This window comes from Leuciscus leuciscus (genome assembly GCF_965113295.1).
Source record: "Leuciscus leuciscus genome assembly, chromosome: 22".
Taxonomy (NCBI): domain Eukaryota; kingdom Metazoa; phylum Chordata; class Actinopteri; order Cypriniformes; family Leuciscidae; genus Leuciscus; species Leuciscus leuciscus.
In genome coordinates, this window is record NC_138746.1 from 30,231,542 (window position 1) to 30,303,630 (window position 72,089).

At 38.4% G+C, this 72,089-nt stretch overlaps 1 protein-coding gene and 2 long non-coding RNA genes across 4 annotated transcripts; 1 reads left to right on the forward strand and 2 right to left on the reverse strand.

The window, feature by feature from the left end:
* Window positions 1–7,174: 7,174 nt before the first annotated feature.
* etaa1b (ETAA1 activator of ATR kinase b) lies at window positions 7,175–15,361 on the reverse strand. Its single transcript, XM_082154609.1, has 6 exons — window positions 15,032–15,361; window positions 14,615–14,743; window positions 13,836–13,894; window positions 13,641–13,747; window positions 10,532–11,931; window positions 7,175–8,035 (listed from the first exon to the last, which is right to left on the reverse strand). Exons 1-6 carry the CDS (start codon window positions 15,195–15,197, stop codon window positions 7,911–7,913), a joined length of 1,986 nt encoding a protein of 661 aa, XP_082010735.1. The 5' UTR covers window positions 15,198–15,361; the 3' UTR covers window positions 7,175–7,910.
* On the reverse strand, window positions 8,853–10,522 carry LOC309487137. The gene is made up of 2 exons (XR_014201778.1): window positions 10,102–10,522; window positions 8,853–9,954 (listed from the first exon to the last, which is right to left on the reverse strand). It is a non-coding gene; the product is annotated as an uncharacterized lncRNA (long non-coding RNA).
* Window positions 14,619–23,869, forward strand: LOC309487124. Of its 2 annotated transcripts, XR_014201763.1 has the most exons (4): window positions 14,622–14,755; window positions 18,117–18,433; window positions 20,967–21,116; window positions 22,483–23,869. It is a non-coding gene; the product is annotated as an uncharacterized lncRNA (long non-coding RNA). The 2 variants fall into 2 exon arrangements; XR_014201762.1 differs by lacking the exon at window positions 18,117–18,433 and having other exon boundaries at window positions 14,619–14,755.
* The last annotated feature ends 48,220 nt before the right edge of the window (window positions 23,870–72,089 follow it).

The window sequence follows — 72,089 nt, forward strand, 5'->3', positions numbered from 1 at the left end:
AATAGGGATGCACTTCTATTTAGGGGCCTCATGTATGTTTTTTGTTTATTTATTTTACTGAAACTAGAAGTCCTGGTACCATGATGGTGGTTGAACAAACTCAGGGTTGCAGGATTAGTTTCGAGTTGACAAATCAAACCAACCAGGCTTTGTTGGTACCGTGATACTGATCATCAACTTTCTCTGTCAACTCAGGCTTTGATACTGAGTTTAGGTGTGACATCAATGTTTCCATTACAGATTTTCGCAAAATTTTGGGGATATTTTCTAAATGTCGATAAAAAAACTATTGCGAAATGACTGTGTTTTCATTAACCGATGTTATGCGACTAAAACGTAATTTTTTCCTCTCGTGATAAGTCATTCCAAAAATCATGTCAACGGATGTTGGTAGGTTTACATATCCCAGCCACCGCACTAGCCATTATTTTTAATCAAAGGAGACGTATGTTTGTTATCCAATCATTAATGGCACAGAAAAAACCCTTATACTTGAGAGCGGCACATATGAGGTGTTTCTGGTGTTCTGGGCCGTTTCTCCCTCATATCTGCTTTGAGGTCTTGTTTGTGGCATTTCTTTGAGGTTTAGAATCCAGTATTCCTGTAATTCTTTTGTCTTTTATGAATTTAATAAAGAACTCTGTCTCTTATTCTGTCCATACCGCGTCATCTACGTCAGGTGACCTGGAAATGCAAAAAAATGGCAAAATATTCATTTTTTCGAATTGGCTGAAAAACCAGTTAATTTTTATAGTTGATATAGGTATCTAGAGGTAATTGAACATTTAAGCTCACATACATGATCTCATTTTTATAGCTTTACCTATTTATTCTAAAGCTTATTTATATCACTTGTATATATTTATATTCATTTAAACTAAGTGTACATCTATAATTACATGGAAAATTGAGAGGCCACACAGCATAAACAAGTGATATATTTTTAGTAAGTAATCAGATTGTATTACCTAAAATGTGTAATGTAATGCAATATATTATGTTAATACCAACAACAATTTTCAGAATGTAATTTGTATTCGGTAATGGATTACAGTTTGTAAGTAATCCAAAAAGCACTGGCAACTAGCTTGTGTAGTGGAACATCTTTTTAGCATGAATGAGGACTAAAATGCATGATGATCATTTATATGTCATATGAATGTGCATTTTAGCCAAATCTAACCTATTTTTTTTAAAGATATATGCACTTGTTTGTAATATCCATTTACAGTCAGCTTATTTGAATGAGCATGATACCTCTAGCTACATAAACTAGTATGCGTAGGTCATCACGATCATGTCGAAGCACGCAAGTGCGTGTTGTGACTTTATAATAAACCATAGACCTAATTTTAGGGGGATTTTCTTTTCAAGGTCATACTGCTGGCAGGCAGCAGAGAACATCGAACACAATCCGCGTCTCTTTTTCCAGAGCTGGACGTCCTGAGAATGCACAGAAAAAAATTGCAAAACCAGAGCATAATGAAGCTGCAAAACAAAAACAGTGTGCCTTGGCCAAAAGGAGAGCAAATACTGAGGGGTGTAATGGAGGCCAGATGAGCTGACAGTAACAAATAGATGGAAGACTGGAGAGGTGGAAGAGCTTTCACACGGAGGTGTTACAGGATGTGTCATGTCCAGGTGGGACATGGGAGTCAAGTCGACCTGAGCGAAAGAGGACCGGAGAGGAAAGCAGAGGAGTGCAGACGGGAAGCCCACGGACCTGAGCTCTGGTGCATTTTCCATGGAGTTTGTGTGTGTGTGTGTGCACGTGTGTGTGCAACGGACAGCTGGGATTTCAATCAGAGACTTCTTTATGCAGTCTTCTAACACATAATGAACTGAAGCACTGCTCAGCATGAGCAAGCCTTAATCACACACACCGCCAGTGTTTTAGCATCATTACGGAACACACACACCACAGCTCACGCAATCAAAACCAAATGTGCATTGGAAAGACACGTCAGAAATGACAATGTGCTGAACGGAAAGTGATTTGTCCAATCCTTTAAAAGTTTATATCAACAATTAGTTCATAATAAGTCAGTTTGATTAAAAGCTGAAGGCCACAGGCCTGCTCAGTTCCTCAGGGGCTGATCTGGTGTATAAAAAAAAAAAATTACCTCACCCTAAACCTGTCAGCACACCATTACAGCCCACGCCGCCATATGATGGCATGCCAAAAAAAAAAACCTAAAAAAAAATACTGAGGCCATTGTAGCGAGAAGGTGTTGGCAGATGTAGGCTTAAGGAATGCAGTGACAGGGTTATTTGTTAGACAGAGTTTGTGCAATGGAGAAATGTTTAAGGGAAATAGGCTTCGGTCTGTGGGTTCTTATCAGTAAGCCTAATAGAGTTAGATAGGGGAATATCTTGATGAGAAATCAGATAAAGACAGAAAGAAAAACATAAACCTCAAAACACTAGCAACCAAAAGCTACAGTCTAGAAGCAATGACTCATGCAGGACAGGGAGCCAAAAAGAGGTTTGCAGCCCATCTGCAGGAACATGCACCAAGAATAAACTCGGAAAGTGACACAATGCATGCCCTGTAATCTGTTGTGGAAAAAGTTCAACTGGTGCCAAATATTTGTCATATCCCCAAAAATGTTTTTTTAATAAATATGGCGACTGGGGTCTTATCAAATCAGGGGATTCAACATGAATCCATATGACTTGTGTGCACTATATTTAAGTCTACTTAAGTCAAACAATATGTGAGGAACAGGGCTATTATCATTAACTAAATACACTGTATATGTATATATATATATATATATATATATACTTACAATATATAACTATATATATTGAGTTTTAGTTTAAGTTGACTAATACTTAAAACCAAATACTTAAAACTATACTAAAAGTAAACCTCTATAGACACATAAATAAAAAAGACACAAAAAAAGACCAAAAAGTTCTTATTCAAATGAAAACAGAAAATATAAAAATCAAATTGAATTCAAATTATTAACCAAATCTATAATATTATTAATATATCAATGATACTAAAATAACTGGACAAAATTAAGTATTTAATTAACACTGAAAATATTCCCCTCATCTGAATCTCATTTGATAAATTAAATATTTTATTTTATTTGTGACAAACTAATTCATGATACGTCAATCCGTCACAGCGGGTTTGAAGCCATTGACACTGGACGTCAACACCATGCGCTCTCGCCTGTCATAACAAAACACGACGTGCCAGTTCGAATACGCAGAATGCAGGATGAGAATTAAGAGATGCAACAGATGGAAAGATGTTCAGTGAATAGAAACTTAGGTCTGTTTTTCTCACACAAAGCTTTAGTGTGGCTTAGAAGACTTTATAGTGCATATGTAACATTGACCACTTTTATGGTAATCGCATGAACATACTTGGACATTTCTTCATTGGTCTTTCACAAACAAATACCAGCACAGGTTCAGAACTACATAATGTTGAGTAAAAAAGGCCAGCATTTGCATATGTGGGTGAACTGTCCCTTTAAGCTCTGTAATTCCCCCGGCCGTTGAAGTTCTAAGGAATGGTAAACTTGGCAAATGTCATGCTAACTGTGGCTTGATGTTAACATGCAGATAACACACTCTGTCAGAGGTTACAGTAGCACCTTTTGGCAACTCTTACTGGATGATTTGACTTGCTCAAGTCGCACAAATCTTGTTGTGAAAAACAAGTGAACATGCACTTGTATAAGGTACTTCAATTCTTTTTAAAGTTTATATTTAAATCAACAACAAGAACAACAACAAAAAAGTACTTGCAGTAATATAAAATGAATGAAATAAAAGGCCACTTAAGTAAGAGTACACTTTTATGACTGTTTCTCACACACTTAAGTACCCTTTTTAAAAGTGCACTTTGCAATAATGCCAAATCAAAAGTTTTATATTAAAGTACATTTTAAAGCATTTACATTCAAGTTTACTGTAAATGCTTGTGAGGTCTTTCGATAGTTTACTTTTGTTTAGTTTAATCATGAAATTACATATAAAGAAGTTAAGCGGGTCAAAACAGCAGTCTAAACTGTTATTTTCATTTAAGTGTGAATAACATGCAATTAAGTGTCTGAAAATATTACATTCAGTTCACACACATTATTTTAAAGTATATTATTTCCATAACTGCTAAAGTATATTTCTTTTTCCACAAGAGAAGGCTTGGGATGTAACACACAAATCATATTGACTACTAATATCTCACAACCCAAGGTTATACATGCAGAAGCAATGACTCATGTATAATTAGGAACCAAAAAGAGATTTGCAGAATACATTCAGAAAGAAATGGCAAACGTTAGAAACAAAAACTGTTCACCAATGGCAGGTTTGTCATATCCAAGAAATGTTTCCAGAAATATACTAGAATAACAGCTATAGGGTCTTTTCAAATGAGTGATTTCAGCATATTCCTTGTGCAATCTGACCGACCTGTCTGCGCAGGAATGCTCTCATAATGGAGAAAACATGAGGCTTCTTTCAGTTTGGAGAAGCCTGTGGAAGGGAGAAGGCTCTGCTTTAGTGTGTGCATTAGCCCGCTCATACCTGGGGGCCAATGAAGAGAGCCCTCAGGTAAGCCTTGTTGAAACAAATCTGAGCTGCTAATGACACGCACTGTGAAAATATTCACAGTTCATTTAGCTTGATGACAACTGAGCCCCCCTGTGCCCCCCGCTCCGCTGTTTTGTGTGTTAGTCATACCTTTGTGTCGTAATCTGCAACGGACGATGCTGTGACAACAACTAGCGTGGCATAATGGATGGGAAATGGGAATACTATCTAATTGTCTATTGTGTAATGTTTTCTTTACATGTTCAATACCAAAAAGAGAAGCTCACTTGATATGATGATTTTGGCATCACACAAAAATCTAATTTCAGACTTTATTTTTTATCCTCATGTCATTCCAAACCTTTATGCTGTTTGTTTTCTTCTATGGATCACAAAAGGAAAAATGTAAAGAATGTAATGAGGGATAGTTTATGTATAAATACACACACACACACACACACACACACACACACACACACACACACACACACACACACACACACACACACACACACACACACACACACACACACACACACACACACACGAGTACTCTTTCACCATTTTACCTGCACCCAGATCTCTTTTATTTGTCAGCAAACTTTTGACATGGAGGAAGAGTACACATTTTCCATTTACTTACTACTGACACCATACCTATACAGAGCCGGGTAAGAATTAACAAACATGTCGTTTAAGTCACTTGAAAGATTTGAAGGACAAAAGACTGAAATTTAAATTGACTGATAAATCTTCTCAATTTTCATCTTCTTAGTCCTTATATGGACACTTCATATGGACCACTTCTGGTCAATAAACTGTAGTTTTTATAGAAAAATACACTCTTAAATGGTGTATTGTGATTTTTTTTTTTACCCTCATGTCATTCCAAACCCGTTAGACATTCATTCATCTTCAAAACACAAATGAAGATCTTTTTGATGAAATCTGAGAGCTTTCGGTCCCTCCATTGACAGCTATGCAACTGACATTTTGATGCTTCAAAAAGTTCATAGAGAAATCGTAAAAGTAATCCATATGAATTGAGTGGTTTAGTCCAAATTTCATGAAGAGACATGATCACTTTATGAACAACTCTCAGATTTCATCAAAAAAGATCTTCATTTGAGTTCCGAAGATGAGCGAAAGTCTTACGGGTTTGGAATGACATGAGGGTGAGTAAAAAAATAACCCTAAAAAAAGGGTTCCAAAATGTGTGTGTTTTTTCAGCAATGCATAGAAGAACCATTTTGGGTTCCCAAAAGAACATTTTAGCTAAGTTCTTAAAATATATATTTTTTTTTATGAAGAACATGTTAATAAGAAAAAGAACCTATTCCCACTATAAATAACATTTTGATTAAACGAAAGGTTCTTCATGAAGTTCAAAACTAATGTATACAATGTAATTGTATAGAAAAGCACAGCATAAAGATTCTTCAAAATGTCTCTTTTTGTGTTCCAACAGCATTTTGGCATCACATGAGAGTGAGTGACAAACACTATTTTTGCGTGTACTCTCCTTTTAAGATCCATAATTCCCCAGGCTGTCAAAGTTCTATGGTCAGTTTTAGCCATACGGTGTCCTAATGTTGTGAACACACAGATAACGCTCTGTCAGAGCTTTCGTCAACTCCCTCTGGCTGAATTGACTCTGGTAAGTGGGGGCATGACACTACATTGGTCACTATTGAGTGAAAGGGATTAGGTGTTGTTAGTTTTTGAGAAAGCACAATGTCACCACTGTACATTAAGCTTTAAGACACCGTATTAACATCAGCTCAAGAACATTTTAGTCTCCGGACTCCAATTTACAGTTAGAGTTTCCTTCTTGCTTAGTCTGAGAACCGTTATCTTGTTTCTTCCCAAACCAACAAGTATGCTGAAATGCAAATTGCATCTGGCACCAAGACACAGTAATTTGACGTAATTACTACAGCTTGATACCAGAGTACGCTCTCGCTGCATGGCATGGATCCATCACAATAATCAGTAATTGCTCTCCATTTTTTGACGCAAAAAATACAGAAACACCCATTACTCTGTTCCACAGCAGCTTGATAATGCCACATTACAGAAAAATCCTTCACCAACTTCTATATTGTATGAACTCAACACCTGTAGGGCCCAGCATTTTCATCATCTGCTTGGAATAAATTGTAGTCATCATCATAACCATAATCACAGTAATAAAAAAGTCCTCATCCTCTTGCCAAATTACTGTGGCATTTGATTTACAGTAATTGTGCGGGAGAGGAGGGGTGGGGTGGTGGTGGGGGGGGTTATGCTACAATACGCTTTGCTGCGCCTCGACCGGCAGAGTACAAACACACACACACACCTGTGTGGCTTCCACCTGAGAAGGGCCGGATCCCAATGATATGCCGACATTCCCCAAGGCACACAATGACTAACATTGTGACATACAATAAACCAGGTGTGGATGGGCTTTTTTATTATTAGCATTGAAAATGTAATTTTTAAAAGATTACATTTTAAGAGCATTACACATTAAGAAGGAAATTGGTTATGAATGAGGTTTTGACATCTGAACTATTTCTGGATGTAATTATCGATTAAATATGACTGATAGAGACTCAAAGATTGCAGTCAGTCAACATTCAAAATGTTTTATTCGAGACTTTTGGAAGCAACAATACACTATAACGTTTGCTTCTTTGTTTGCATTTTTTAAATCTGACACAATTGTGTTTAACAAAAAAATATGTAACAGACAACAACAACAAAAAAAGATCTCCAGGATCTTTAGCTTGATTGATGAATATTCAAGTATTTTTTTCCCCATTAACAACAGGTAAAGACTATGATCAGAAGACTAGACCTAATACTGACCAATTGAAAGTGACCTTACATTTGTAACAGCATATAATGAGGCATAATCCGAAGTCTGTTCCTTTTCTTTCACGATTCAGATGACACATGGTTAGAAATGCTTCATCAAATTTTGAAAAAAAAAAGTGTGGAGGACTTGCAGACATCAGCCATAAATTTTACTGACAATACTGGGTTGTAATAACGGAACCGTAATGTGCGAGAAATTGCTTTCTTTTGTAACTCAAGCCATTTAGTTTGGCAGTTAGACAGATATGACACTGCAGTACATTATTCAGAAAAGCATGAGAAATCTTCAAGTAACATTTCCTTCAAAGAGACAAATTAGTGTTCAACTCTAAATTAGTAATGGATTTGGAGGACTGAAATGTGATCTCTGGGCTATATGCTTCCCAGCCTTCATTGCTACCATTACTGTGTCATAATCACATAATTTAGTTCTTTACAGGCCAGAACATCCCTGACATTCAGTACAGTACAAGCTTCTCTGTGGTGTCCTATGTCGGGGTTCCATCTTTTTGACTCGCCTGCATCCGTAATCTCCTCCTCGCAATCGCTTCCTGTTTCTTCCTCTCAATCTCGGCAGCTGAACATTTGGCTGTCGTATGGGATGAAATAAAAACTGCAAAACAACAACAAAAGTTGGGTTACGGTTCTATGGAATGTAACTGGGACATGTAAAACTTTTAACGCTTGAATTGTAATCTCGGAGTTTCAATGTTTAATTCAGCCCTCATAAACTTTCTCTACACCCTTTTTCTATAACAGCAAGTACATTAGAAGACAGACAGAGCCAATGTGATAGTTAAAGTAACAGTTCACCCCAAAATAAAAATATCATTTTCGCATCCTCATGTCTTTCTGCAAAGGAAACATATTTGAAGAATGTTTTTCATTGCTCTTTTCCAAGGACATAATCAAGAAGGGCTGAGTTTAAAAAAAAAGTTGATTTTTAAATTCTCATTTTTATGAACCGATATCAATTCTTAAATCCAGAGAATGTCTCTTTTAATCTAATCTAACACAAAATAAACATGAATGAACACCAGAAGGTATATTGAAAGATACAATACAAGTTCCTGAAATCTGTATTGGGTGAACGCTACGCGGAACTTTTCTGGGAGAACGCGAAAATACTGAAATAGCCACACTAAATCTTTGTAAGAGAGACACACTGAAAAACATTTACACTGGAAATATTCACTTCCTTTGTAGCTCTAAAATTTCAGTCACGTTCCCAGAGTCCAGCCAGGTTTAATGTTAAGGACACCAACGGCACTGGAGTATCTCACAAACATTCAAGAACAGCCATGTTTGAGTATGTGCAAGTGAAAATAAGATTTAAGAGTGACGCCAAGGCCAATATTTTCAGTTAATAATCACTTGGGCCCAGTGTTAAAGCTGTTTTTTGGGGGGTTTTTTGCCCTATTTTTGTCAAATTTCACAATTGATGAAATAAATTAATGGAATCCTTTACCTAAAATAGCATTTGTTTGATGATAATTAAACCAAATAATCAAACATGTTATATATTAATTTAAAAATGCAGCAGCATTTGTATGACAACAGCATTCTGATGAGTAAACTATTCTAATCCAATATAGTGAGTCCTAGTTCAGTTATTCATTGTCCATTTTAGTGAAAGAATGTGACTTAGGCCTACACATTCTGACTACCTTGTAACAGTTCAACTTTACACTCACTTGTTCTTTTGCATAATTTTGTGCAGATGCAACCTGTAATGTATTGATTAATCTCATAGTCCCATTAATAGTCCTATTAATGTAGGTTAATAGGACACTCTGGGTAGGTTAATCAACCCACTAGCAAGTTTAGTTTGCTGGTGGTCAATCATTGTCATTGACCGTCCCATCTTCAATAATGTCATTGACCTCCCAAAATGACTGACCATGATTAGATTAATTGTAACAATAAGGGTATGCTAACACGACAACAATATGCTTAATACTGAAAAGTTTTTCCTTTGAATTTTCCGCGTACAGACGACATCATTATCAAAACGATCCTCAAAAAGAAATCTCTATTGCTGTAGCTGAATAAACAGAAGATTGAAACGCTTTGATTAAAAACATGACTTATAAACACATGACTGCCTTATTCTGTGTAAGAAGGCACATCATCTCACAGAAGGATGCTCAACTGTAGTTATGAAGTGAGTTTGGAGTAAATGCATGTTATTAAATGTTGTCTGTTGTTGGACAAGAGGTTCATAAATGCTTCATGTTTTGGAAAGATGTTTGACGCGTGTTGCTTTTTCAAATGCACGTTATAAGTGACTCAAACTCACAGTGCTTTCAGATGGAGCAGCGTTTACAGAGCCGTACAGCAATGACAAGCTGCGCATAAAAAAAAATAAAATAAATTTGCGATTTTCAAATCTTTCAAATCAAATCTCGATTTAAGTGCGATTACATGGAAAGTGTGATTAATCATTCAGCCCTACCCAAAACACACAAAAAGTTTTACCTTTTTAGTTGAAAATGGTGTCGTGTAAACAGCCCCTAAAACTACTATATTTTACTTGCGCGCATATTTATATATATATATATACACACACATATAGTATATAGTGTATCTGAGCAATGTTAATATCTTGCAGTGTTATTTTTTTTCTTGTAATTTTCATAAACAGTACGGTTTTATTGAAATGTAGTTAATTATCGTCACTATGCATATTTTTCGTTATCTTTGTTCTCGCTGATTAAAAAAAAAAAAAAAAAAAAAAAAAATTGGTTCATTAACCAACATTTTTTAGCAGTTAAAGATTTGGAATGTACTATACATATAATGTACAAATCTATTGGACTACTTCTAAGATAATTTTATGGTCCTTTGGTTTGTGCTTTCATTGAATTGTAAAAGAGCAATGTGAAAATTCCTGAATTTTTTTTCTCATTTTCCACGGAAGAAAGTCATGCAGGTTTGGATCAACATGAGGGTGAGCAAACGATGACAGATTTTTCATTTACGTTTGAACTATTCTTTTAACAGGTTAAGCAAACTTGCCTATTACAGTCATCTCCTGTAGGAGTATTCTATGATGCAGTTTCAGAGCTAATGTGCTGCAGGTGTCAGTGCCACAACGTACAAAGCTTACCTTTGTTGGTCAGCGTCATGGAGTCCGACAGATGTCTTTTGAACGTGTAATGGTGGGAGTTAGAAGTATTTCCTACTGTTGCGCTGTGTGACATTACAGTCTTTGAGGTGTCCATGGATCCGGCAGAACCAGGCCTGCATCCTAAGGCACTTTTCACTTGATTCGATTGGTTTTGTGCATGTCCACTATGACTCCCTAATACAGAGCTGGAACTTTTAGTTGTCTGTAACACACCATAGCCCTGTTTAAATCCAGAGCTGCCACTTGTACACGGTACTGAGTTTGAGCGAGCAAATACGCGTGTGGATTTGCTTTGTTCTTGTGGTTGGCCCCTGCTGTTGATGCCCATGTTCTGAGAACAAATGGTGTCAGCGGAGGAAGGTGCTTTAGATGCAAAGCTTCTTGATTTGTCATGTGCAAGATTTTTGTACTTTTCGCTGCGTCTTTGCTGTTCTTGACTGGCCGATAACTTTTCCACATCATCGCAAGCCTGAAAAAGGAGATCGTCGTCATCTTCGTCATTCCACAGACTATCGGAATCAAACAGAGACTTCATGTCCTCCTCTGAAACCCCATCAAACTGAACAGACGAGGACTGACTTGAAACTCCACCATCTTTGGTCATTCCATCAAGCTCTCCTTGTTTTGTATCCTGGGATGGCTGTGTTGGCTGTTTTTCTTGATTCACAGGTGAAGTCTTTAGCAGCTTCTCAGTAGTGTGATTCTGGACAGAAGCAGGTGGCTTCAACCTAAAAGTGCTTCGATTAGATGTTTTGACATCAGGAAGTGTCTTGGTAAAGGTGCTGCTTTTGCTGGTGCTCTGTTGAGTTTCAAAACAGATGTTTCTGCCATTAGATACAGAGGGATTAACCTTGGCCTCAAAATTACATTTCTTAGAGCAAGACTTGGGCTGAGCAGTGCTCTGTTTCTGAGCTACATTCAAAGACACTGGGTTCTGGGTCATTTCCAACACAAATGTGTCATTCAGAAGGTCATCATTTTCCCAGTCATCATCAAACTTCGCCTCAGTAGCTTTAGGTGCGTCCACAGGAGCATTCTTGATTGCTGCAGAACTTGACCTCTGTCCAGCCTGAGCTCCAGGTTCAGTACTGCTTTCTGGTGTGCAGTTTGCTGATGGCGGGCTCAGTCTCCCACTTACGTGCTGAGTGGGACCATCAAACAGTGCCTGAAGCTCTTCCTCTTCCTGGCGGGCTAGAGATGAGCAGCCAGGTAGTTGTTCCAACGAGACCGGGATGGATGTTGATCTTTCTGTACCATCACTTTGTAGCTTGAGTTTATTTCTTTTTTCTGTGCTCTCCTGTTGTTTCTCTTTGTCCTGACGAGTCATATTGATGTCAAACTGCTTGGCAAGTTTCTTGAGGTCCTCAACATTGCTCTGCCTAAAGGAAAAAGATGGGGAATTAATGTAAATCTGAAAAATCATAAATCTGTGATATTAGTGTGTATGCCAAAACAAACTAAGGGTGCTCTGATTGATTGGGCACTGACTGTTATCGGCCGATAATAGCTTTATATAGTTTGATCGGTGGTCTCTATAAAGGCTGATCAGAAGAGCTGATCATATGACGCAAAATTCGCGAGACAATTTTTCTATACACAGCTAAAAATACTTCAGTCTGGCAGTTCTACCAGGCGTCTGAGAAGGATAATACATTTGCAACGTCTTGGCAGAGAGTGGAGACATTGCAGCGACAGCGGCCCTAAAGCAACGACAGCAAGAAACTAGGGCTGTGATATTTTAGCGCATTTCTTTCCTTCACAGCACATTCCTTACTCCCTAGAAGTACAAACCTGACGTAAAATACAGTCTACTGTTGCTAAACTGCAGAACATGCTCGATAATAAAAAGAGTTTAGTGAGCTTAGTGAGTATTTGCTTAAACACCGTGGGGTTATGTCTTATGTGAGCATAAACAGTTGGGAAATAAGTCGCATGTGTAACAGTATATTGGATCCATGCATTCCATCTTAAAGAGACAGCAGCGTAATATTCCTGCTGCCGTCTGTGTCATTAATGTTAATAAACAAAAGGCAGATAAATTCACTCACAGCTCTTTAGAAGATTTAGTAGGATTAATCTATATTTAATGTATACAGTGGAGACTATGCAATGTTTTACATTTGATTACTTTGTTGATAAAGACTGTTCTGTTTTTTTATTATTATTTATTAAACAGGAATGCTATATTTGTTGAGCTCCAAGTTGTTTCTAATCACTTCTAAGAGAGGGAATGGAATATATTGCACGTTTCCTGCCGATAAATAGGCAGGCAACGCCCCACATCATCGTTTTGATTATTTTATAGTAATCAAAATCATTTAGTTCAGTTAGAGAACAGACGCTACAACTAAAAACTGAACGCGTATGGTCAATTCAGCGTGAGCCGAACAAGACTCGCAGCCCGGATCATCAGCAGGAATCAGATTTCACCACACTTCGCCTCACTCTTGACTGACAAAGACGATGGCGGAAGATTTGGTTTCAAAGCGAAATGTAAAAACGACTATTTAAGTGAGTTTGTCATTGCACTGTTTTGTTGTTGCGTTTTTTCATTAAGAATAATAATGAACTCACCATTCAAGCAATTGCCGCCCCTGAATTGCCGCTAATTCCAAAGTTGAGCTTCCATAGGAATTAATGAAAGCGCTCACTCTGCGCCAGTGGACACACACCGTAAAGGATTTAAAAGAGAGGTGGAAAAAGAGGGAAAAGTACCATATCCGTACCGGTTGGCCCAGATCGGCACAGAAAGGAACAGTTAAGTAAAGAGAACGGTTTGGCCCAACTATGGAAAAAACAGCTAAAGTGGATTCGCAGCACTCAAAACAGCATCTTCTCTCCATGTTGACAATACAGACCAAACTCTTAGTGTCTCAGCTATAATTATGACAACACGATCTTCATGTTTTCTAATCTTATCTCCACTTTTTTTTTTTTCAAAGTCACTGTGAACACAGATCCAGTGGTAAAATGGGAAAAGATGGTGAAGAGAGTCATACAGTTGCAGCATATCTGTCAGGCAGAGACATTTTAAGCATGATAGGCACGCTTTAAGGATTGAGCCTGTTAGTGATCAGAGGACACGTACCGTGCTGAGATTCTCCTGACTCTGGGCTGTGTGATCTCTGGAGTGCAGGGTATGGCACTGTCTCCAATCCACTGGAGCACTGAGTCCCTTTCTTTAGACTTCTCAACCTTAAACGTAGTATAACTATTAGATTAAAATTACCATTACATACATAACTTCCATTCTATATGGATATAAATATTGTTTAATACTTACTTTTGGTGCAATCCTATTGACAATTTCTGATATCTCAAGGACTTTCACATCTCCTCCTCCTGTGAATGGTTACAAAGATTTAGTACTGATTAAGAAAGCAACATTTATCTGTTTAAGGTGGTATTATGCACAGTGGCAATCCACTTACAAATATATCTACAGTTGGAGTTTATACGACAATATACAAAGATGGAGTAATGCAAACAAACAGAGCTGGATGTAAAACACTTGCAATTTTAATATTTTTTACTTCAAGTCAGTGTGAACCGGAAGTTGCAACCGACTTTACTTCAGTGTTGTCGTGACATTTTCAAGTGAAACGGAATATTGAATAGAGGGCAGGGTTTTATTTTAGCGCACCTCCTCTCTATCCCTCGCTCATTGAAGACTGACGGTTGGAGGAAAGTGGTTAAGGATATTCCAGCCAAGCCATCAAACTGACATCATCAGAGAGGGAACACGATTAGAGCGGAAGCACATTTTTAGATTTTGATATTGTTCACCACTAGAATAGTAATGTGCACTAACAAAGTAAATAGTGTAAATCGTACTTTCATGATGACTTTAAGTTTTATGTAATGTACAAATGTTGCTGCACTGATGTCACATCATTAGTTATGAAAAAAAATTTTTTTGCATCCATAAAATTCATAGGAAAATCAAATGAGATATTTATGCCATATGTAAAAGTTTTGCTCATACCACCAACCTCTAATCGCTACACAAGTGATTGAAAAGAAATAAATACCGACTAGTGTAAGTTTCATGATCACACTTGCCATTCAAGTTTTGCGTGGGTGAGTTGGGATCCCAGATGATGTCTTGCGGAGATTCAGTCTCATTAGGCGAATCTCCGCTGTAACAACCGTTGAATCTGACTCTTGGTCGACGTTTGGGGGTTGTAAAATCTGAGAATTAAGGTAAAAATGTCAACAACACTATACTTTGTATGGAAAAATTAACGTGGACACTAACAAGTATTAGCATCATGAGTTTTTGGATATGTAACGTTACCACTGTAGAATAACACTATTCTTTGAGGCACACTGGAGTGCCATGCAAATAACATTATACATCAATATCGTCCAGTCGCACGGTAATACACCATGACACTGTAACAGTAAGTTAACGTTACTTCTGTAAGGATAAACAGCTGCTTTCCGATGCTGGTGTCTCACAAACCTAACTTCACTTACCTTTGCGACAGCTGTATGAAGTGTGATAAGACGGAGACTGTGACTGTTTGAGTCCGATCATTCGCGTCTTTGTTTTCACTTTCTTCTGGGAAAGTTTGAGAGTTCTGCTCTGATTTTCTCTCGCATCTGATATATGTCGCACGCCGATGTTTCTCTTGTCGGTCATGGTTTATTTGAACTAATATGAACAATACCGCTTCAGTAGTCATAACTTGGTTGAAATAGCAACAAAACGTTTGCGATATTTGGTTTAAACACTGAAAGTGTTTGGCTACTCAGGTAAGAGTGCTCTCCTGATCGTCGCCATGTTTTTTGTACGTTTACACGAAGACGCGTCTCTGATTGGTTCTTGGCATCTCGCGACATCTCGTGAAACTTTACATTCTCAATGCACTTTTTGTTTTTGTTGTCCACAAACAGTTTGACCACGTACAGAATTCAGTACAAAAGTAAATTTTAAATATTAAAACCAAATGTCGGGGGCGTAAGAAAAATAATATTAAGGAAATTAAAATAAGTAGGCCTAATAATGAACAATCTATCCTGTAAATGTAACCTAAGTGTACGGTGAGTTAATATAACGTGCATACACTCCTTTGGGCTTAGAAATAGTAAAACAGTGTATTATGAATGTGATACCAGATATGCTGACACTAAAAATAATAAGAAAAAAGTTAAATGCAAGGTATTGATGTAGTATCATTGATGTAGGCCTAGTAAAAATGGTGAGTGATGTTTGCTGTAATTAATATATAGCCTAGGCCAGGCCGACATAACATATCACCTAACTAAATAGGCTATTATTAATAACAATAAAAACAGTAATTGCTAAATAATAAAAAGTAATTGGCAAAATGTGACATCTCTTTAATAAAATATCTTAAATTATTTTCAACTGAGAGTCGTTTGTTGTAGAATCAGACAACACTATTTGATTCATTTGCAGTGTTAAACATAATATCAGTATTTATTAGAAGGGTTCTTTACAATTATTAGTTCAAATGACATTTCCATCTATTTGGTTGTCCTCAGTAGAGCATTAGCCCACATGCGTGTTCGACACACTTCAGACATTGATATGTTTATCCCTCAGCAAGTCATTCAAGTCAGGTCACTTTTATTTATAAAGCCCTTTATACAATACATAATTGTACAGCTTAACATGGATGAACAGAAAATAATGGTGCAAACCGAGTTTATTTCTGCTGTACAGTAGCTCTAAAAAGAAAATAGTGTCATTGGTCAGCTGAGGTCAGTTCGGTGATCATTCAGTTCAGTTCAGTTCAGTTCAGTTCAGTTCGATGACTGTGTAAAGCTCATCAAATATGCCATCATACTCTTGCTGGTTACTACACTACCTGAAGCTATAAGATTTATTTAGAAGGTGGATTATTGTAAAGGACGTTACACTGCTTCTGTTTTGTAAATATTGCTGTCTGAATTTGTAAAACAGCTGTTCTCTATACTGTTCTTTATTTAGCTATTCAATAGATAATTTTGTAATTTAGATAGATAGATAGATAGATAGATAGATAGATAGATAGATAGATCCTATATCTTGAAGTTTGTATTGTGCAATATGTATTTTTGTATTTATAAGTCTTTGCCAATTGAAAGCACTAGATGGTGCCTGTATTCTTTATTAGAGGTGTGTGTGTGTGTGTGTGTGTGTGTGTGTGTGTGTGTGTGTGTGTGTGTGTGTGTGTGTGTGTGTGTGTGTGTGTGTGTGTGTGTGTGTGTGTGTGTGTGTGTGTGTGTGTGTAATGTTGTGGAGGCTGCACACTGAGTGTGCTGCTGATATAGAAATGCTGTACGGTGCGGTCGGGCTCCCCTGCTGGAGTGGTGTGTGTGAGGGCCAGACGCTGCTGTCAGCACTCACAGCTGACACACACACACACACACACACACGCCTCAAACTCTACCTGCTGAGAAGAACCACTAGTCAAAATAAAAACCTTTAGTTGAGACATGCTCCTCAGGAATAAATGGACAAGAAAAGGCCTCTATGAAAGCAAGGGACCTTGTAGTAGTCGTGCGTCATGGACAAATTCTGGTGTTGTATTTGCTTTGATGTTAATGCACTGTAACTAAATGATTTGTCAGATTAAGCAGCATGGATGTTCCGGCATTAATATGTGCCTCTGCAATATAAGTGACTGATATTAAGTGCCTACAACTTTTCTCTTTGTAATAATATAAGGAAACACTAGTGATCCAATATTCGGGCCCACTAGAACCAAATCCTACCTTGTAAATTAATCACACAAAAATAAGTCCAGGTTGCGTAAAAAAAGAGAAAAAAAAGAATTGTTTTTATTTTTGCATATATAAAATAAAACTTATTTTAGAACCAGTGTGACATGATTTAAGCACACAATAATTAATTACACAACTTTTTTTGTAAATCCCATTACTGTACTGTCTCATTTACCAAAATATTTGTAAATACTTTACAAATGAAATAATCTTTTATTAAATAGGCAATGAGAATGCAGCCCATTATGAGAATGTAGTAATACAAATGTATGGAGAAACGTGCTTGTCACAATACTAAAAAGTCTTAATGGTTCTAAAACAGGCTTTATTTTCTTAATGTAAAATATAATAAAATAAAATAAAAAAAAGGGGTGAAATACGATCCAAATATGTCCTTGACAGATTTGGTGCAATGCACCCATATGTATTCAAATACAGAATGCTGGATAAAACTGTTAAAATCATAATTTGTAGTGTGGGTCTAGACATTAAATTAATGTTAATTAAGGGATGATGAGGAATATGCTCTATCATTCTTAGCAAGCATCATTAATTAACAGATTAGAATCGGATCCCCATATGAAGATATATATAGACATGGTTATTGTTCTGTCAAGTGTGCTTTTTGGGTCATATAAGCCATCTTCACAAAATCATGAGGCACTGAACAGCGTGTTTAAAAGTCACCATAACACCCTCTGTCACACGAAATGTTAGCATTTCACAGAGCTGGATAGTTAAATAGGAAGTAAAGGGCAAAGACATGTCACTTTCAATCTGAATATGAGGCGTCACGCTGAGTTTCTTGTTTTCTTTTTTTCATCTGCAGTGTTTTCCGTCGCCTTTCCGCCACAAACGGCAAAATGCCAAAGGCCGCAGAGGGAGAGCATTCGGCTTCTGGAGCTTCAGCCGCCCAACCCCTCCGCTCTCCTCCGCTTTTTTATTTATCTGTTCCGCCTTGGTTGTTTAGACCCAATTAAGAGGCTAATTGTGGAGATCAGGGAGGATTGCATTGTTGTAAAAGTACAGAGCGCATGGCTAATTGCCGGAGCAGCTGCCAGTGTTTATGAAAAGCCGGGCGGATCTGCGGTTCTCTCGGAGGAGAGCGAGCTCTCGTCCTCCTTCGGATGTGGTAGAGAGAGCCAGGTGAGCGGAGAGCATTCCGGGGCGGGACAGAACTGAAGCTGCAGAAATAATTACCACCACCGAGGGCTTCTCTTTCTCTAATCTTGGGCTCTCGCTCCCCAAGGCAGGCGAAACCTTGAGGATGACACCAAGCATGTGGCAGAACTCGGCGATATGGAAGGGATCCAGGATACAGATCCTCTGCCAGCTTTTATCTAAATGATCTCACTCTTATCTGTGCCAGGTGTTTTGGGTGGGAGTATGTGAAATAAGGCACACATCTTTGAGTCACCGCTGAGGCTGTTATCGAGTGATGCTTTCTCCCATAGCAGATGGGTTTTTCACAAAGTAAACTTTAGGAACGTTGTTCCGCATGGTGGCAGCTTGTTTTGGATGGATGAATACCTTCATGCCGCTTCTCAAAAGCAGAACATGATACAGTGACATGACACCTCTTGAGCCAAGTTTACTCTTTTGACATTGTCATTCTTTTAGCATTACTAAATGCCTTTTAGGTTCCACGTTATTTTAAGGTGTCCTTGTTACAGTGTAATTATACATTGTACTGAGTAATGTGAATTAACCATATGTACTTACTATAGGGTTAGGGTTTGGGTTGGTTTAGGGTTAGTTGCATGTAATTATGCATAATTACTGATTATACTACAGTAAGTACACGAAACATACGTAACAAGGACTTTTACATTGCAACATGTTTTGGCATTATGAAAACTGTTTGACTTTAGAACATTATTTTGACATTACAGCATTCTTGTATAATTATGACAATCATCTGACACTGCATCATTATTATGGCATTTGTTTAGAATAATGAAAATCGGTAACACTTTATTTGACATTGTCCTTGTTACATGTGACATGTACTTACCATAGTAATAACAGTAAATGATGCATAATTACATGCAACTAACCGTCGACCAAATCCTAATCCTACCCTAACCCTATAGTGAGAACTTGTAGTTGCTTAATATTACTCAGTACTTAAATATATAATTACACTGTAACAATGACACCTTAAAATAAAGTATAACCTGAAAATCTTTTACTATTGCGACATTTGGGCGTTACAACATTATTTAAAAAAATGCGCGAATCTTAACGTTACACTATTTTGTCATTACAACCTTTTTGTGCAACTTTCTTGGTATTCAATACATTTTGGTATTACAGCATTTTTTTCGACATTCTTTGGCATGGCAAGTTGCAACATTTGGCATTACAAGTTTTTTCGATTATGACAGTTTTGACATTAAATAATTCTGGCATTATGATATTCATCTGAGAAAAAAATCTGAGGCATAACAGCATTAAACATTATTGTGACTGTGTATTATTTTACTATTGCGACATGCTTTCGACATTAACACTTTATTTAAAAGTTTGCACGATTCTTGCTGTTACAAAACGTTGTCATTACAACCTTGTTTAACTTTCTTTTATCAAATTTTTTTGGGTATTACAACAGTCTTTTGACATTACAGTATGTTTGACATTATTTTAGCATTACAATTGTTTGGTTATTGCAACATTCTTGGCATTATGCCAACATTTTGATGATTATTACATTATTCGTTTGACATTTCGGCATTCTTTTTGACATAACATCAGTAGAAAATCATTAAGGTTAGAAATGGGTGATGCAATTAGACAGAGAACTGTGGGTAATTAGACAGTTGTGGAGGTCTTCTACGTGCAACATTTTAGTGCACGTAGATCAGACGAGAATCTCTGGCGTGGATCTCAGTCGTGCTTTCAGCTCTTCCGGTATCTCTTCTCTTCTGTCCTCCTCTCACAGTGCTTCCACCCTCTCCCCTCCAAGGGAGGCCCAACCTGCCCGGCTGCCCCATCGCTCCTGCTCTCTCATTAATCTGTCCACAGGAACGTCCGGCTGCGCGGCAGCTTGACTGCTCATTTATTCTGTTTAGAATAGCGACGCCGGTGATAAATGTCCCGCAGAGCGCACATGTGCTAAAATATTCATAAATTGGAACTCTTAATTTGTGAAGGTGGAAAACCAATAAATTTCAGGAGTGGTGACAAGTCATGTTATATTTATATGAATATGCAGGCCATGGGTGAGACATTGAGATTAATACATAGTGTGCTTGCTATTAACCAATTCTAATTGCCTCTTTGCGAAATTAGCATGTCGACTGATGTGTGAGGAAACAATAACGTGTTTGATGCTTTGATGTGGTTTCCTACAGAAACAGACCCAAATTTGAGAATTGTCGACAGGCATATTAAAGGAAGGAAATCACAATCCCAAATCTGAAATCAAGCCCCTCTGATTAAAGACAATGTGCACAGCTGTTTTACATCACTTCCATTTTCTTTTGTTCTTTGAACAACCCTTTAGGATTATGAAATATTATTATTTTTCAATAAATCCAGCCATTTTTCTCTGTCGAGCAAACAGATGGCAATGAAAGCAGCTCCCTTTTAAAGTTACTCTTACTATTGCACATCCTAAAGTCTACATTGTTCTGTTTTGCCAACGAAACTTTCGTCACTATGTGTGGATTCCTTGCAGGTGAGCACAGGGTGGCAGCTGCTTCCTGCAGTGTTTTCCTGCTCAGGTCAGTCTCTCCTGGGGAAGCAATGACAAAAACTAGGCCAGATGGTGCAGGAGAGCGAGGCAGAGTGGGCTGTTCTCAACCCGACCAACTGCATTGCATTCAAGGTGAGTGAAAACGGTCTCTTTAATTAATTTCTTTAATATCTCAGTCATTATTCATAGACAGCATCGTGGTTAAACGACTTAAAACTATTTAATTTAGATCATTTTTAGTTTACCTTTCTTTTTTTCCTTTTCTTTTTTTGTGTGCTTACTATTTATTCTGTTCAATTATCTTCCAAAGCAGCATAGTTGTATTGTATGTCAATAATTGCTTAATGTATTTCTATGTTTAATTCTATTTTTATGAGAAACAAAATTAATGCTTGAATGAAGATCAAACTTTGAGCAATTGACCTTAGTTGTCATATATACATTTTTACCTAAAAGTCTTTATAATGGCATGCATTGTATAAATGTCCTAGATCACACATCATTTTCTAAACTGTTTCATGGAGTTTTTGTCACCTAGCAGTAAACCAGAACAACATCCACCTATTAACACCATAGCAATGCCCCAGCAACTGCCTAACACTCTAGCAACCACCGAGCAAAGACCCAGAACAACAACCACTTACTAAAACCATAGCAGTTCCCCAGCAACTGCCTAGTAACAAGCAACCACCTAGAAACAACACAGAACAACAACCACTTACTAAAACCATAGCAATGCCCCAGCAACTGCCTAGTAACACTCTAGCAACCACAGAGCAAAGACCCAAAACAACAACCACTTACTAAAACCATAGCAGTTCCCCCAGCAACTACCTAGTAACACTCTAGCAACCACCTAGAAACGACCCATAACAACCACCAACTCACACCATAGCAATGCCCCAGCAACTGCCTAGTAACACTCTAGCAACCACCTAGAAATGACCCATAACAACCACCAACTCACACCATAGCAATGCCCCAGCAACTGCCTAGTAACACTCTAGCAACCACCCCGTAACAAACACAGCACAACTACCTACTAACACCATAGCAGTGCCCCAGCATATGCCTAGTAACAGCCTATCAACCACCTAGCAAACGACCCAGAACAACAACCACCTACTAACACCATAGCAATGCCCCAGAAACTGCCTAGTAACACTCTAGCAACCACCTAGAACACCCCATCAACTGCATAGCAACTCCTAAGCGACCATCTAAAATACTTTAACAAGCACCTTGCAATACCCCATGTAAACTGCTAGAATATTATAGATACCAACTAATGTCTTAGCAACGACTAGGTGTAGTGACCTGCTATAAGAAGACTATTATCTAAGACTATTATCTTGTTTTCTTTCCTATTTCAAGGGAATCATTTTCTTTCATTGTCTTTATTTTGTAAGACTAATTATATTATTTCAAGCAAACAGCACAGCACAACTTATCTCGAATTTCTCTCTCCTCGTCATCTGTAACTTTCTTGTCTGTTCAGGCTTTGATCTAAAATTGGCCTCTGTAGAAGACTTGTGTACAGTAATTTTCATATGGGCTTTGAACATATTGAAAAGGCTCATAGCTGCTGTCGCTTTTATCCTCCGATTCCTTTTCCCTGGGAAACGACGAGCATATGGCAAACACCCTCACTGGATTCTCAGACAACGGGAGGGACCGTATTCCGATTCCTGCATCCTGTCATCGGCGAATCCCAGGGTGCTACCCGAACCCACCCTCCCTCGCACATGCACAAACACACCGTCTCTTCTAGACTTTGAAATGCGCTCTGCACTTGTCTGACATCCTTAAACTGGAACACAATGCTCCAATCCCTCTATAATTTTGCCTTATTTTTACCTGAATTTACTTAAATCACCTGCTTTTGACTGTGCTTATTTTGTCAAGTTAAAACAGTTAACATTAATCCCAAGATTATTAACAAACAAATGAAATGTAAGTCATTTTTTGAAAATCTTCTGAAATCTCATTTGCATCCATGTTCAAATTGAAAAATAACACTCTTGAGGTGTCGCACCATGTATTATGCCACTGACAACTCTGTTAGTTCTTGCATGTACCTTTTTGGAGCTTGACAGATGTGGTCGGAACATACAAGTGCTTAAAATAGAAATACGGATTTAAAATTATGTGAATGTGTAAATAACATATTTTCCTTATTGAGTGAATTAAGTTTTATGTAAGCTGGCTAGACCCTTGAATAGGGGAATAAAAGGGATGATCCTTTTTCATTCATCCTACATATATCCTTGAAGCTTTGTTTGTTAATGCAGGGGAATTAAGGCACAGTAATAATGATCAACATGTCCTTCAATTGATAAATGAGCACACTTGATTTGAGAGCCACTTGACGCCATTGTCACCTGAGAAGGAGTGAGAACACGTATAAAAGCCATCAGAGCCTCGTAAAATAACAGATTTGACAAACTCAGCATTTGTTGGGAGGCGGTCAATGTAATTTATTATCTTAATTGGAGTATCTCCTTTTTTTCTCTTGTAATTAATGTCAAGAATGTCTCCTCAATATAGGGCAATCACAGTAATTGGTATTGCTTAAAGAAGGAGAAAGATCAAAGCTTAATTTGCTCAAGTGAGAACACTGAATCGCTGAACTCTTTCAATTTAATTGGCCAACTTGTGTTTGTGTTTACTATGAGTGGTGTTTGCTTAGGCAAATATCATTGTAACAATTGTTCAGGGGCACAAATACCCATTTGTCGGAGAGTATACAGCATCTCCACCAATCAATTTAAAGAAAACCCTATTTGAGAGGTGTGCTATTAATTTGCAAAACAATCAAAATTACGGGTTTTGTCAAAAGGTTGATAAAATGGGCACAATAATCCCATAGACTTACAATGACAAGAGACCTGGGGCCGTATTCACAAAGCATTTTATCTTACCACTAGGAGTACTCCTAAATCGCACTAAAAGATTTTAGCTAGTTTTCTCTTAAAAGTTATTCACAACGCCTTTCAGACCTACTCTTAGTAAAGAAAAATGAAAACTCCTAAACTAAGAGTGAGTCTTCGTTGCTATGGATGACGTCATTACTCATGCACGAGCTTGACTGAAGTGACCACCTTGATTGGCTGATGATTGTAACGCGGGAATGATTCCAAACACCTCCCCTACGATGATGAGTGACAGGTGACAGGTCTGAGAATGCGTGCGCTACACAAGTAGTGCGAAGGACGGAAGATGATGAATAACTGAATAAATAGCCTAAATGAATAAAGAGTAAGGCAAAACAAATATATAGTAGCCTAATGAAACATGGATTGATGCAATATCTTTGCAACATTATTGAATTAATCTGTCTCTATATGCCTCTGCCTACGTTTGCAAAGAGAAGAACATTTTTGATTCACAATGAAACGTTACAATTAGTTTACATGCAATGAGTAGCCTAGTTTTGGTTGTTGTCGGTGGCGTTATTGCATCCAATGCAAAATTGTTCCCTCGCGATTGGAAGCTCCTGTAGCCGCCGCATACGCATTTCAAAACATCGCAACATTAAATGCCACAAAAAGCGGTTTGTGAATAGGTCTTAGTGAGTTAGGAGTCCTCTCGACTTCTTTTAAGCTGTCCCAGGCTTAGGTGCTACTTTTAGGGCTAAAATGCTTCGTGAATTACTCTTAGTCAAAAAAATTAGGAGTCCTAAAGTTACGAGTGACACGCCCATTATTTTTAGGAGTTGCTCCTAAATTCGCCAGTTAGGAGCTACTTTTAGCCTTAAAATTCTTTGTGAATACGGCCCCTGAGCTATATTTTCATTAATTACATGAATTTACATAAAATACCTCAGCTGAATCAATTTATGAATTGTTAATTAGAACAACTGTGTATGTTACTTATAAACTCAAATCAATCTATATTATTAGAAAAAAATAAAATAATAATCATAAATAAATAATGCACAAAGGTATTGGAGCGCATCCTGATTTTGCCGAGTTAGACGCGTTCCTGTAGATCAACTACATATTTTGTTGATCCTGAAATAACATTCCTGTATGTCTGAAAATGTTGTCTGAATCATATCCCTACCCATAAACCTAACCCTACCCACAAGGTATCCCTAAAATCAGAGGGAAATGATAGTTGAATAACACTGATGTAGAAGCACCTTGTACAATCTAAACAATGCTGGGTCAATTATGGACAAACCCAACCGTTGGGTTTATAATTTTAAACCAATGGTTAGGTTTGTCCATATTTGACCAAAACATGGTTTGAAACAACCCAACATTTTTTAAAGTGTAAGCCTAAATTTGACATAAACTGTAAACTTGTCCCTCAAACCTGATTGGTTGATTGAAATGTTGTTCCAGGACCAACAAAGATGTTGATCCAGGAAAATGTTGTACTTGGTGAAATCAGGTTCTGCAGTCTTGGAAATCACCCAGAATTATGGCGGTGAGTTTTGCACAGGTAAGCACCACTCACATTATCATCAGAAAATTGTGGGTTGTTCCTCTAGAGTTTACATAGGTATTAAGTTATGTGTTGTTATGCCATTAATAGCAATACGAACTGATCTAATTAAAACGAACATATCTAATCTAATTTTGAATTAAATTAGAGTGAAGATTGCAATGGTGTCCACATGGACGCCATTTGTTTATTGACCGCTTTTTCTGATGGTTTCTACAAGGTGAAACAATTACATCTTCGGTGCAAGCATCGTGCATTAAGCATCTCCAAGGATGTGTATCTCGTTCTTTCATCATAAAGAAAATACATGTGGCGCTCAAGCTCAGAAATTTGCAATTACCATAGATTATCACCAACACAGCGGTTTGAAGTAATTATAACAGGTCCCACATCGTCCATATAATCACCTCTCAATTTGAGCCTGTTTAGAGTAGTTTTCTGCAAACATGCATTAAATGGTGCCTGTAGCTCTCCCTTGGAGGCATATCACCGAGCTGGGGAGAACGCTCAGCCAGACTTTTATTACAAATCGCCATGTTGTATGCCATAGTTTCTTTGGATATCATTGTAGGCTTTCAAGCACAGTGGAGGGCAAGAGGATGCCAGCTCTTGTTAATTTATTATTGGCAATTAGCTTAAATTAGTTTTAGAGGATTCAATAGGAGACAGAATACAATACTGTAAGAAATCTCAATGAAAGTATGTTCATTTTCAAGGAACTAAAGCATGAATAATAAAAGAAAATGTGTCAGTTTTACCATGGCATTCAATTCACACACACTCTTAATCAGCTGTGATGAGCAACATGACATTTTGTTGGTCACTTGGTTTTGATTTCTGTGCTGTCAGTGTACCTCAGCCTCCTGTGAAATTTCATTGGTCCAAAATCATGATCCACTTTTAGTGCCTTAAACAAGCAAAATGGTTAAAGGGGTACTTCACCTCTGGCAAAATGGGCTTTCGATAAAACTTAATTGGCTGCCTATAGAAAAGCAAAACATTTTTAAAATCGGTGTTACCTGACTATAGAAAAAAGAAAAGAAACCCTTAGTGCACTTGGCATGTTGCCGTTCAAGGCCACTCCCACCAGTCTGCTATGGAAAAGCTTGGCCAGGCTCCTTGCTTTATAGGAAACACTTCTTAGCAAACTTTTAGTCATAATGGTGTCGACTTGTATTGTTCCTGGGTTCAAGAATTCAAAAAGTAAGCGTTTAGCGGGAGTGAGTTACTTTGGGTTTCCTGTGAAGGATAAAGGCTGCAAAGAATACGAAATATGATACGGAGAGACGACACAACGGGAAACCTATGTGTTTGTGGTCAACATTTCAAACTGGATGACAACCACCACAGTGTTTTAGGCCAAACGGAGGGGAAAGGCTGACAGAAGCTGTCGTTCCGTCAGTTCCATCCAACCTTGAAGCAAAACGTTGTCAGCTTTAATGCTGCTTAAAGAGTCGACATAGTACGATACAATTTTCAATGATAAACCTACCATTTCAATAGCCTAACTGTTATTTAACTGCCTTCACATGCTATCGGAATTACATTTCCTAGTTAAAATTCGTACATGAACGCCCTCTCAAGTCGTATTTTCCACTGGGATGCTGGGAATAATAATTTAATAATTGATACCCCAAGTTCCTGAGTTGCGCGGGCCATAAACTTCAAACATGGAGGGAAGAACAACTGTTGCTGTGACTGCTATTCTTTATTAGTTTTTTATTTTATTTCTTCACAACTGCTGCATCGCCTTGTCTTGTCGTTAAAGTAGTGCATATTTACACATATGAATAATCTGAAGCGTATTGTATGTTTTATACACTGCAAAAATAGCCTGTATTTGACTGAAAATCCAGAATCATCAGCAAGATGATAAGCGTGGTGAATGTTTATTTAATTGTCAGTGAATGAAATGCTAAATATCCGTTTGGCTTTAATAAGATTTTCCCAATAAATAGGCAATAATAAACCTGGTGTCCTAAATGAGTCCTGTTCTCTCCGACAACAAAGCACTTTAATGCGACAAAGTGGGAAGTAGGAAATTTCAGATAGCACATACAGGCAGCATTAATAACCCTCTGTTGATCTGCCCGTGGGATACAAAAATGCTTAAAGGGATACTCCACCGAAAAATGAAAATTCTGTCATCATAAACTCACCCTCATGTTGTTTCAAACCTGTATGAATTTCTTTCTTTTGCTGAAATTCATACAGGTTTGAAACAACATTAGGGTGAGTATATGATGACAGAATTTTCATTTTTCGGTGGAGTATCCCTTTAAGTTTTCACGAAACTGTAATGCTTTTTTATAAAAATGTATTGTTGATAAATATTAACAGTGATTAATGTAAAGTAAAATTTGACATGATGAAATACTGACTACATTTTAAAGAATATTTTTGTCAAAAAACAATAAGACTAAAACAAAAATATATATAAAAAAAAACAAAATAAAAAAAAACACTGCCTGTCATTGTGATCATGGCTGGATAGGACAGAAACTCAGAATGACATCGAAGAGAGAGATTTATTCAGTTGTCACTTAACTGTGTCATGTCTGGTTAGGATATGGTGCAACTCTATATTAAACATCAAATATATTCTGACTCCCTTTGATTGTGCAACATTTTCACTTTCAGTGTGAACAGACACTTTCCGTTTTGATGGAAACTTGTCACGGCCACATCATAGACGGCCAGTGTTAGTTTTTTTTTTTAGGTTTTTTTTGTCTATAATTCCACACTTGCTGTTATCTTTCCTCTACCCACTCGGAGCAGCTGTTGAGTTATTTATATCTGAAGCCACTGCAAATAGGCTGGTAATTAGAGGCAGGAGCCCTGTTGAACAGACACTCCAATAGCAGGCGGGCTTTGAGAGGGACATGGCCCACAATGCCCCTCTCTCCCAACCCGCACACCATCCCTCTCAGGGCTGGGAACAAGTGGGAGATAAACCAGAACTTGACTTCACTGAATAATTGAAGCCGTTTTTACAAGGGCAACAGCCCGCTATCTGACCTCATAAAGTGAGTACAAGAGACTATCAGAGCCTTGCAGGAAGAGAGGGAGAGGGATTCAACGCGGCACAAATAACACAATGTTTGCATTTGGTAGACAAGGGACACAATGATGATTGCTTTTTTTGTTTCATGTTATGCTTGAGGGTCATAGTTCTTTTACCACATGTATAATTTATATCATTTGAAAGCATATGCCATATTGTCTGTGTGTAAGTTATGAACCATTTTAGAGGCAGAGAATAAATGTAGTTTTCACACAAAGCTTAGTAACTCTAGCATGTTGAGTGAAAAGTCCTGTAGTTTAATGGTTTAGTCTCTTTTTCAAAATATATATATATATATTTTTTTTTTTTGCTGAGGCTGTTTAGGTAACACCAAAGACTTTATGTATTGAAGGGACTTTGGTAACACGTAACATGGTAAAACACACTGAGGTAAGAATTGCCTTACATGACTAAATATTAAGGCAAATTGACATTTGATGTCATATTTAGGCAACTTGCCATGCGTTTGAAATAGTGAAAGAACCATGTTATTTATTTTAAGCGCATTTTTACAATGGTCTGATTGGGGGAAAAAACATAAGGGTCTTTTGAAGTTGTCATTATTTAAAGTAAGTAGTAAATTAAACATTGACTAACAAAATGTTTTTAGTTTTATCTTATGTGAAACTTCTGATTTTATATTATAGTTTAGCTTTTTTTATGGCAAAATTAAGTTGTTAAAATTAAACAGTAGCATTTTGGCTTATGTCTAAATAAATATATTAATCAAGTATGGGAAGGTCTTTATAATAAATAATCTTTTTACTCTATGAATGTTTTTGTCTTATTGGATACAAAATATTTTAATATTATTTTTGTGAAAAAAAATATGAATTTGGCTGTAACAAATTACAGTATTTTTTAATGACAACTGTGACAACAGTGCCCTGGTTTCCTCTAAATTTGGCATAATATACCATGGTACAGTAAGTTAGCAACATTATTTATTTAGAATAAAACAACATTACAGTCTATTAAATAGGAGACACTCAAAATTGTCTTCTGTAAAACAGTTTCAGTTGCATTTTCCCTCCTCCTCGAAATGATAGAGGAGAGAGGCGGGAAACTACTCCCATTGTGGGACTCTGGCTCCCAGGTGAGCCCTGATGCTTCATGCTAATTTCCAACTTTCAAAGCTTGTAAACTTTATCTAATTATACACAAGAACACACTACTGCGCCCAGGTTTTGGCAGGTTGCGGCTTTAATTTATGAAAAACAAATCTGAAATATGCAGATGTCTTTTGTTTGAAGCAGATGTTTAGTTCTGTTTGCCAGAATTCAATCAGCGGTCTCGTGGGGGTCCTGCATGCGATACATGTCCAAGGGGCTGTTTGAAGTCTGACGGGGACACGGTGACGCGACTCAGTCACTGAAGTTCACCCCGGCCTGCAGTCGCAGCCTGCAGCAGCATTTCGGGTTGCTTTGACATTGCTTTCAAGGAAAACTTATGGAAATGCAGGCTGATCCAATAACGATGTGATATTTTATCCAGCTGGCTTATTTGTACCGGAGTAAAATGGTGAAGCTCATGTAGTCCTTGAGGCCTCAGATGTAATTCAGATGACCCCTTTTGTCTTCATGTCATTTACAGAGACAAGCTAGTTCTGAGCCTGTCGTAGGATCAGATAGTTTCCATCTTCATATGTGCAGCAAAACTGATAGCAGAGAAATGAGGAGAAGTGTCGAGGCAGACGGAAGAAGGATTTATTCCCAATGTAGAGCTTTTTGTGTCTCTGCCACGATGTGTTTACATCAGATGTGTTCCGACAAACACTGTCAGCTGCATTCATTTTTAATTAATGGGGCTCATTAAATGATGGGTTCGAAAAACGCAGCAATTATCATTTATCTTGATATATTATTTACAAGGTCTCATTCTCGTGGATGGGGAGGTAAATGTGTGCCGGGGGAATTCTGGGAGGTTACAGGAGGTTGGAGAACAGGCCGTTGGGATTTTGAAGCACCTGGCATCAGAGAGAGAGAGAAAAAAGGGCAGCGTTTGACTTCTAAGCGGAATACCAAGGACCATTGTTCAGAAGCTTGTTGTTTCGCTCCTTAATGAAGCTACATGAGGATATTAATGAGCAGTCTCTTCTAAACCCAGAGCTCATCAATTATTTACCCTTTCTTTACTCTCATCAGTTTGTTTTATTCGTCTGTTTCTTCCATTTGGCTTCTCCATTCATCTCTTCGACACGTTTCGTCTCTTCAACAGATGGGTGCCGGTCTGAATTTCCATCTAGCTTTGGTTGTTCTTTCATCTTGGGCCTTTGAGTGTTACCTAGCCTATTGTCAGCGGGACGGCGGAAAAACAAAAAGCTGGAAACGCAATATGACAGATTCACACTTTTATTGGATGTTCATTGGAAGAGCAAAGCTGGGAATGCAGAGAGATTTATAATGTTGAAGTTTCACTTTTATGTTGGAAATTTTAGTCGTCGTGTCTCTGCTGAGATGAAGATAGAAATCATTACTCAACATCTAAAAATGTTGTCATTAGTTTTCACCTCTATGTTGTTCCAAACCCGTATTAGTTTCTTTTTACAGTAAAATCTGCTTTACTATGTGCACATAACATTTACACGTAGCTTGAAAAGTGAAACGTCCAATATGGATGTATCGACAACATCTAAAAGTGTTTATGTATGCACAGCTTTAGAATTTTGTATGCATACTTTATATTATATTTATATTATAAGGTGCATTTTACAATTCTGTAGATATGTTTGAGTCCCTAACCCTTACACTCTCAAATGAAAAGGTTCTTTATTGCATCCATGGAACCTTTCTATTGTACAAAATGTTTGTTTTATTTTTTATTTTATTTTTTATGGAGGAAACAGTTTCTTCAGATTATATACATATTCTTTACACTTAGAAAAAAAAAAGAAGAAGGTTATTTTAAGAACTGATCAATGAAAGGTTCTTTGGGGAACCCGAAATGGCTCTTTTAAGGCATGCCGCTGTGAAAACACCCTTTTGGAACCATTATTTTTAGGAGTGTACCCTAAACCTTACCTCTTCTCAACTATATAAAACATTTAATAGGCAGATTAAACCAGATAAATACATTAAATAAACGTGATTATTCTTCTTGAACCTTAAAGCACTCATAAACAATTGTTTATAACAATGTTGTTAGAAAGCAAAATTCTAACATTTTAGATGCTTTCAATAGATTAATTATGCATGTTTCAGTATCTATGCAAATATTTCGTTTATTTTCCTTTCTGCTATAAAAAAAAATAAAAAAAAATGTGCAGTTGTATTTTGTAATATGTTGTGATTAGTCATGTGACGCATGTGATCCAATGGCGCTTGGTTTCAATGATGTCATCCAAATCCGCCATTTTGTATCTGAACATAAACACAAATGACTGGAGGATTATCCGTGGGTAAAATGTTTCAAACACTCCCCCAGTCTTCTACTGTTTGGAAAAATAGATCACAATTCGGTTTGGCACTGCTGATGCTGCACTTACGCATAAAAAGGAAAAAGAATTTCAACTTGCCGTTTGAATATCAATCTAGTCTTTCAAATGAGGGGATCTATATTTCACAATAAGAGTCAATCTGACGACAGAAGGATCCTTCATCATAGTTTGTATACTGTATGTATCTTTAAGGTTTTCTCGTGTTTATTGTTCATGGAACTTTTTTGTGGACTCATGTATGCGACCCTTGATGTCAGCCTCATTATATAACAGCTGCACATCAGTCATAACACTGTCATTGCCATGGCATTGCAATTAACTCCCTCAATATTGTCTTCTCTCGCCCCGAGACTTCAGCTATAAGTAGATTTTGTCCCTGTCCCTGCTTTCCCAAACCATGTCTTGGCTTGGAACTTTCCCCCTTTTGTGGATTCATGACAGATGCCTAATTGAATGATGAATGTTCCTTTATTACGCTGTAATTGAAGTGCCACATCTGTGATTGGTTGTGGGGGCTGCGACCCATCTTTGATTGGTCGGGGTTCCATGTGGCTGGCAGCTACGGCCCACTATCCATCTGTCTGCACATCCTCAGACCTTATTCTCACCTCACAGATCCATCGGATGGGTGGGGGCTACTCAGTGAATCATAATAAATTATGCAAACGAGGCCTTCAGCTGACAATAAGAACTCCGTTCGGGGTTTTGTTCGGGGGCCTGCTCGTCTCATCTTGACCCAGGCCTGTCTGATGCGGCCCTGTCCTGTTCTCCTACTCTTCTTCTACTCGCCTGCCTGACCTGACAAGCCTGCGATGAAGATTAATGACCCCACCCTGACTGACAGCGGCGGGAATTGAAGGGCAAAGGAGGTCGTTTATCATCCGGTGACAGGTGCCATTCAGTCCCGCAGCCGGCCCGGCTACCGACCACATGCCTTTTCTTTTCTTTTCTGTTTTGTTTCTCCTTTCCTTAATCCCACCCCTCACCCCCAACCCCCGCTCTCCTACTTCAATGCGAGCTGAAGGCAATGCCTTAATAACTCACCCAGATTTAAAACTCATTCTTTGGAGCGAGCCTGACATGAAAATAAGAAAATCAATCCTGCACGTGTGCCGGGCCGCTACTTGCTGACTCTGAGGCACTCAGCTTTAATTTGGATCGGGAAGCTAAGGGCCAGCGCAGGAAGACATTTACAAAGCATCATCCATTATAATTTACCAATAACGCCAACTTTGGGGATCATTACTGCCCGAGCATTAATGATTCATTCTTTCATCTGCAGAGTTGTTCCCTCTGGGCTCCACTCTTAGCAAGTGAGGAATGCTTCTTGGAAATGCACCTCGTACATATCAGCTCTGTTTAAGCCGACTTTCCTTGTTCAAGATGTCTTATGCATTACTAGCAGTACATTGAACATAAAGTGGTGACTAGACATGTGCCAATATACTGTAATATGACAAATCACGATCATTAGCATGCACCGTGTTCTAATCATGGGCACTCCAAAATACTGTGAATAATTATTACAAATTAGCCTATTCAGATTTTTAAAATGCATTTTAAGAATACTTTTCCAACAACTGGTTAAAATGTACAAAACTGCGTGTATGTGAACAACCCCAACATGCATGAGAAGCATGGCGGAACAAGTGAAGGATACGTGATGAATGGAAAATGCACATTCACTCTCTCACAAGATGGAACTAATGGAAGAGCAGAAATGCAGCCGTTACCCCGGTAATCCCTGTAAACAATGTTATAGCTGTGCAACCTCTTGTTTCTGAACAGTATTTAAATGTTTCAAACAAATATTTGTATTTGCAATGGTGTTCATCACAGCACCAAATTAAAGACTTAAAGGGATAGTTCACTTTGAAATTAAATTTAGGTATGTTTTAGCTTACCTCAAGGGCATCCAAGATGTAGGTGTCTTTTTTTCCGCAGTAGTTTCAATTTTGATATTTTTAGGTCAAACCGTTCTTGTCTGTCAGTCATATAATGCAGGTCTATGGTCACCACCTCAAAGAGCATGCACAGAGAAGTCCAAATTAAACAATTCCCCATCGTAAGTACACACTAAGACACGAAACGAGCGGTTTGTAGAAAACAAACAGTATTTATATTGTTTTTACCTCTACACAACCACGTCCAAGTGATCTGAGGGCGCGCGCGCTTCCTGGTGTGTTACGTGTGCGCGCGTTCTGGCTTAGTCTGCGCAAGCGCCTGGTTGTGTACAAGAGGTAAAAAGTAAAACGATATACTGTTTGTTTTCTACAAACCGCTCGTTTCGTGTCTAAGGCCATCGATGTGTACTTACGATGGGGAATTGTTTAATTTGGACTTCTCTGTGCATGCTCTTTGAGGTGGTGACCATAGACCTGCATTATATGACTGACAGACAAGAACGGTTTAACCTAAAAATATCAAAATTGAAACTACTGCGGAAACAAAGACACCTACATCTTGGATGCCCTTGAGGTAAGCTAAAACATACCAAAATTAAATTTCAAAGTGAACTATCCCTTTAATAAGCAATTTGTTTTCAGACATAAACATGTTTTACAATTTAATCTGGATTAAACCATCCTGTCCTAGCTGATAGCAACATGTTGCACAGACTGATGATGAAGAATATCATTCCAAAAACACGTTTTAAAGATAATCCAAAGGGTACAATAATAACAAAAGATAGCAGCAAACACTCTTGACACAAACAAGACCAGACACTGAACACTGGAAAAGGAGGAACTTAAGTACTGACACAAACAAGGTAAATTAATGACACTCAGGTGAAAACAACGAATTAATCATGTGCGTAACCAAAGGAGTGGCAGGAAATTCACACAAAGGAACCCATGTGACTGATGAAAACAAACTAAAAGTCCATGAAAACGAGACTAACAAACACAACTGACATGTGGTGACACTAGCCTAGACATTGATTGAAAAATGCATTATTATTGTTGCAAAACTTTACAATAAGGCTACATTAGACAGTAAAAAAAAAGCATTTATTAATTTTAATGTTAATTTCAAAATTTACTGATACATTATTAAATTCAATTCAATGGACGTGAACAAACATGAGCTAACAATGATCAGTTGATTTTTTTTTTTTTTTTTTTTACTAACGTTAACAAAGAATAATAACTTCTGTAGTAAATGTAGGTATTGCTCATTGTTAATGTTAGTTAAAGGTGCGATAGGCGATTCCATACAGAAAGTCTCCTTATATCCTGATAGCAATCACTGTGTTAATCGGTCTAAATGTATTTTTTATAAATATCATCTGTGGAAGGTGTAGGACCATAAAATGTTCGTTCAATCATTGCATTCGGTCCGAATGAAACGATAGCATGTGTTCCCTGTCAGTCAATGTGTTTGCACACCACTGCGCAGCCTGTTCACGCAGACATCTCACGTCATCAGCGCGTTTCACGTGCGCTGTGCAGACAGAGCGAGAGTGGCAGGCAAACAGCAACAACCTAACAAACTTTCCTTCTGAACTGACAACAAGTGGCGAGTATATTTCATGTTCTGTGTACCACTGACTTTGCCCTATGCAGATTCAGTGAGATTCGACTGTCGGTTCGGATATCCATGGGTGATTTGTATCAGTTCGAATGACCTCATTCATACGCTTTCATATGATCTGCTCAAACCTCACTGACAGTTTAGAGATGGGCTTTCATCTACTTCAAAAAAAGTATATTTCTATACAAATCACATTGTGGTTATTCATACAAAATCACTACCTTGTAAAATAGTTATGTTTTCTCATGAGATTGAGCTGGTAATGACATTTAATGCACCTTGAAAGCATGTGAGTGTACACATCTCAATTATAAGTTTTAAAATATGACCTTTTAAAAACTGACCTTGACGTACTGTAGTCCTGAGGGTCTGCAAGGGTTATATTGTATATATACATAGGTTACATGTTTTTTTACATCACATTTTTTTCAGTCAAGGTGACTGTAGGAACATTTGCATGTCAGATAACGCCTACAAAGGTGTTTTATTTTTAACAAATTCAGTGTTGATTTTCAATCTTAGTCTTGACGCAGGTGATACACTGATTTTATTTTGGACATGCACTTTTCTCTGGTATCATTTAGACATCCACTATATTTCTCTGTGGGAGTCTTCTCCTGTAGCTTTATCTTCAATATTCCGTCGCAGGCTAATCAATCTCTGACACATTAGCACTGAGCTGAATTAATGAAGTCACTGTTGCATTCTATCATTTAGCTCCAACCAATAAAGCAAAGAGAGTGTGTCTTTACCTGTCCCACAATGCTCCGGCAATTCTGAATTATTTTATGCACAAGGTTTATTAGTTAATGGAGCTTAATAATTCATGAACGATTAATGCAATCTCACCCAGTAATTAGCATTGTGTTTGAGAAATATGGGTATGTATCTTCATTAAGTATCACAGATAGTCTTTTCATCTTAATTACGGCCTCTCGTTGTCATTTTTCACTTTCTTATTATTCGTTTTTTTTTGTTTCTAGATACACAAATGGCTAGCACTGAGAAATGTGCTCATTACGGATAGCTCAGAATCTGAAGCGAAATGTTATTTGAAGGTGTAAAGAATGACTCTGGAGAACGCTCTGAAACGGGCTCTAGCTGCATGCTTGCAGCAGCACTTAACATGATTAAGAATCAAGCCGCAATTCGTATTTTTGGTCTAATATAAATAAATCGTATAATGAAGCCATAAAAGTGCCTCCATTATTTCAGCAGGGGCACGGGATTAATTATCAGCGAAAGCTCCATTGATTGAAGGATCCTGCCGAGGTATTTAGTGTAAACCTCCAGACTACATTAAAGAGTCTGCGGTCGTCATTGAGATATGTGATCCTTTGCTTCCGGCAGGTATTTAAGTGAAAAAGAGGTTAAAGTTGGGATTGAATTGGCAAATGTTCAGTTTTGCTCTATTAAGTCTAATACTCAAAGCCACATGGAGTTGTATGTTTGCCGAGGATTAATTAGTTTCTACACAGTAACACAGTTACCAGCAGCTTCCCTTACCAAAAAAACACTGTAGCGTACCGTAGTACAGTGATGGTTCTGGAATGCAATGGAAATTAATGTTAACTTCATTTACCATGTATGAAATACAAATACTATCATGTTATTATTATTATTATATATTTTTTTTATTATTATTAATAATATTTAATTCTGTTAAAGATACACATTCAAACAATATTTTGAAATCATCATGATACCATGTGCGTGTGTGGCTATACTTGTGAGGGCCAAATGCCCTCATTTATATAGTGAAACAAACAGTGTGTGTGTGTGTGTGTGTGTGTGTGTGGTCCTGGTAAACCCTATTATAGGAACAAAATGTTTTGGTCCCCATGAGGAAAACAGCTTATAAAGCATACTAAGTGATGTTTTTTGAATATGTAAAAATGCAGAAAGTTTTGTGTGATGGGTAGGGTTGGTGTAAGGGGACAGAATATACAGTTTGTACAGTATAAAAATCATTATGTCTATGGAAAGTTGTGGGGACCAAAAGCCCCCTGAAATATAGTAATACCAGTCATTTTTGACCTGGGGACATTTATTTTTGGTCCCCATGAGGAAAACGGCTTATAAATCATACACAATTATGTTTTTTGAAAATGTAAAAATGCAGGAAGTTTTGTGTGATGGGTAGGGTTAGGGTTGGTGGATAGAATATACAGTTTGTACAGTATAAAAATAATTATGTCTATATGGAATGTCCCCATAAAACACAAAAACCCAACATTTATGGGTTTTATGGGTAAACTATTGGGTAAATCAGGTAGAAATAGCTCTTTAAGATAACAGTTGCAGGTTAAAACTTTTTACAGTGTATTCTTAAGTTAAAGGGATACTCCTTTTTTTGGGGAAATAGGCTCATTTTACAACTCCCCCAGAGTTAAACATTTGAGTTTTACCGTTTTCGAATCCATTCAGCCGATCTCCGGGTCTGGCGGTACCACTTTTAGCATAGCTTAGCATAGATCATTGAATCGGACAGGACCATTAGCATCTCTCTCAAAAAAATGACCAAAGAATTTCGATATTTTTCCTATTTAAAACTTGACTCTTCTGTAGTTACATCGTGTACTAAGACCGACGGAAAATGAAAAGTTGTGATTTTCTAGGCTGATATGGCTAGGAACTATACTCTCATTCCTGCGTAAAAATAGTCCGACTATTTTCAGGCGCTGCGTCATATCATTACGCCTGCTGGACCCATGGTATGGCAGCAAAGTTTCTTGATTATTACGCAGGAATGAGAGTATAGTTCCTAGCCATATCAGCCTAGAAAATCCCAACTTTGCATTTTCCGTCGGTCTTAGTACACGATGTAACTACAGAAGAGTCAAGTTTTAAATAGGAAAAATATCTAAACTCTTTGGTCATTTTTTTGAGAGAGATGCTAATGGTCATGTCCGATTCAATGATCTATGCTAAGCTATGCTAAAAGTGGTACCGCCAGAACCGGAGTTCGGCTGAATGGATTCGAAAACGGTAAAACTCAACTGTTTAACTCTGGGGGAGTTGTAAAATGATCCCATTTCCAAAAAAAGTGGAGTATCCCTTTAAATGTGTCCACCATAAGCTTTGTCCAGTTGTTGATAATTATAAATTACTCTTATATTTTTTCATACCTCATGGTGAAGCAAGAGGCTTGCAAATTTAGCAATATGATATAATTGTTGTTTGCAAAAGTTGTCTGCCATTGGACAGACAAGCAGATTAACCCCGCCCTAAACAGACGCCATTGGTCGAGTCAGCATTGCTTCGTCACAGTATTTGACAGGTTTATACAGTTGGAATACAGTTTTAAGTATTATAGTGAAATAAAAAGAAACGCAAACATTTCCTTCATCTGTTTTGTGTAGTCAGTATAGTCATGGCAGTCACATCTTCACCTTTATCTTCAGCCAGCTCTCTCTTCTCCCCGCCGAGCCTCAAGGGCATGTGTGTGTCATAATAGCCACATCGCTCCTTACGCCGGGATTCATAGGCCCTCTTTTTCCAGTTGTATTATCTTAATTGTCCTGGCAAGTATGTTCGGTGGTTATATTACCAATTTATTGCCCCTCTTGCCACCCCATTAATCCAGCCGTTAAAATACTGTAACCATTGGGTCTGCATAAAGCTGTCCCTGTGTTGCCAGTGGCTGTGTAAATGCCATTGACTGAGTTGGAGAGTTATTTTTTGCTCTTCCTGGTCTGGCTGGTTCTCTGCTTTTGCACAATTGTAGCCATTACTCTAGGCTTGACATTATATCTTCTTGTAGGTTCTGATCTTTTTATTGGCCACTGTCAATATTGAGTGTCATCGGTCCCATAGGACCAAACAATCTCAAACGATATCTTTTATATTGTAGTTGTTTCTACACTGCAGTGAGAGGCAATGGAGACTTTTGCTTAACATGAACAACCATTCTGACCCATGATGTCATTCATTCCTTCATTCATTTGCTCGTTTGTTCAGCCATTAATGAAACTCCATTCATTCATGCATTCATTCCTTCATTCACAAAACCCATAATGCCATTCATTTGCTCGTTTATTCATCCATTAATAAAACCCATTCATTCATTCATTCATTCATTCATTCATTCATTCATTCATTCATTCACAAAACCCATAATGCCATTCATTCATTCACAAAACTCATAAAACTCATAATATCATTAATTAATTAATTAATTCATTAATTCATTTTATAAAACCCATAAAATAATTAATTAATTCATTCATTCATTCGTTCAATAAACCCATTCATTCATTCATTCGTAAAACCCATCATGTCATTCATTCATCCATTCCTTCATTAATTTGCTCGTTTATTCATGCATTAATAAAAATAATTCATTCATTCATTCATTCATTCATTCATAAAACCCATATTGCCATTCATTCATAACATGCAATGGTGAAATGAAATGATCAGGAATGTGATGAATTAAAAAAGTAAATAGGGTCTGTTTTTTGTTTTTTTTTAATGTTAACTGGCATTCTCTGGCATATAAATATTTCATATGTATGTCCTCTAGAATTTTTGAAGAGTCTGAAATTGTGCCCGTTTAATTTTTTTTTTTTTTTATTGCAATCAAAAGTCAAAGATCTCTCATCAAATTCCACTAATGCTATGCTGTACACATTCATTTACTAGCTCTCTATTCATAAATTCATTTTGTTTCTATTTTTATTGCAATAAAAGTGATCTGAAAACTCCATTAAGCCTTCTGAGCTTAGAAAGAGCAATCTCTCTGCAATAAAATTAGATATTCATATTAGTTCTCTATAGTTTTTCACTAACTGCACACTATGTTTTGTTATGGCTTTCAAGGTAATGTAAAAATTAAAAGTAGACTTTTTTCACATAAAGAATGTGCCATTGAAAAGTTCCGCTATTGCAAGTGTCTAGATAAAATATTGTTAGCCATTAATGCATCAATCAGCCAGAAGAAGCAAGCTGCCAAGGCTAGGTGAAATGTAAATGGATCTGTTCTCTCTGGCTCGGTGTGTGTGGCATTAATGGATGTGCGTGCATGGGTTATGTTCTTCAAAGGAAATGCTTGCAGTTATGTCACATGAAGAAATTAGCGCTGGTGCCATCAGTGCCAGATCTGTGCTAGAGCTCTGTGTAATGCTAACAGGCTAACGGCATGGGGGTGATGTCATATGTCAGAGGTTAAAGGTTTAACACTGATCCTGTTACAGACTTTGGCAGCGAGCCTTTATGTACCACATCTGATCTGATGACTAAGAGAGCACTTGCTAAACGCCTGATCTCCCTCACCTGCTCCTACCAATAAATACTGCTAAATAACAGCTATGATATCATATTTGCTGACATTGTTACCTTTAAGAGGATAAGACATCATTTTCTGTGCACTGCAGCATCATTTAATCACTCAGTTCATGTGATCTAGCCTCTAGAGAGATGGCCATGCGTCAAGAAATGCAGTCATTTAAAGATGACAAGACTCAACAAAGAGTTTCTCACGCTGTAATGGCACTGTACCGTGGTATGATACAGGTAAAACTGATTTATTTTTCTGATTTATTTTTCTCTCTCTAATTTCTCTATTTTGTCTTTTAAATGTTACACCACTCATCTTTTAATTAAACTGCAACACAGAATGGTTGAGATAATTGTGAATAAATAAATAAATAAATAACGACTGCTCTTAAAATATTATTTACAGCTCATGAAATGTAGACAGTTCATATACACTACAGGTCAAATGTTTGGAATAATTAAGTAAAATTATTTTATTTTTTTTATGTTTTTGGAAAAAAAATCTCTTATGCTCACATGTAATCAAAAATAAAACAGTAATATTGATTTATATTACTATATTGTATTATATTGAAATATAATACTGAATGTATTTTAAAATGTCATTTATACCTGTGATTTTCAGCATCATTACTCCAGTCTTCAGTGTCACATGATCCTTCAGAAATCATTCTAATATGCTGATTTGCTGCTCAGTTTTTATTAATTATTATTGGTGCTCAATTATTAATAATGGCTCTTTGGTTCAGTTTTTGTTGCTTTTGTGTGTTTGTGTTTGTGTGTGTGTGTGTGTTTAAACTGTGATATTTCTTTCCCCCCAGGATTCTTGGATGATCAGAAAGAACAGCATTTATTTGAAATATTTTGTAACATTATAGACCTTACTGTCACTTTTGATCAATGTTTGATCAGTCAGTCCTTGCTGGACAAAGCATTAATTTATTTGTAGTGTATTATGATTTCCACAAAAATATCAAGTAGCAAAAACTCTTTTCAACATTGATAATACTAAGAAATGTTTCTTGAGCAGCAAATCAGTATATTAGAATGATTTCTGAAGGATCATGTGACACTGAAGCTTTTTCTAAATTACATTTTAAATGATATTCACATAGAAAATAGTCATTTTAAATTGTAGTTATATTTCACTATTTTATTTTTCTATTTTTCTTGATCAAATAAATGCAGCCTTGGTGAGCAGAAAATGTTTCTTTCAAGAACATTAAAAACATCTTATTTATTCCAAACTTTCACCTAAGGACTGATAAAATGTGCACCTTGGATAAAAGTGTCTGCCAAAAAATACAAAAAAACATTAAAAGAAACATTGTTTAAGCTAGAAAAAGAGGAATTCCATGTTGTTTATACACTATGATAAAAAAAATAAAATAAAAAAAAACATCTTATTTTTATAGAAGAGCTGACCTGTTTAATATTAGACTTATACTGGGCTTATTTTCTTCCATTTCTTCCACTCGTATGTTTGTACAGATCCACTTTTTATGTTAATGTAACATTCATTAAATGTAATTGAATTGGAGAGCCAAGAAAAGTGGCATTACCTGCTCTTGAAAACCTAAAGGTCTGTGCGTTCGAGAGGTGCTGTGCTGATTGCCTGAACACTGTCATGGCTGCATTGCCACTAGCAGTGTGTGTGAGTGTGTGTGTGCGCTGAGAGAGTGTGTGTGCATGTGTGTTTGGTTTTATCTCCCCATTTTAGCTGCCTCTCATGGAAAGTCTCGCACACAATAATTGCCTGACCTTTACAGCAGTGGCATTGTCTCATTAAGGCTGATGGATAATGATAGCACCTCTGCCGAACGTGAACCTCGCTGATAATGAAACAACAGAGCAGCCCCGCCGCTCCATCTGGGGTCGTCAGATCATCGGCATGTTCCCCGTCCTCTCCTCTCATACGAGCCCCCCCGCGCACACACACACGTTCACAGCGCTCGCAGACAAACACCACAGCTCATGCTTTTTTTTTCAATTCTCATCATTCCCCTCCATCCCAGAATTCAGTGCTGAGATGATCCATGGAGGTTATCAGAGGAGAGCGCTGTTGGCCGCAATGACCACAGCTCCATTCACCGTGTTCCCGGGCTGAAGTAAACAGACAGTGGACACACACTCTCTTTAAAGCAGTGTGCTAGAGGGGCCTGTGCTCTAGGGTTGCCCAGGGCAGATTGGAGGGTCGTGGGGTCAGACGTTTTAGCCCAGGGTGTTACAGAACCAGCAGGGGGTGCTGACACTCTGGGAACCATGTTCTGCTCAGTTCTACCTTCTTTTGCTCTTTCCCACTCTCTTCCTCTTTCCCACTCTCCTTCTTTCAATCCTTTCCCTTGCCATGTCTGTCAATGGCCGTATGTTGGAGTAGCGAGAATAAAAATTGAGCTCGCCGAAAGAGATAGAGGCTAACGCTAACATCTCTGCACAGAAAATTCACATTCGACAGATATTTCAAATATTTCTTTATATATTTCTGATATAAAAGATATTTAAATTTTTTTAGACTCGTATTGTGAAAGGCTTGCTGCTTACTTGTTTTTCCCCCAAAAAATATGTGTGCAAGGAATAATGCATTGCAAATTAAATTCAAAACGGGTTTTTGAATGGTAATTATGATAATAGACACTAATATACAAATGCAGTGCATACATGAATAAATAAACACAATACATTCACTATGTTATTCATTTTAGTGCACACAAATCTGATTTGATTTAGACAAATAGCAAAATGTTTAAACGATTATGACATTGGTTAATTTTATTATATTTGAAATCGACTGCTACAAATACAGTATATAGTATTAGCCAACATATATAATATAAACAATAGTTTGTTTATAATAAGCAAATAAAAAAAATTTATCACGTGAGTTTTGCATTTTTATAGTTTCTGTATAATGTTATTTGAATTGTAAGAAACAAAATAGTGAAAAACATTCATAAAATGTAAATACATTTGTATTTCATATTACTGCTTCTAAATCTGTTATGGGCCATGTCATCTAAACAACATATTACGTTATTTTGTTTATAATTATGCTTGTGTGAATTTACCATTTGTTAGTTATTTGAATTGTAACACATTCATTCGTGAAATCAGATCACAACATTTAAGTAATTGGTAATTTTATTGCCTGATTTTAATCTACTATTTTTTTTCCATAGATAAGCATTTTATACAATGTGTTATGATAATTAGATTTATTCCAGCGAAATGCATATGCATTCAAATACAGTACATGAACTGTAAATGGCATGCGTGTGTGAAAATGTATTCCAGTGTTGTGTGTGTGAGAGTTTGCCGGGCCGTTTGTAAGGATGGCTGGAGTAGATGGGCTCTGTGATTCTGCTGAAGCCTCAGGGCCCCCACCTCGGGGACGGGTCAGAAGTTCAGATCCCTCGTCTGCTGTTCACACAGGAACAGCAGACCCATAACCACACACACTCATACACACACACACACTGGAGCCAACACAGAAATATCATAAATAGAGCTTGCTTTTCAAAATGGTCTCACAGACACAGAGCAGTGAACATAATAATAATAATAATAATAATAAGCTCTATTCAATCCCTCACAAATTCACAGACTATGAATTAACACATAATAATGTTTAAAGCACATTGTGAGCTTAAACCTTTACAAGACAAATCAAAAATGAAATCTCTTTTGCATCTTGCCTTAGTCTCCTAGATGTCAATAATATATGTATCATTTGCATCTGTTTTAATTTCTCCAAAGGTATTTTGGGTCAAGACAAAGGAGATTTTTAAATGAAACATCAATAAGTCTCCTGCAAGAGCAACCAACGAACAATTCAATTTTCCTCTAGGTTGACTGTTTTGCAAATGCATCTGTTTGCAAATAGCCACAGTAGTTCACGAGGGCAGTGTAAGTTTAAAGTTTGAATGCACAGTCGACAAAAACCTCTGCTCTCACTGGGTCGTTGGTCTTGTTTGCATTGCAGATCATTTCCAATTTATTTCGACATGTACCGCACGTTCATCATCGCAGGCCTGTCACTGTACTGTTTTTAAATACCTTCATCCCCCAGAGCAATACATGTAAAGCATGTCAAAACGAGTGTATATGTGTTCAGCTTCTCCAGAGATACATCAAGAGGAGGAAATGCCATAAAACAGCCCTTTCAAACAGTTTCATCTGACTCAAACAAGGCACCCACAAAGTGCTTATGGCATAAGTGCTGTCAACAGCAGCAAACAAGCACCCCACTCTTATTTACTCACTGTTTAAGATCATAAAAGGAGGATTCAGATCAATAATCCCTCCTTGGTAATCTTCCATTTAATCATTGTGCCAGAAAGTGCCCTTGTTGCCCCTCAACGGCCATGGTTTCCTATGTAACAAAACATATAAACATTCGCTCACAACATTTGCGCTAACGCTAATTGACTGAGGGGCTGCCCGGTTTACCAAACTGTTAAAATCACATTTTTAAGAACAAGTTCATTTGTAACTTCACACACACGTGCATTCAGAGACATTTCTCAAATGCTGTGAGGATTTGAAAGGCTTTCGATCATTCCCAGCCCTGTGCAGCAGCCATCTTGTGCTCAGGCGGAGCTCTCCCAAGGGCTGGAATGATCCCAGTGCTACAAGGCTCTCTTTCATGGAGCTGGTCGGCTAGAGAGGAGTACATCCCCTGTGACGGCAAGCTGGCTCCAGCCAGGCGCACAGAGGAGCGGGTGTCAGACCTAAATGTATTTTTCAAACTCAGACGAGACACAAATGGCTTGGTTAGCTTCCCAGTCATTTTTTCTTAACACGTGTCAGTATTGTTTTTGAAACTTTTCATTGTGATGTAGACATAACTGAACACACAACATAGATCAGGGGGATACAATTACAGTTCTTGGAGGTCTAGTCTAAATTTTCTTCCTAGTAAAGGTCTGAGGAGTCACACTTAACTGTACAGTATTGTAATATTTGATGGTTATGTTTCCCACCATTTAAAAAAATTATAATAAAGAAGTGTACAGTAAAAAAAAAAAAAAAAAAAAAAGCAAATGAGCTTGTGACAGGGCTATGTTTTCGTTTGGCCAATAGAAGATAGAGGGAGTGGTTGGAAAACCTGTTTGACAACTTTATTTTTGCAATTCTGATTTGGTCCATAGTGGAGCAGAAATTACACACATTAAAGGGATAGTTCACCCAAAATGTAAAATTCTGACATTAATTACTCTAAAACCAGTTCCAAAACCATAAGACATTCAGCCATCTTCGGAACACAAACATAAAAACATTAATCAACTCACACACATCAGTTGCGGTAAACAGAAGCTCAAGCACGTTTGCTTGATGTGCGAGAACCAATGAGGTTCATTCTCGTGTTACACACGTTTGAGCTTCTGTTTATGTCCGCTGATAAATGTTTAAATTTGACTAAAAGCCTAAATTCAATCTGTTCATTATATAAAGTGATTGAGTCTCTTCAGAAAATTTGGCCTAAACTGCTCAATTCAAATAGATTAGTTTTACAATCTCTTTATGAACTTGTTGGAGAGTCAAAGTTTCAGTTGCGTAGCTGTCAATGGAGAGTACAGAAAGTTCTCAGATTTCATCAAAAAGATCTTCATTTGTGTTCCAAAGATGAACGCAAGTCTTATGGCAGAATTTTCATTTTTGGGTGAACTGTCCCTTTAAGATTTTTTTTATTTTTTTTGCAGTGGAAGTAAACCTGGGTCTTGTTATAGCTACACCAATTGTTGACCTCTGACATGGATTCTTCACTTGGTATTTAGAAGTTTTTGCTGTACTCGTAAACATGAAAATAATGGGTAACGTTGATGCAATAGATTTACATGAAGCATCTTAAGGCTTTGGACTCTCAGCGCCAGCTTGAATGTTGTGACCTGTAACGGTTTTTGTCAGCGAACATGAATCTCTTTTTCTGTAGTGTGTGTGGCCTCTGTAGCAATATGGCAAACAGTCTTAACTCTTCTGTTCCTTCACCGAACCTGCGAGCACAAACTTTCCAATTGCTCATCCCTCTGCTAGCGCCATTTAACATCAGCGCCCAGGTTTCACCTTGTACTCATTTGTGCACTGCTGGGAGTCAAGGAAAGCTGCAATCTCCTACAAATGCTCCCTTTTGGAATTGCATAGCAGTGGCATCTAGCCAATGATAGATATGCATAATATTTCATGGGGAGACCCAGCAAATAGAATACCCTGCTGTGCTAAAGAAAACAATGTGTTTCTAAGCACTGAGATATAATCCATCACTGTGCCGTCAGAGAAGAGGAGGCGAGGGAAAAAAAACACCTACCTGTTTTTCACATCAGAGGAAAAAGAAAAATGACAGGGCCTCACTTCCAGAAATGTCTCTGTGCATTCATGCGTGATCCAAGAGGTCTTCTCAGACCCTAATCAAAGGATTGCTCTGCCTTCAGTACTGAAACGCAAGCTAATTCAAGCCATGGCATCGTTTCAATCAGTCATCGTCCCTTCAAGTGAGAAGGCCAACATTTTGTGGGATTAATTGCGCCCTAATCCAGGGGTAAAGGAAGTCACGCCTGGTCTTCATAAGGTTTTAATGCTGTAAAGACTTTGCTTCATGCTCTTCTTGGTTTGAAGAGGCTTGGACGCAGTAAACCTGAACGTGGGAGTGATGTGGGTGTCAGAATGTAATACATGCTGTAAATTAGATCCTTCATTTCATTCCTGTTTTACTCTTGAGCACTGTCAGACAGACAATAAAAAAAAATAAAAAAAAAACACCAAAACATGCAAGAAATTACATCAGCTCTGTCATTCACTGCTCAGTGAGGTGCTTCATTGTATGGCCCATCGGCTTTTCAGCCCCATATCTTTCCGAGTTGCCCTTGAGTGCCATTAAAAGCTCTGGCGTGGAGAGCAGCAGTACTGGGGGCCAGGGGAGCAGAGCACGGGCCTGCCAGCAGCTCTGGCCCATGGCCGAATCTCCGACAGAGGCCTGATGGATGTGGTTGAAGGACTGAGGCATGAGTGGGGGTTTGCTGGCCCTGCTGGGGGATAGACAGGTGTTTTGTGAGGACGAGGCCAGGCCGTTGGATCCCTGGATCTACGGTGATGTGTGTGCCATCACCGGCTTTTGGCTCTGTCTTCCAGCCCTGGAAGGAAACCATTCATTTTCTGGCCATGGACAGCCAGAGGACCTCTCGTTCACACAGGCGCAGTCTGATACCTACATTATGCAAAGTGACTCTCGCACCACTTCGACCTAAGGGAATGGCAAATGACATCAAAGTCATTACTAATGATAACAAATCTATTAATGTTGAATGATAGCCTCATTAAATGGTTCAAATATAAGTCCAAGCTTATGTGTTAATGATATGTTAATGATTCTGCCAATTATTAGAGCTTAATGGCACCTGCGGAAATAACATTACCGACTGGAATCAAACTTCCAGTGTGGTTCTCTGGCACAGTGTGAGACCTCTGCCATGTGATGAAAGCACTCAAGACCAAGCCCTAGAATGTCAGGGGACTCATTACCTGTTAACGTTGAAGGAGGAGATGTTATCACACTTACTGCATGTTCGCAGGAAATTGCTCGGATTATATCCTATGGGGAGCATTGCTTTGCTTTTCTGTACTGAAATCTCTTTCAACAGAACCAGTTTCTTCTTTGCTTTCTAATTGATTATTAAGCTTTCCAGTTTATTCCATGGAAATCTGTTGCAACGTCTAACTCCTCTTCAGAATTTACTCTCTCGGAATTCTGTGATAAAGATTTAAAACGGATTACTTTTGAACTGACAAAAAGTGCTGAAGGAATAGTTCACCCAAATATGGAAATTTGGTCATGACTAACTCACACACATGACATTCCATGTGTTATATTCTTTTTTCCCGTGAAACACTTAAGATGTTAGAAAAAATTGTTGGGGCTTCTGTTTCCCATGCTACAAAACAAAGCACTACATACATGTCATAAAAGTATTTAATACAACTGATTAGCTGTATTGTAAGTGTTCTGAAGCCATTCGTTACATGTGAGGATTTGACAAATCTGGCAAACGGTCACATTAGTTAAGCCCGAAGTATACTTCGGCCGTCCACGTTCTATGATGATCCGCACACTGTCCGTGTGATGCAATTTTCATCATCAGGAGGGTCCCCAAACATCCGCACACACTGTCCGTGCAGCCCAATTTTTGTGTCTGTGCGGACGGTGCTTGTTCAACAGCGCATGTGCGAGTGACTTGAAAATACTGTCTAACTAGATAGTGCGTCTTTCCGTGCTCACGGCCAAAGGAGTATTCTTTGACAGGGTTGCACGCTGAAATGTGCACAAGACGGAGTGGAACGCGGAAAATTAAGTATGCCAGGGGTATACTTTAGCGAAATCTCTCACAATTTGCCATGTGGTAATCTGGAACCAATGGGGCTTGGTGTTGATGACATCAATACTAATTGTAAAACTGGTTCCAAAATTGCTAAACATTTTGTGTCTTTTTTGGCAATATGAATCAGCCTTTCCTTTATTTGTATGGTATGAGGTTGAGTAAATAGATAGCATTTTCATTTTCAACTTGCAGTAGAAGCCTTAATCCATGCAGATGTTAATCATCATCCATTTAGATCTTCTCAGACATAGTCTAACTGCTGCTGGGAACATCTCCTTGGTTCAGCTGTTGTGACCCCTATGGAGCCTTTTGGGAAGGCTGGGGCAGGGGTCAGACCTACAGAAGGTCACTGGAGGTGTACTGGTCTCTCTCTCACCCCATCATCAGAACTCCACCTGTCAACTACACAACCATGGCAAAGCACACATAACATCAGCTTGTACATTCCAGACCTCCTCTCTCTCCAACCCTGCTGACCTTTTTTGAGATAGACCCTCTAAAAGCATGCGGCCGTGACGCATCAGAGAGCAGAGCGTATGGATGTATGGAGAGCATGCAGGGATAGGTAAGCATAATGGCAGACGAGACTCAGTGCTCTGGGACTGCTCTGATTCTAGCAAAAAAAAAAACTGATTTGACAGTGACGGTTGCAACAGTACGAAGGATATGGAAATCACAGTATCCCCAGAGATCACATTGACACATGTCAGAATGAGCTATTATTCTCAGTATTGGACGTTTTGCACCACCAATCCCCAATGCAATGACATAAACCTCGAGGGGGCATCTACAAAACTAAACAGAGATTCAAACTGACAGGAAGTTTTGAAGTTTAGGAGGATGGAAATGACAAAGAACCTTCCATACTGACGGTGGAACACCGGCTGCTTCCTCCATAAGGTGGTATGTGGACTCTCTCTAGACCGGTGCCAGCTGTGTGATCATACACTGATGTCTTGGCAGAAGGGGCTTCCACATTTCCCTCTTCAACCCCCCTACCCAATCCCCACATAACCCCCTCTTGTCCAGAACCACAGAGAAATCACTCCAAATGTGCCATGACAATCTGACAGGACAAGCATTGCGGGTCCGTTCCATCTGCTTCCAATTTAATTTTGTGGAGGGGGAAGCTGTTAGATGAACAGGGAGCTTTAGTGGGTGTCAGGCCTGTTAGATGAAAGTTGGATGGGTTATTTTCAAATGGGCCGCCTCACCATCTCCACAAGTGTGTCGGCACTTGCCCGAATCTTAGAACTTACCGCTATGATCATTCCATGATCAAAGACATGCAGCCATGAAGCAGACAATGGCTGAGCTCATTTAGACCATTATATGAAAAGACTGCATCAGGCTGGTTTGGTTGATGGTTCGGAGCTAGTGACGGTAAGAGGTAAGTGGGGTAAGAGGTAACATCTTATTGTAGTTTACTCTTGTCAGAGGATGGGAAAAAGAGAACCATTACTAATTTAGGTCTGCAAAAAGCAATTTTCCTAATTATGTGATGAAGGGAGTCAAAGGTCTGGAAAATGTCAGACTGCTAGCAGTCAGAAAACCATTTAAAATGGTTCTGAGTTGGCAAGTGGTCTCCCTTTCCCAGCTAACTAAGTCACACTTTACTTTATTAAGCAAGGTGTTTTAAAGTTACAGTAATAGCTGCATATAATGACATTTCAATGCTATTCACTAAAAGAATAATGCAAAGCAAATAACAGCTGCAAACATGGGCAAAACATTTGTGATGAACACAATTTACACACACCGCAACTGCCCATCTTGCAGGTTGGTTTTGTCAGATGCCGCTCATAGACTACTGCTATTTGGCATACCTTACTGGGACTCTTCACCATCATATGATCATTATTTGATAAATTACAGTTGCCACAATCAACAATAAGCCTACTCTACATGTTTGTGATGTAAGAAATTACAATGACTTTAAAGCAACACCAAAGATTATTTTGTACCTTAAAATAATGTTTCCAAAATCGTTTCAGTGGTTCATCAACTCGTAACAGGGTGACCAGTACTTCTGCATTTGCTTTGCGACCCTCTAACGGCTATAACCGCACTATGCAAGTTTGCCAGATCGGGTAGCGGATCTGTAGTTCGAATGAGACATAAGAAACTACAAATTTGACTTGCTTTACAGCAAGCATTACTATAGCCGATAGGTGGAGCCTATATAAAAAATAGCCGTTTCTGATGTCGCAATACATCATACTTTCATAAAATCATGCAACATACTCTACCTTGTTTGTGGACATCGTTATTTCCAAAGCTGGTGCTGGATAAACAAATAGCATGCGTGCGACGGTAGGCTAATTTTTTTACGACAGCAGTAATGGACAATTCCGCTTCCAACCTGTAGGGGGGCCGAAGAGGAAAAGTGATTTGGTGTTGCTTTAAGGCCAAATCTACATTAATCCAGATACATTTGAAAACAGCGTTTTTGTTTCAAAACACTCTCCATCCACACTAGCGTTTTCAAGCGCTTTCCAAAAGTTTATCGTCCACACTGAAACGTCAGAAAACTTACTGTGCATACGTAAACCCTCATTAAAGCTCACTGAAATTATACAGACGGAACAATACATAATAAAGTTATCACGCAATTTTTTTAAACAAAATATCTCACCATTCACTGATGCGTCCAGGTCGCACTCACTCACCATTATATGTTTGGTCTAAAACGCAACTGCTCTCATGTTTTGTTGCAGGACAGCAAATGCGAGTACATTTTCTGTCATCTTAGCAGGACTGTGATATGAAGAGTGTGCAAAGTAACATATTTTAGCAACTGTGTGAAAGTGAATAGCACATAACAGGCACAATACCTGGTATAAACATAAATATCAATTGGTACAACATGCGTCACATGACTAAACATGTGTCATCGTTTTCAAATGCCTCCGTTTTCACAGTCCACACTACAATATGAAAACATCTCAGGGTGGACGGAAGGCCAAAATGGAGAGAAAAATATGCGTTTTCAAACGAAACCGTATTAGTGTGGATAAGGCCTAAATGTGGATGGAACAGCACTATATCAGTGCAGATAGTGCCTTCACAATCAGAAAAAAGGTAAATTTATGGGTACAAGAAGTTGTTGCTGGGCCGTTACCTCAACAGCACATTCGCTGTTCCCTTTAACATCAATCTGAAGCGTATTTGTACCTTATTTATTTCTAAATGTTTAGAATATTTGTACCTTAAGGTGTACTACTAATGCTTCTAGAAAAACATAATTTTATGAGCTGAAGTACTCATGTTAATTTGCCCCCTGATGTTCATCTCCTATCTGCTCAGTGAGCATCCCAGGAAATTGCTTCAACCTATTTTAGAAGAGCAGGAATGTATCTACCCAATACAGATGGTATGAGTGGGGGTGGGGGAAGTCTCAGAGAACCTTGCGCCAGTCTCTCGCACCATCCATCACCCTCTCCCTGTTTTTCTTCCAGCTTTCCGTCTGTCTCAGTCCAGCTTTATACGCTTTTCTCCAGGCGTGATTGGTGAAGGAAGCGTTTGAGATACCTCCGGAAGAAATTAGCCCATGTCGGTTTTCATTTATGAGCTGTGGAACTGGCAGATGCCACGGAGAAGAAAGAGTTTTTCGAATTCTCCGGCTCTTACTCTAGCTTCCTCCTCCAGTCCTCAAGCACGTCCATTTAAATCAAGGGTTATCAGGTCAATAAAATCCCTGACCTTGCCAAATCATAAAACAGTCACAGCAGCAGAGCGGCGATTGGTCAAGTTCATAACTCGATTTGTGGCATATTGAGTGAGAACAATAAAAATCAAGATATATAATATATGGGAAAATAAATCAAATGTTCGGATATAATTCTAGAAAATCCAAATGTAAAACCGTTTTGAATGGCCTCAGTTTTTAGATTTGAATCATTATCAACTACTTATTTTTGCCTTCTATAGATAATTAACAAATTTTCCAAGATGACCACAAAAGTTTTGTGGACGATGCTTTGAGAAGGAAAAGCAATACACTTTGGTGCTTTTCTGTGAAATTACACTCTGTCTTGGAAGTGGCCATATGGTTGTAATGTAAGCCTGAGTAAATGGGGACTTAGCTAGTCCAAGTCTCAGCTACTCGAATGACTTGTTCAACTTATTCAATTTGTGGAGGTCAAAAGTTGATAGCACTGTTTCTCCTTTCTAATGGGAGATTTCTTCTTAGCTTTGAATAGGCTTTACTTCATATCACTGGCTCATTAAACAGATCCTAGCTAATCAAATAAGCCACCACTTAGCGGAAACACAAAAACAGAGAATTTGGCGAAGACATAGCTTGGCATTAGAGAGCTCAATTTGACGCTTTAATGACAAAATTTATGAGCAGCCATCCCGAGTGCCAAAAGATGTCTATAATTAGACCTACTCACAGTTTCTAATTACTCTTACAGGTCTCAAAGTCATCACAACAAATATGTGAACATGCTACATCAGTGCTGCTATAAAGGGCTTGTTACATTCATAATTTTGGTGCCTGTTTAAAGGCATCTTTAATGACAAATTACTAGTGCAACAAATACATGACACATGATTAACTAGACTTGTTTTAATACCCTAATGTATTTTTGGAGTATATTTTTAATAATGTCCTAAAAATGACCTTGTTGATGAAGTGCATGTCAAGAGAATGTAATTTGTGGAAGCAGGTGATGGTGATGGTGATGGTTCATGCCCAGCATCTCAGCATCCATATGCCCTTCTGGAAGTCTGGCTGTCCAGGCAGATGGTATGGACCAGGAATTCGTTTTTGGTGTTTAATTACGCTCATAATCAGGGGAAATAAAGATCAATTAAAACAAAAGAGAAATTAATGAAACGAGAGAGCCATAAGCATTGCACAGTTGTCTGGGCAGTCTTGAAATTTTACAGCACAGCATGCTGTTCCAGTGCTGGTGTAAATTCACATTCTCTGCAGCAGTGGCGTCATGCCCATTCAGAGTGCCCCCTCAGATTTTTCCTCCCTGATCATTTTTTTGTCACAACTTTATTCCTATTATGCTCCATAATATACCAGAGCCTATAACGACTCAAATGTATTCTTCTGGATGTGTAATAAATCAGCCCTTTTTCCTAATATGGTGTCTGTGTATCAAATCTCTCTAGAATTTTTGCTGTGTATGTTCAAGAAACTCACTCGTCTCGCACGTTGAGCTGGCAATGTTTTACAGATGGTCTTGAAGTGGTAAGTGGGCAAAGCAACAAATCGGCATTGAATTAGTTATCGGATGATATTAAAAGGTAGTGGGATTATTTGTGGTTGACCTGGAAATTTTAACTTGATCAAAAAGTTATGGATTTGATATTAGCTGCGAATTCAGAGCATTAACTTAAGTTGTGTCAGTGTAACGTTATCGACAGCTAGCCTAGTCTAACCGTAAACTAGTTGGCTAATGTTACTGCCATACAAAGCCATAGTAACGTTATCTGATCGGTTTTGAAACATCAGTTCTGTTTTGTCTTGTGTCTCCAGCTGGTTCAATTGTTTTCAGTTTCATAGAAACGAGGGTGTTAAATTTGTTGTAGGCTAACTGCAAAATCCAACCTAACGTTATCAAGGCATCGACTAGGTACTGTTTTTAAAATCATGTGTAGTAGGCCTAAGTGTACAGTAAGTGTGTGTGTAAACATGCTTTAATGAAGTAGACTTTAAAAGCTTTTGAATTTGAGCTTACAGTTCTTTCATCAACCTGTCTTTTACATAAACTTACAAAATAGATATTTTAACTTAGTCCTCAGATAGAGGAGGGTTGCTGCTAGCTCCGTTAAGGTATTTCTGTCCCTCCCAAACTGCATTGAAATGGTATGTTTAGCAGCCAGAATTATTTTTATTTTTTTTTAAACCTGACCCCTCCTAACATGATCCATATCACCCGTCAGAAAACAATTGCAACGTCTCAGATTGTGCCCCCCCAGAATTTTGGCTTGCATGACGCCCCTGCTCAGGGATGAGCTCCAAACGTTGTTACACTTACTGTGGAAAGCATAATGCATGGATCTTATGTTTCGTAATGTCCCTCTGTGGTGAAAATCAAGCTTTTAATGTTGTTTATGTCTGTATGGTGTTTTTATGCTTTAAGACAAACTATGTACAAATGCATAAGTCAACACCATTGCAGTATTTTCTCCTTAAAACGGCAGTGAACCAAAGACAGTCTCAAGAACACGGTTTGAAATCGCTGGTGTTTCTGACGTCACAAACTACCTCGTAACCAATCACGTCAATGTGTGATTGTCAATGAATGGATCTCTGAGCTGGTGTGAGTGAGTGGAGGCGGGGCTATTTTAAAGCATGAAGATTCTTTTCTTTTTTTTTTTTAGGGAAAAAACATTTAAATATGTAATTTTTGTGATCAAATATGAGTTTTAAGGGATACAATTATTGACTACAGGGGGACTTTAAGTTCCTAAACTTGTATACATATTTTTATTCAATTGGTTTTACATTAATTTAAGACATATTCAACTCTGTTTACATTAACACCCATCAGACAATGCATTGCAGTGCTTACCAAATTGATCTGAGCTGCGTAGTTGCAACCCAGTGGATCATGCAATTATTATTATTTTTTGGCTCTTTTAGCGTTTTTAGATTCTATGCCAGATCATAACAAAATAATACTGTCTGTAAGACAACAAGTAAGGGATAATGTAAATCCAGCCGGTTGTTATCGCAGAATATTCCCCCGAAAGTGTGATCGGGACCTGTGTAATTCTGTGTTGAATTAATGTAGTTGCTTTCCGTGCATATTTGGAAATACAAATATTACCTTCATTATGACCTCTGGTGTTGTTGTTCATATGCAGTTACACTACATGTTTTGATTTGGTTTTTAACCAGCCTTACATGTTTCAACAGACTTTGTAAGTTCAAATCCCAGTGATATGATCAGCAAACAAGGAAGTCTGTCAAGTGATGTATGATACATGCTCTAAAATGAGTGCTTGCAGAATGACATCAATCCAAAGAGTAATTCTAGGGAAATACCTGTAACTGTTTTCAAACAAGTTTCTTTGTCACATCAAGACAATATCAGTAAATGCATAATACTTATAATAATCAAGCAGAAAGTAAAATGAATCATGCCATACGAGCTCCTAAATCGAGGAGCTGTTCTGTTCATTGGCGCTTGTGTTTTGGATGCCTGGCACGGGTTCAGCTGCCCTCTACCAAGCTGTGTTTGTCATACGGTAGGGCAGTGCCCACCACCTGAGCCAGAGAGACTGTCAGAGGGTTGGGAGCGCTTGGGCACTGGCACACAGATGCCACCACACCGACTGTTACCTTGTCAGTTATAAATAGACCATGAGCCATGCTGTGCCAACCCTCAGCTATCTGAGCAGCGGACTCCAGAGTCAAGAGAAGAAATCAGATTGAGGAGTTTTATTGCTTAATGCAAATCACAAGAAACACCCTTTGACTTCAAACCAAAGCGGAATAAATCTAATCAGATGGTTTCGAGTATATTCCAGCATTGTAGGAGTGAAGGCAAGAAAAGAACATACTCGATTATAAAAGTAAATTCCATATGCTTGGCAGGCCATTTTTTAATTACATTAGCATAATTCCACCTTTACTAGGCTAATGCAATTTTCACAGTGAACATTTAAAAGGCTTACAGATAACCACAGATCATTAAACAGCTGAAGGGTTGAAGCCGCACATGGAGTTTTATTGTGCGGCTGTATTGGCTGTGATAAACTGAAGAAAGAATTAAAGGAATAGTTCACCCAAGAAATTAAATTCTGTCATTATTTACTCACCCTCATGCCAACTGCTATGCTGCTATATTTTTCCCATGGAACACAAAAGGAGGATCTTTGAATGAATGAACAGTTATTCGTCAAGATTCATTATGTTTAGTCACATGACTTGTGAGTGCTTAGGGCGTTAGACTCGAGATGCCAGCACAACGATTAAAGATGTCGTTCTAGAGCGTTTATATTGAAATATAATGGAAAAGTAGCACAGTGGAATGGAAAAATGTGTTCTGTGTGAACGGCCCCTATAGTTGTTTGGCTAACACCTGTTAGCATGACGCATCAATGCATCATTTTTAAATCTGACACTGGAATTAATAAGATTCCAGAGTTTCGACAGACAGGAAGATAAGGGAACATCAATTTACTTTCCTGTTCCTTATACAAAGCCAACAGCTTTGGAGCTTTGTTATTGATTATCATTTGTTTATCAAAACTGCAATAAACTCTTGCTTTAAGAACTATAATACGACGTAAAAATGTAGCAATTATGTGATTAGCTCTATTTACTTCTAGAGATGGTTGCGTTTTAGCCCTGGGAGAATGCGTGGGTTGAGCACTGTGGACATGCGCTCACTAACGTCAAGCTAAGTATGCAGTGATGAATGATTCAATGATATTGTCTCAGACAACAGACTGCTAATCGTTCAGATGTTCTCCATGGCTACCAATTTCAAACATTTAAACAAAGCAACGTCAATAGAACTATTTTCTTTTCACAATCCTTCGCTTCTGATCTCAGTTACCTTGTCCATAATAAACACTGGAAATGCAGTACGTCAACCCTCCGAAATCCCGCGGACTTGGCTCGTCTTTACATACTGTCTGTTTTACTAAATAAAGCTTACAGCTGTAGTCCCTCTCCTCCCTCGGCGGTATAAAAGTGGGTTTACATTATGGCTTTCGGCCCCTTCTGATGTGCCTCGGAGGACTCGCTTGCACCGCAATAAAACTCCGCACACACTGTCAGGCCTATCCACTGCTCCGTCTAAATAATTCATTCATGCATCACTGCTCCTCAGACACTGTTTTTCAAATGCTGTAATGAGAAAAGCTGTAAAAGGGTTGATGGTGAAAAAAGGCGGATCAAGAAGCTGAAAGACAAGCTGGCCCACGCAGTCTTTCCCATAGACTTAAGTGCTAAAAAAACAAGCGACTTCAAAAGGCCGACCTGCATTCCTCTGTGCAATTAGATATTTCTAATGTTACTTGTAAGGTGCGATGTTCAGTCGACCTTGCTGCGGCGAACAAAAGACAAAGCAGAGGGGGACAAGAACGCTCTCCTTGATTGTCGATGTTTTAAAGGTGAAAACATGAGGCTGTGCAGGGATAAATTATTTGGATGGAAGGAGCTGGCATGAGTTCAGAGGGCTTTTTTAAAGTAAACCAGATTGATTCTGGAGAACTGCGATTGGTTTATTTTCCTAGTCCCCGTGGTCTTTACATTAGGCCCACTTGTAATTGTCCTTGTGTTTCAGCTAATCCTCTATTTCCAGGGAGGAGATTGGGAAAGAATTTACTAACTGAAGGAAAAAAAAGAAAAAGAAAAAAAAAAGCTTCCTTTTTGATAAGGATTCATCTTATTCATGAGTTTTGCAGTTCAGGAATATAAATGCAACAATGAACAAACTTTGCAAGACAACAGTAATTTTTTTCTTGTGTTCAGGTTTTAAAAAGCCCAAAACCTAAATATCCTTAAATAATATACATTTATTATTTATAGGTTTTTTTTTTTTTTTTACAATGTGTTGGAAATAACATTTATTTTTTCTATCACACTGATATTTTTCTTCTTTTAAAGTTACACTGAGTTTTTTTGTTCAGAATTAACACAAAATGTAAAGTCAATCCATCATCAATCCATCATCAAAGACACATATTTGTCTTACCCTGATTCACCATGGTAAGCCTGTAATGAATGTTTATATTTCAGACCTGTTGGGATGGTTTTCGTGGAAAACCGCGTACATGCGTCACTCGCATACGTGTCTCTTCATATCTCTAAATAGAGAAAGTGGCTCTGTATACCTTGACGCGTGTACTGACATTGTGAGGGATTGACATTGGTTCTCTCTAGGTCGTCCTCAGACGAGCCTTCCATCGTTGCCTCCAGTCATCCCTATTCTCCATGCATCTGGCCAGTTCGTTTGTGCCCTGGGCTCCTGCATCCCTCTTGAGTATGTCCACGTATGTTAGCATGGGACGTCCTCTTGACCGATGGCCATGTGTTGGTTCCCATAGCACCAGCTTGCTGGCTGGCAGCTCTCGATGCCTTCGGCAATGTCCTGCAAGTCTCATTCTCCTCACAGCAATCTTGTTGCTCACTCTTGGTACTCCCTCATACAGGATTTTGTTGGTTACATGCGCACTCTTGCTGATGTTAAGCACTGCACGCAGCATCCTGGTGTAGCACCCGTCCAGGGACTTCTCTAGGGTTGGATTCAGGGTCCAGCATTCACTGCCATAGAGGAGAACAGACTCTACCGTCGCGTAGAAGAAGCTGAGTTTGATTTGGCGGGAAAGGTTGGAGTTCCATACACTGTTCATGCCGTTCAGGGCCCTCCATGCAAGTGCCTTCCTAAATTGGTTAGTCATCACAAAAGGTTAAGAAAGGTTAACATGGAGCAGCTAAATCTCCAAGAGAACTGAGGGATTTGAAATGTTGGAAAGGTGACGCAGAAATTTTATTTCAAGGAAGTACAGTGTCTAACAATGAGTAAAGCTACAGTAACGTCTTCAGCTAGTCAGCTTGAGATACTTTCCATCTAAACTGGTTATCTCTCTTAAGCCTAGCAGTGAATGTTTTATGAGCAGTAGGATAACCATATTGATCCGCACAATCACGCAGAGCCGAAGCACAACCATTCAGCTACATGCATGCAGTTTTGTTTTGTATCTGCTAGAGGGTCAAAAGTTCCATAGTGTACCTTTTGAGCATAAATTATGTTTTGTTAGATGTATGCCTTAAATATGAAAAAAAAGAGAGTGTTCACAAAAAAAAAAAAAAAACATAATGAAAAACTTTACTATCCCATGCAATTTTGCTTCTCAAGTAAATTGATCTAGTTTAAAACATCTGATGCAGTCGGTTGACAATAAGGTATAATTTAAATATATATATATATACTTTAGTTTAGGTAAGAAACATTAACCATGATTTACTACTTGCTAATCAGTGGCAGGTGGGAGGGAGGGACCTTCTCATTATCAGGAGCATTTGATTTGACAAAAACTTTTGTAGTGCGGGATTAGGCATAAATATTTTTTTTTGTGATTTCTGGAAAAAAAAATAAAGATAGATGACCTCAAAGCCTCAAATTTTTTTATTATTTTTTTAGAGAGAGAGGTGTTTAAAGTTTTTTACTGGAAAACATGACAAAAGTCTGATTAAAAAAAGAAATCCAGTAAAATTATTGGTTTCAAATTATGGTGTATTATAAAAGGAAAGAATGTTCAAAACCATGAATGGTGTGAGTATTTCTAATTCGAGCGAGGCATGCTTTGAAATGAAGCCAAGGGGAAAGGCACTAGAATGTTACAAAACTTTAAAGATCGACTATCTTTGGTTTCCTTTGTTCATCTCATCTCGCTTAGCAAACGCCTGAACATGAAACTTAATGAGCCATAGGAGCAGGTCTGTCACATAGAGAGCCAAACCTTTGATGACAATTGCTGTAGACATGATGTAATAAGCGTATTAGAAGGACAGTTTTTATATAATAGATGGTATAAGGCTTTCAACTGCGAAACACTTGGCGTTGCATGAAAGGACCACAGCAATTAACACATTTGTTGAACTTCCCATGCTGATGCAATGTAACAGCATACAGGCTTTAGAATATTGTGTTGCCAGTGACCCCGCTAGATTTCCATGGTGTCTACTTAATGTGTGTAATTGACTCTTATTAAAATTTCATTACTGGCACATAAGCTCTGCAAATGCCAGTTTGGACACATAATGGTATAATAATAACTTCTTTTAAAGTTTGCGTTCTCTCACTTGCACACTGTGCTCTTCCTCATTTACCCAATGACATTCTTCAGAGGGGGATGTTGGAGAGCATTTATTGCCACTGACTGTTAGATTGTAATCTATGTCAGATGTCTGGACTGCTTTTGTGTTGTAAGTAATATGTGTGATCATCAGCGTGCCAGAAGGTTCCAATCTGTACTGTGCCTCATGGGAAGAGGCTGGAGTAGTCGAACCCTCACATCTCCAGCCTCAGTCTGGGGTAACAGCGCCTTTAAAGAGCTCTCCAACTGTCCTTAAGCTAACGGCCTTTAGATTGGTTCAAGCTCTGCGCCCAGGCAATTGCATCATTACAGACTGCGTTTGGTTTGGCTGAGGGAGAATGCATGTTAAGATTTAGCTGGGCATGTGCAGGACACTCCCTGTACTATGCTAAACTATTCTACTCCACTTTTTAAATTAGTGTCTTATGCTGCATATTTTGATCCAAACCACAATAAAAAATATTGTAATATAGTAATATATTACAATCTAAATACAGTAATAATATTGCAATACAGTAATTTTGAGATATTGGGGCAGATTTACTAAACAGGGCAAATTAGTGTAAGAGCGCAATTCCAAAACAGCGCCGATGGGAGTGGAAAGTTCTGCGTGTGATCTACAGACGCAGTCAGATCATTTCCATAATGACCAACGCAATCTACCAGGTTTGGTTTAAGACGTGCTTTTTTTTGGGCGGTAAATAATGGCGCAAACACCAGTACATTGACGAGCGCAAACCTTAGTAAATCACCTTGCATTATTCATGCAAAAACTCTCCTCCCATAAATTTTGTGTCTGAAAGGGAAACTCCTACAAATGCATTATGCAATATCAGCTGCAAAAATAGCCCTATCAATGGCTTTTCAGCGTTAATTTTTCATTGCGTGTCTTTAGTAAATCCTGACAGTAGTTTTTTAACGTCAAAATAGGGTTTGCACTGGTACCAGCTGTTAGTAAATATGGCCCATTGAGTATATAGTGAGATATTTTTACAATTTAAAAGAACGTAATTTTAATTCATGGCAAAGCTGAATTTTCATCATCATTACTCCAGTCTTCAGTGTCACATGATCCTTTAGAAATCATTTTATGCTGATTTGCTGCTTAAGAAACATTTCTTATTATTATCATTGTTAAACTGAAAACCGTTGTGCTACTTAATATTTTTATGGAAACTATGATGGTTTCAGGATTCTTTAATATAGAAAGTCAGCATTTATTTGAAATATTATAATAATTTTTTTACAATGTAAAGTTCTTTATTAAATGCATATTAAATGCAGCTTTGTACAAGATGACATAGAGCCAGAGACATTTTGGATGTTTGAAATTAGCATCTCTGCGCTATAACACACAGAGCTAATCCCTCTGGGAGTGTGGGCGTCAAGAGACACAGACAAGAGCGTACACACAGCAACAGAGAGGATTACGCATGTTAACGCTCATTACGTGCCGGTTTTTAGCATATGAACAAGGAGATGAGAAACCTGGTGAGGTCATTTCAATCACGCTAGGGTTTGTAATACAGTCTTTTCTCTAATCTTTCAAATAGTTTTCACCCCTTAATAACTGTAAGCAATTTCAGGCATTTTGCTTCCTCCATTGTAACCTAGCGCCCTCTCTTCTCATTCTAAAGACTTGTTCAAATCATGTTCCAATGTCAGCAAATCTGAACATACACATTTATTGATAGGCAGAGACCGTTTCTGATTGGCTTGTTTTGTGTGCTGTTATGCTGACTCTTTTTTTTATTTTTTTTATGCTGTTTACAAAGCTTGTTTACAGGCTGTTACATATTGCCTTCAAGTGGTGCCGGAATGATTGAGCACACATGAATGGCACAACAATGTCAAAATTACCAGTGGGAAAACTGTGGATTTTCTCCCTGACTTGGTTGTGGAAATAATAATAATACATAATAATAATAATAACAATTTTGGATGCAAATTTGATTGATTAATCAATAAATCAGAAAATAATACAGTAAATATTTATAACGTGACTAAAACTTCCCACCATTCTCTGTGGCAGCAAAAAGAATTATAAAATACTTGGACTAAGAATAAATTACACAGGTTATGCATAGAAATCACACAGGAATGCTAAAATGTTCCTGTCTTTGTAAGACTGTATAAAAGAGTGAAACATATAGGCCGCATCTGATGTCGCATTCTTCTCTACTATATAGTAGGAGATAAACAGTATGTGAAAAAAATTGTATTTCCGAATGAACAGTATTCATAAAACAGCAGGCAAAAATGATCCAGATGACTTCTAGTGAGATTCTGCAGTGCACATCTGATGGACACTACTATCCCATGAGGCCATGGGAGAGGATTTGAAGAGCCTGGGTTAGGCTGTGCTCTTTGATACCAAACTTTCTTTTGAAAGCCAAATTTCTAGATTCTGTAAAACCGCATTTTTTCATCTTAAAAATATATCTAAATTACGACATATGCTCTCAAATTACCAAAACACTACCCTGAATGTCAACAGAGACCGTGTCTACTAAACAATCCCCTGTGAAGGCCTCGTCGACATGACAGTCATCGGCACAGATACAAAAACCAGACAGGTCCTCCACACAGACCCTACGGCCAGCTTCAGCTCCATACCGGCGTGATGAATCGATCTTCAAGCAAAAGAAACTGGAGGAATATTTGAATCTGAATTCCCAATCTGAATTCTGACTTGTGATGCAGCCTGAATCATAATCATACACTGTTTGTTCGCTAGCCAGAGGAGAACTGGCCCCCGACTGAGCCTGGGTTCTCACAGTTTTTTTTTCTCCATTCCTGATGGAGTTTGGGTTCCTTGCCACTGTCGCCTCAGGCTTGCTTAGTTGGGACACTTCATTTTCAACAATATTATTGACCTGACTGTACTGACGCTGTTGTGTGAGAAGTAACTTCTGAGCTGGACAATGACATCAGTTTTTGTAGAACATCTTTATAGATGAAATAAACTAATTTAATAATTGATGATCTTTACAACGCAACTGAACTGACTTCAGTTGAACATCAGCTGAAATGCATATTTTTTCCTGTTATCACTGTAAAGCTGCTTTGAAACTATTTGTATGATAAAGTACTATATAAAAAAAGATGATTTGACTTTGAGTGACAGGTTGTCCCGCCCTCGCTCCATTAAACATCATCAGAGAAGAGAAGAGAAGAGCAAGAGGGAGGGGAAGTTATTTTGATTTAAGATTATGCACATTATTATTATTTATTTATTTATAATTATGTGCACTGATAAATAGTTTATAATAAATACTGCACTATTCCATTAAAAAAACCCAAGAATTGTCCATTTTGATTTCATGGGGACTTCCCATGAGGACTTTAAGGCGTATAGCGGTTTCTCAAGACAACAAGATATCAAGGGCATTTCCTCTGAGGAGGCAAGGGAGGTAGTGCCTCCTCAAAAAATTAGATGAGAAAATAATTCCTATTACAAAAATAAAATGTACACAATGTAACATTACAAAAAAACTGTGATTTATAAAAATGTTAAAGTAACACTGTCCAACAATGACACCAACAGGTAAAGTTACAGCCCATTGAGTTTAACGGAGCCCCTGAAGCGTGCGGTGGGTTTGGTGGGGGGTAATGGAGAATGAATGGGGGAAAGTCACATGAGAGGAGGCAATGCCTCGAGCGCTATGACTGGTTATGATTAGATATGATTGGTTTGTGCGATAAATCCTGTCTTCTTATTTTAGTGTGTGTTTTGCATTCGTGAATTGGTCTATATGAAAAAAAATGTATGCCGTTAATGGGAAGACTAATTAAAAAGTATGTAAACAACTCATCCACTTAGATGAACCATTTAGTGAACAATCAGCTTGGTGAAATTAAAGGGTTCATCTTCGTGTCTGTGACCAGTGTTTACAGAGCTTGATGACCGATGATCCGAAAATAAGATGACTAAACATGAGTTCACAAATAAAATGTATGTTTAAATTATTACTACCTTTAGTTTTTATATTGGGATAAATGTAAAAATGCTAAGAACTTAATGAGATGTATACTTGGTTTTAATAAACAGAACATTAATGACATTTTTAATGTAAAATTACAAAATAGTTTTTTTTCTTTTTTAGATGTAATGTAATGCTTATTTAAACAGAGAAACTAAATGTTACAACATTAAGTTTAACAGTGGAAAAAAAAAGAAAAGATATCTGTCAGGTATAATAGGACATTTTTGTATTGAATAGCAGCTTTAATCATGATGCTTCTGCTGCAACATACGCTTGATTTTATTATAGAGTAAAGCTCTCGCATATGCACCTCGATCTTTGTCGCTTTCGCCCTGTTTGACCTAGTAAACAACAGTGGAGGAGGATTCATGTAAAAGGCTCACTAAATTTGCATGCTGCCCCATGTGTGTTTTCTGTATGGGGCTGTTTATTCACTGAAGGTCAGGCTTTTGTAAAGAAAAACTTCTTGCCCGATGAGATAAGAAAGCAAATTGCAGATCTATCATTTCTGAGCGTCTCTCTTGCTGTCTCTGTGCTCCTGTGCGCTGTTGACTAGCAGGGACTCTTGTGCGAAATCAGTGGAATAGCGGCTGGTTGACTTGATTTATGACTCACTCTGGGCTCGGCCTTATCAGGTGCACACAAGCCCCTCTTTCTGATGCAGCCTGTGTCTGAATGACAATAGAAGACCAGCAGCATTATACTCCAAATTTTGCCCCAGCTTTCTGGACACCACAGATTACATCTAGTTTATTGATTTACGGCGGCCATCTTGAGTCGCACACAGACAGAGTGGCTCTGTGCCATTGCAGTGATAGACTCGTTTTCAACTTGGCAAACAGCGTTTTTATGTGAACTTGCTCTTAACAATAAAAGGAACATTTGCAAGGGCATTCTCGCTACAGTTATAAGCTCTTGTAAAGAATGGCCGTGGGTGACTGTTTTCGAGACAGAAGGTTGGAAATTTGAGCGATAAAACGGCAGTCTCGGTACCATCCCGTGAGACGAAACGTTAATGTTTGATGATGGAAGGGGGAAAAGGGTGGGAAAAAAAATAAAAGTGAAATCTGGGGCAAAGAGGTTTATTCTAAAAGCTCTGAAGGGGGAAGCAGCGCTCCACATTACTAAAGTGTTTCTTCCACTTTTTCCCTCTCTCTGTAATTGAATCATTGCCATCTGTATCTCTAGAGATAAGATATGTTATTTGGGAAAATTATTTAAATTTAAGAAATGTGTTAGCTAATGTAATTAAGTTTAAATTACCACAGCTGCACTTCGTTGTTGGAAGTGTAATTATGTAATCTAACACATTAAATGATGGAAATGAGCATCACTCTGGCGGACTTAAACATCGAGCGCCTTTTGCACAAAGCTGAAGAGTGAATATGTTTTTGTTCTGAAGATCGAATGGATATGACTGGAGCAATGTTGCTATTAGGGATTTACTGTAAAAACTGCTATTGCACAGCACTTGCTATCATGGGTTTGACCAAAAATTAGGAGGCAAAGTCCCTTATCTACGTCTTTTTAGTAATAAATTAATGTTCCAGTTCTGTTTGATTTTATTATATTTACTATATAAGAATATTTACCACATTCTTCAATAAGCAAACAATATAGATAGTAATATATTTGAATATATACATACTTAATATAATTAACATATTTCAATACTATAATATTTTTTGTTTTCATTATAATTTTATTTTATGGTTATATTATCGTTAAACTTTTGGAACTTTTTTTTTTCGGTCTTCCTAAACATGTTTTTTTTTTATTTTTTTTTTATTTTTTTAATATGGTAAACCCGTTGTAAGTGTTTACATTTTATACCTAGCGGGATAGTTTTTGCTGGAAATTGCTCCGGCTACTTTGACGCTGTCTGGTGTGGGAGTAGCTGGGGTTAGTTGTCACAACTAGCGAGAGAGGAATCACCCACTAGAGGGCCAAAAGTTACATAGTGTACCTTTAAATTACATATGTAGGGAAATACATTAAAATGGGCAGTTAGTGAATATGTTACACACTTATTTAGTGAATTAGCCCCACTAGTCATCAAAGACCAATAACGTTAATATGTTTATTTATATTTTTACATCTCTTAATAAAATCAATAATAGGCCTACAGTAATAAATAACTACAACAATAGATTAACAGAATAATCAACCAATCACAGTGATGTGGAACTGTCACTGTCTTTGCCGTTACCACTGTTATGTTCATGTCACGTTCTGCCTCTCTCTCAAACTAATATGCATTTAAATTTTACTTACCCCAAACGTGCCTATTGTTTTACAGTTTCCACAAAAATATTAAACAGCAACTGTTTTCAACATAGATAATAGAAAGAAAATGTCCCTGAGCATCAAATCAGCATATTAGAATGAATTCTGAAGGATTATGACTGGAGTAATGGCTGCTGAAAATTTTTTTTGTTTGTTTGTTTTTTCCATCACATAAAAAAAAAAATCACATTTTAAAATATATAAAAATAGAAAACAGTTGAATAATAATAATAATATTGTAATAATATTTTACAAAAACTTAAAAAATGTTAAAGATTCCAAACTTTTGACCGGCAGTGAGTCTTTAACCATCTTAAATGACACCGAAGAGTGCCTTTATTTATTAATAAAGACAGGGAAAGAGCATGCAAGCTGTTCGCGGATCGCATCTCTCTCTCTCTCTCTGCAGGCATTGTTTGTTTGTGTAAGCACTGACACAGGCATCTTGCTACACTTCCTTCGGCATGCCATATTTGCAAACTCCCTGGCTCCCAGTTGCGTATGTCAAGTGTAACCCAATCTAATATGCCTGGCTGCCTGTGTTCAGATGGTCTGTTAGTGTGAGTGTGTGAGTGTGTGTGGGTGGGTGTGCGTCTGGGTGGCTGCCCGCTCTGCGCAGGCTGTGTGAAGGGCTGTCAGGGCTGGTTTCTCCTCCCAGCTCCCCCTTGGCTAAAGGAAATCACCCACACCTCTGCCACAAGTCCTGGACGCAGGCCGAGACACTGTCATGGATACGCACGTCAAATTGCCCTAGGATTAAACAACAACAACAACAACAACATATGGGCCGTATAACAGCTCCGAGAGGGAGTGGAGCTCCCCAGAGGGAAAGTGAATAACAGGAGACAAGTGACCGGTGCCTTGGCAGCCAGGGCCAGAGGAAGCTAGAAGAGAAAGCTCAATAGCGAGGGATTAGAGCGCAGCGGAGCAGGGATTAGCCACTGTGAATACAACAGAGGCTGCTGCGCTAATGTTCTCCTCCTGACACACGTCGCAAAACGTGCGCACTCGAGATGTATAGAACGAGCTCGGCCGAGTGCGAGGGGTAGCCTGCAGCAGATGTTGTTGGTTTAAGCGGGGGCATGTGGCGGTTTGAGAGGCATAACCCCATTATGAGCACAAAGAGTCCATAAAGAGCCTCCACTGACTCGCTTCAGAGCTCTGTGTTGAGTAAGGCCCGAAACATATGCTGATTTAGGGAAGCGCACGTGAACGCCATCACACTTACCAATGGGGAACTCAAATCGTGGATGGAAGCAAATTGCTATTTGTACTTTTTTAATGTTTCTGAATGTCGGCTGTTTATTTGGGATAGCTACCGTAGATTAAAAACATTGATCAATTTTGCCAGAAAACAGTTTGTACAGAAAAACTAAACTTCCCATAATTCATGGTAATACATCTGGAATAAAGTACAATCAATTACCCACCTATGCACAGTTTTTGGTTTGTATTTTTTATAGCATTTTGTTCCTGCATTCCTAGCATTTTAATGCCTCACAGTTTTCCTGATGAGTGAAATGGACATGAAACATGAAATTTCCCTATCAGAACCATACACGTCATTTATTTTATTTTATTTTTTTCTCTTCTCTTTTTTTATTATCATTATCAGTATTACTCTTGCATGTCTTGGAGAATATAGTGGTTGTGAATTTGGAATTTTTCGATATGAACTCAAATAATTCTTCTGAGAATAATTGATGTCCATGCTATCCACTTTAATTTTATAGCTCCATACTTGCTGTGACAACAATTGTCATATTTGTGGAAATTATGTATTTTTTTTTTTTATCTGTGTAAGGTATATCACAAGAAACATCTTATTCCTTAAAATGGTGTTGTAACAGAAGTAGAGGCAGATCTTTTCCTCACTATTATGACAAACATCAGAGTGAAACAGATTATCGAATAATAAAATAAAATAAGGTAGGGAACTTGGTTCTATACATCGTTTGTGTATTGGATGGAGGCAGATCTTAATGTGAGCTTGCGGTCGACTATAAGACGGCCTGGTTTAAGTGAACTACATGAATGATTGGAGAAGTATGGCAAACTTCTCGAGATGTATCTTTTCACTGAAAGAATGAATTATGCCATTTTAATGCATGGATCATTTTTTCACAATAAGAGCAATGACATGTATTTAAAAAAATAGATTAGGTGAATTTTCATTTCATTTCAACTTTAAAGGAAAACACTCTAAAGAATCAGAAAATGATCCTATGAAAGATCAATACAGTGCCCATGCGCAAGAATATTTCAGGTTTCATTTAAAGATAGAAAAAAATAAGTAGAGTGAATTCTAGCTGACACTGGTCTGCCACATTGGTCAGACTTTACCCAGTTTTCAAGAACTAAGAGGCAGTAGGAAACAGAAAGTAGAACAAAAAGGGTGAGTGAAATGCTCATACCGTAATTACAGCTTGTAAATGTAATGAATTGCAGTGATGCTGTCAGCAGAAGGTCAGTGTGGTGGGCCTTCTTCACTCCTGTTGACATGCCTGTCGGGACTTTGTGGAAAACATCCCAACTGCACTGTTTGGCTTTGAGGCCTGGGGTTTTGGCAACCTGGGAGATATCTTTCCCTAGAGCTCCAAAGAGAGCTTTCACAGAGTTCTGCAGACCAGAAAACAAACCAGTATTGTAAAGCGGTCCAGTTCTCCTTAACAAAGTGCAGAGATCTTGTCAAAAACTTGCTAATCATCATCATCATCAGCCAGCAGTTTTTGTTCTAATAACAATCAAAGTTCACAGAGTTCTCCTTCTTGAATGATCTTTAGAGAAAAGCTTTAAGTTAACTGGATTATCAATAAGGAAGAAAATTCCATTAGGGTATCTTTAATATCCGTAAATAGATTAAATGGAGAGCAAAGGGAGGAAAAATGTCCCTATCTTCTAAAATTTTGATCATCTGTTTGCAAACCCTAGTAATCTCAACAAAGTTGTAAATACCAAAGACTTCCATTAAAAGCCACAGCTAGTTTTTCAACAAATTCACCATAGGTTAAAGAAATTCATTCTTAAGAAAATTCTTATTCTTTCCTGTGCTTTCTTTCTGTTTCCTATCTTACTGCTTATGCTCTAGTTTGTTGCCATGGTTACTAATTGCTTTGTGCACCTATTTCTTGTTCAGTTTGTTATCTCCTGTGTATTTAAGCCCTCAGTTTAATTCTACTCAAAATAATGTCATACAGCAGCTTTCAGATTACGTTCCTTCATCGCTACTGGTTCCGCCCAGTCTCCTGTCTCCTTCATCGCTGTTGGTTCCTCCCGGTCTCCAGTCTCCTCTGTCACTGCTGGTTCCGCACATCCTCCCTCCCCCCTCCTCTGCCAACTCCCTCCAGCCACTGCTGGCTCCCTTCAGCTCCTCGGCTCTGCCTCTGGTGGCTCCGCCCACTTCTTCAGTTCCACCTCTGCTGGCTTCTTTCAGCGCCTCTGGCCATGCTCTCTGGCTTTGCCTTGGTCTTCCCGGTCTGCAGCCCCGCCTTGATGTACGGACCCCCTGGCTCCCCCTCAGTCCTCTGAGCACCATGATTCCACCTCAGCCTGTTGATCCATTGGTTCCACCTTGGCTCCATGGTTCCTCGCCTCCATCGTGGACTGTCATTCCACTGGCTCCGCCGGGCTCCCTCGTGCCTTGTCCCTCTAACTTCACCACAGGCTATGTCTCAGCCTCCACCCCTTTTGCTTCACTGGGCTCCACCTTCCCTCCTGCTTCACCGTTGTCCTCATTTGCTCCGGCTCCACCGCGGTCTTCCGAACCCCTGTCTCTACCTCAGTGCCATGAGCCGTCGGCTCCGCCTTGAACCTTTTGACCTGCGGTGTCACCCTATGTCTTCAGCCCCTCGACTCAGCCTGGTTTTCCAGCTCTCATGGCAATAACTATGTCGAAATCCGCTTGGTTCTGCCTGGACTCACTGCTGAGGCTCCACCCTTGCTCCTTCCTTCATCGGTTCTGTTGTTGGCTTTTATCCTCATGGCTCGGATCTGGGTTGCTCCCTGGCTCCTCCCTCCATCAGTTCCGCCATCAATTTTCCTCCGGGTCCTTATCTGGGTTGCTCTGTGATCCCTCCCTCTGCCAGCTTCCCCGTGGACTCTTCCTCCCATTCCTCCATGGACTCTTCCTCCTGCTCCTCCATGGGCTCTTCCTCCTGTTCCTCCATGGACTCTTCCTCCTGTTCCGCCATTGGCTCTTCCTCCCGTTCCTCCATGGGCTCTTCCTCCGGTTCCTCCATGGGCTCTTCCTCTAGTTCCTCCATGGGCTCTTCCTCCTGTTCCTTCATGGACTCTTCCTCCTGTTCCTCCATTGGCTCTTCCTCCCGTTCCTCCATGGGCTCTTCCTCTAGTTCCTCCATGGACTCTACTGTGAAGCTGCTTTGATACAATCTGTATTGTGAAAAGCGCTATACAAATAAACTTGACTTGACTTGACTTGACTCTTCCCCCTGTTCCTCCATGGGCTCTTCCTCCCGTTCCTCCATGGACTCTTCCTCCTGTTCCTCCATGGACTCTTCTTCCTTTTCCTCCATTGGCTCTTCCTCCCATTCCTCCATGGACTCTTCCTCCTACCCCTCCTCCAATGGACTTTTTTCTGTGTCCAACAACAACCAAACCACCACAACACTATGTGTATACACTACGTAGGTCAATAGTTGTCTTATGTGTACCTATTTTTATTTCTCCTTTAATGAATTTTGAGCTATGAAAAAGCATCTGAGCGATAACATTTCCTCTGGGAAACTCTCAAATTGGAAAATATAAAACGTCACGTGTCACAAACTTACACGAAGCACCTGCTGCTTGTTTGATATGTCAGCAAACAGTCATTCTCAATTTCAGTCTATTTTCACCATGTCTGTCCCTCCTAGATCAGCAGTAAATCAAATACTTTCATTCTGCTGT

What these genes read in the sequence shown, in the direction of transcription:
- etaa1b (XM_082154609.1), bottom strand. Translation starts at nt 15,197, where the DNA reads ATGACCGACAAGAGAAACATCGGCGTGCGACATATATCAGATGCGAGA. An exon ending in ACCCACGCAAAACTTGAATG is followed by an intron (nt 13,895 to 14,614) that starts GCAAGTGTGATC and finishes AACCATTCACAG; the next exon opens with GAGGAGGAGATGTGAAAGTC. An exon ending in CATGACGCTGACCAACAAAG is followed by an intron (nt 8,036 to 10,531) that starts GTAAGCTTTGTA and finishes GTTGTTTTGCAG; the next exon opens with TTTTTATTTCATCCCATACG.